Source organism: Alligator mississippiensis, chromosome 15, assembly GCF_030867095.1.
Source record: "Alligator mississippiensis isolate rAllMis1 chromosome 15, rAllMis1, whole genome shotgun sequence".
NCBI classification, from domain to species: domain Eukaryota; kingdom Metazoa; phylum Chordata; order Crocodylia; family Alligatoridae; genus Alligator; species Alligator mississippiensis.
This window is the reverse complement of record NC_081838.1, coordinates 22,450,831-22,521,629: the sequence shown is the minus strand read 5'-3', so window position 1 is coordinate 22,521,629 and position 70,799 is coordinate 22,450,831. Positions and strand designations below refer to the sequence as shown.

The 70,799-nt window shown below is 53.0% G+C and overlaps 1 protein-coding gene across 1 annotated transcript; it reads right to left on the bottom strand.

Moving 5' to 3' along the window:
• Window positions 1-35,197: 35,197 nt before the first annotated feature.
• On the bottom strand, window positions 35,198-70,581 carry LOC102569420 (uncharacterized). Its single transcript, XM_059718111.1, has 10 exons — window positions 70,016-70,581; window positions 68,824-69,029; window positions 67,283-67,540; window positions 65,944-66,527; window positions 46,208-46,388; window positions 45,292-45,558; window positions 44,276-44,542; window positions 43,217-43,501; window positions 42,478-42,765; window positions 35,198-35,912 (listed from the first exon to the last, which is right to left on the bottom strand). Exons 2-10 carry the CDS (start codon window positions 69,002-69,004, stop codon window positions 35,788-35,790), a joined length of 2,436 nt encoding a protein of 811 aa, XP_059574094.1. The 5' UTR covers window positions 69,005-69,029; window positions 70,016-70,581; the 3' UTR covers window positions 35,198-35,787.
• Window positions 70,582-70,799: the final 218 nt, after the last annotated feature.

Sequence of the window (70,799 nt, the reverse complement as noted above, 5' to 3'; positions counted from 1 at the left end):
CAGCCCTGGGGGAGGGCGAGGAACTTCGGCCTTGGCTCTCAATCACTAACCTGTCTCTACTGTGGATCTGGCCCCATATCACAGCCGTGTCCTCAGGGAACTTCCCCTCCATGAAGCAGCACAAGAGCATCTGGCCGCACAGACACCACTCCGGCCTCTACATCTCAGAGATGGAGTAGGCTGCCCAGAGATGGCTGCCCAGTCTGGGGTCAGAGCAACACACAGGACATGAGCAGCTTGTGATAGTCCCAGAGCTGCCTCTGGCCTGAGATTGGGGCTGGGATGTGTGGGGAAGGCAGGAGTGTCCCCAAGAGCAGGAGGGTCTAACCTGCCCTGGGGAGAGGCAGTCCCTGTTGCTGGAAATGCCTCTGCACCCCCATTCACCACTACCACACTCCCCCTGCTCCAGCCCCTCTGCTCCTTTCATGGCCCAAGGACATCTGCTACCTTTCTTATTTTCCCAGAAGTAAAGGGCTGCAGGGGCCACAGGACACCTCTGACCTGACCGTGGCACCAGTGTGATCCACTCCTGCACACAGTGGTGGGAGGAAAGAACAAATCAGAGCTCAGCTCAGTGCTGCCGAAGGGCATGGGGTCTTCCTCTGAGGTCCCAGGGCCAGTACCCACCACACCCCAGCCAGGGGGACCCCAGGCCCTGTTACTGTGCGGTGGAACAATGTAAATCAAAGCAATTTCAGCCATCAGTTTACACCTGGTTTCCATCACCAATTTTAACCCACTTTTCCCTTGTCTTCATGGGGGAACAAGCAACACAGCCAGTGCCCACTACCTGGGGGTGTGCGGAGATGTCTACTGGATGGGTGGGGGAGATGTTTAATGATCTGGGAGCTCTGAATGTGCTTGTTTGCCTTTCTCCGAGGTGTCAGCCTTTGTAAGTGTTTGCCTGGCACATGGTCATGCTCCTTAGGTGCCAGAAAACCCCACGGTTTCTAGCTGGAGGGTTTTGCTCTTCCACTCATGGTCAGACCGATCATGACACCTGAGGTCAAGCAGGGACTCTCTCCCCAGGTCTGACTGCCCTGGTGCAGGGGCCGTTCCAAGGAACCTGAGTGTCTGTGGAACAGCTGCTTGGCTGCAGCGGCAGGGGTAGGGCAGTGACAGGGCTCTTGTCTCTCCTCCTTCCACCTCTGGCACATTGCATAGCAGGGGTGACATGTAGCGGGTGCACGTGGATGCATGTGCACCCCCTGAGCGGTGCACCCCCTACAAAAAGGCGCTAGTGACACTGTTGGTGGCACCTGCAGGCAGTCACCACTCCTCACCCCACCACCAACACCACCGGCTGCCTCTGTGGACAGTTTGGGATACCTGCTGGCCGCTGTCAATGTTGCCAGCACCAGCTGCGATTGGTCACCAACCCTCAGTCACCAACAGTGCCAGCAGTGTCTGCAGGAGCTCGCCCACTTACTGCTGCCACACTCCCACGGCCGCCACCACACTCCCATCGCTGCCATGCTCCCCCAGCTGCCAGGGGCATGCGCTGTTCATGTTGCATAGCATCCTTTGTGCCACAGATGCTGTCCTTTGTCGTCGTGTGTCAGAGTTTGCCATGTGATGCTGCCAATTCCTTTGGCTAGCGTGGCTATCCCGATGGGCTGTTTTGGAAGGATGGGGTGGGAGGACAGGTGGAACTGTTGCCTTGTATGTCAGAAACATGCGCTTGTTCCCTGGTTCAGGAGGAAGAAGACAGCAAAACAGAATGCATTTGTGTGAAGATGAAAGGTGAAAGATGCAGCCTAGATATAATGGGGGGGCATTTATTATAGGCCACCAAATCAGAAAGAGGAGCTGAATGAGGCAGTCTTCAAGGAGAAGACACCTATCCAAAATTTACGGGATGGTACTGATGGGAGACTTCCAGTTTGTGAACATCTGCTGGAAGAATAGGGCAGCCAAATGTAAAATATTGAGCTGGTTCTTAACTTGTGTGCAGGCCAACCTCCTGTTGCAGAAGGGTACAACTAGGGGATCCTTTATCTTGGATCTTGTCCTGGCCAATAGGGAGGTCCAATAGGGAGATACTTTTTTATTGCCAGATTAAGCAAAGTGTTCAGATGTTATAAGCATCTCTTTTATTGTAATTTCATTGTATGGTTTTTGCCTTTATTTAATGTTTTTAAGCAATATTTACAGCTGCAGTTGCCACCCTAGACACCACAAGCTTGGCTGTTTTTTTTTATTTCCCAAGTCTGGTTTCTTCTTGTTTTCCTTTTACTGGGACTTTCTGACCTGACTTTTTTTTTTTTTTTTTACTATCTTTTCGTTCTGCTAAATTTCCAGGTCTAAGTGCAAAACTGCACAGCAGCTATCTGAGCCAATCTAGGGTTCATCCAGAGGATTCTGGGAGTATGCTACTCATGTCAAATTGCTATAATAAGCCTGTATTTTTCTTTCTACAGAGTCCTGTGTCCAGTTTTGGGCCCCATCTTCAAGAACAGATTGTAAAGCATCCAGTGGAGAGCAACAAAAATGATCAGAAGCCTGGGAAGTATGACTTAGATTAAGGAAAGACTCAAAGAACTAGGGTCATTTTGTCTGGAGAAGAGAAGACTAAGGAGATTTTTGGTAGCAATCCTCAAATTCCTGGAAGGTGATTATAGAAAGGATGAAGATGGGCTTTTCCCTCTGGCTGTACAGGACGGGACTAAGAGAAACAGCCTCAAGCTTCAACAGGGGAAATTTATGTTGGAGATAAGGAGGGACTTTCTGACTATGAGGTTGGTCACGTGCTGGCACAGGCTGCCTAGAGAAGATGCAGAATCTCCATCCCTGGAAGTGTCACAAGTAGGTTGGCCAAACCCTTGGTTGGGATGGCTTTCATCAGGGAGGACTTTGCCTTGAGCAGGGGGCTGGACAAGATGACTTGCAAGGTCCCTTGACAATGCTGAGTTGAAGGGTTTAGGGAATTCACTAATGTAACTAACGGTGCATTATCTTCTAACTGGATTGTGTATGTATGAAGATACACAAACTGGAGGGAGACTGGATTTGTGTAATCTTGCAGCTGTCTTTTGGCTACCCCAATCACCTGGCTGCAAGGGAATGAAGCTAATCTGGTTTTACTCATGGTGGCTGTTCAGCCCAAACTTAGTCCAATCATGGCAAGCTTGATGTAGGAGCTGACAGCTGATGTGGGATGCCTGTCCCCAGGGGTGTGTGTGTGTGTGTGTGTGTGTGTGCGCGCGTGTGCGCACATGTGCCCTGGGTTTATTTTTGCTTGCCTCGGTGTATGTGTGTTTGTCTAGTTTATGCTTGTGTGTGTATGTGTGCATGCATGTGTGTGTATGTGCATGCATGTGTGAGCATGTGCATGTGTCTGGTTGATGCCTGCCTGAGTGTGTGTGTGTGTGTGTGTGTGTGTGCGCGCGCGCCTGGTTTATGCCTCTATGCCCGTATGTTTGTGTGCGGTTCATGAATGCCTCTGAATGTGCGTGCATGCGTGCACATGTGCACCTAGTTTATGTCCACCTGAGTGTGTGTGCACCTGGTTTTTGCCTCTGTGCGTGGGAGTGTGAGATTCTGTGCCCCTGATGCCGTGTGGGGGGGGAGACGGGGTATACACATGCATAAGTACTCTGGCTTTATTTCTGCCTGCCTCTGTGTGTGTGAGTGTGCATATGTGTATGTTTGTGTCTACTTTATATTGTGATGTGTGTGTAGGTATGTATGTGAGTGAGTAAGTACTTACTTAATGCCTGCCTGAGTGTGTGTACACCTGGTTTATGCCTGTGTGGTGTGTGTGTAAGGGACACAATAGCTTCTGACTATTTTTTGCCTAGCTTCTTGTTGTTTTTAACATACATACATGCATGCATACATACACATGCATGCACGTGTATTACATAGAATCATAGAAGTCGGGTCGGAAGGGACCTTGCAGATCTTCAAGTCTGACCCCCTGCCTGGGCAAGAGGAAAACTGGGCTCAATTGACCCCAGCCAGGTAGGCATCGAGCCGCTTCTTAAAGACCCCCAGGGTAGGAGCCAGCACCACTTCCCTTGGAAGTTGGTTCCAGATCCTAGCCGCCCTGACTGTGAAGTAGTTCTCATGGATGTCTAGTCTGAACCTACTCTCCAACAACTTGTGGCCGTTATTCTTTGTTATCCCTGGGGGCGCTAGGGGAAACAAGGTCTCCCCCAAACCCTCCTGGTCCCCGCTAGTGAGTTTATAGATGGTCGCAAGGTCCCCCCTCAGCCTTCTCTTGTGAAGGCTGAACAGGTTCAGGACCCATAGCCTCTCACTGTAGGGTCTGCCCTGCTGTCCCTGGATCATGCGGGTGGCCCTCCTCTGGACCCTCTCAATGTTGTCCACATCCCTCTTGAAGTGGGGTGCCCAGAACTGGACACAGTACTCCAGCTGTGGCCTGACCAGTGTCGCGTAGAGGGGGAGGATTGCCTCCTTGGCCTTACTTGAGATGCACCTGTGGATGCACGATAGGGTCCGGTTAGCCCTGCCGACCGTGACCTCGCATTGTCGGCCCATGTTCATCTTGGAGTCAATGATGAGTCCAAGATCCCTTTCTACCTCTGTGCTCTCAAGAAGGGAGTTTCCCATCTTATAAGCGTGCTGACAGTTACTACTGCCCAAGTGCAGCACCCTGCACTTGTCCATATTGAAACACATCCTGTTTTTGTTAGCCCACCCTTGCAACCTATCCAGGTCTTGCTGCAGTCTTTCCCTCCCTACTAGCGTGCCCACCTCACCCCAAATTTTGGTATCATCAGCAAATTTAAACAGGTTGCTTTTCACCCCACCGTCCAAATCGCTGATAAAGAAATTGAACACTGCGGGCCCAAGGACTGAGCCCTGGGGGACTCCGCTGCCCACTTCCCCCCAGGTCGAATATGACCATCCACCACCACCCTCTGAGTACGACCCTTCAGCCAATTCGCAATCCATCTGACTGTGTAGGCATCGATGCCACAGTCACCTAGTTTTGTGTGTGTGTGTGTGTGTGTGTGTGTGTGTGTGTGTGTGTGTGTGTGTGTGTGTAAAGCTAGGAAATGAGTACACATTCCAATAGTTATATTTATTTTTGCTTTAATCTTAAACTTGCTGAGGCAGGGGGTCTCTGACAGTGCCAGGCACAGGAGACTCCAATCTTGGAATCTTGGCCATTCCCTACCACCAGACACCATGGATTCCTATGAAATATTGCTGGGTTTCTCTGGTGAATCCTATGGAAGATCCACCCCTTAACAAGGCTAGTATGACCTAGCACCCTGCAGCACCTTTAAAAGGGATCTCACAGTCCCCCAGAGGCTATGCTTCTGTCCACAGCCTGCAATCACATTGCCAAAGTGCTTTGTTAATGGGCAGGGTGGTTTTTTTTTCCCCAAGCAAGCAATTTCTTCGTCAAATTCCTCTAAGCTATGTGGTGTGTGCTGTGGCAGAAGGCCACCTTTGTTTCTCCCCAAAAACTCTGCTCTGTGACAATGCGATTAGGATGGGCCCAGCAGAGGATACTTACCTTTACCTTATCTCTTTGGGTAACCTGAGCTGGATACATTCCTGAGGGAGGGGGGAGACCTGCTCCCTCTCCCTACGTGACAGCCATCACACACCTGGGTGAGGGGCTTCCTTCCTGGTGGGCTAGAGTCTGCCCGGCAACTAGTGATGTATTTCAAATTGGTTGGCTGACAGTCAACAGGTGCTGGCCTCCATTGGACCAGGTAAACGAGGTCACAAGTGCTATATAAGTTAAGGACTGCCCAAGAGGAGCGGGGCAGCAGCCATGAGGGATACTCAGGAACAAAGAAGAGCTGTATCATCTGAAACTTGCTCTATCTCTCAAAACTCGTGATCAAGGAACTGCTTGCCTCCGGAGCGTGTCTATAGAGTGTACTGCCAGGTCCGTTTTACCTGGTTTGTTGGAGAACACTGTCCCAAAGGCTTTGAGTGCTGTGAGCAGCTTGTCCTTGTCCTGGGAGGGCAGATGGTCCGGCAGGTGGAGTTCCTCTATTCCTGCCTCTCCGTCCCAGTCACCGTACATGACTGGCTCCTCTGGATCCTCAGGTGATCCTTCTACTGAGGAAATCCAGAATACCGCATCACTTCTATTATAGTATGGTTTAAGCATGTTCACATGAACTGTCTTAGGCTTTTTCCCGCTCCTGGCCACTACATAGGTCACATCGTCCAGCTTGTCCAGGATATGAGGACCTTCCCAAGTTGCTTGCAGCTTGTCTGTCTTTAGTGGCAGGAAAACCATGACCTTATCACCTCTTTCAAAGGTACGTAAGTGAGACTTTTCAGCATACCAGGTGCATTGCTTCTCCTGGGCCTGTCCCCGGGAGTCTCATGCCACCTTCATCATGTCAGTTAGCTTTGTGTGGCGGGCCAGTAGGGGGAGCTCCTGCGTTAAGCCTCCCACCTCACCACTCCCGTCACCTGCCAGACTCCACATTTCTCCCCAGGGGCACCTAAGCCCTGGCAGACCCCCTTTCAAGCCCCACCGCAGAGTCCAGGGGTAACATGTGCTGCCACCACCCCAAGAAGGGACTGTCTGGGTCCTGTGTCCTTGGGGAAACACAGGCCTAATAGTCCTACAGGCACTCGACCTAATACAAGAACTTGGGGCACTTCCCCAAGTCCGGGGCCAAAAAGGATAGTCTCCCTTAGTCCACTGACCCAAGGGGCCTCCTAGGCATAATTAAACCCACCCCCAATAAGTCTCCTACACCAGTCACAAAGGAGAACTGTATTGATCCCTACAGGATGAGGTAGAAGAGGGTAGGAGGTAGAGCACTATCAAAGGATTACCATTGAGCAAAACAGTCTGGCTGAGGTAGCTGGTTGAGACGCAAATGCATCACTGGGAGCTGACTAACTCTCTAGAAACACTTTCAAGTATCATTCAGAAGATGGTAGAGATCTGGCTTGGAGATTTCCAGAGAGGGCATTTCCGTTGGATCAGACTCTCCCCCTGTGTCCTGACCCTTGTGCCATGCTGGAAAAATGGCTTCTCTTCCTTCTTCTTGGACCAGGCCCTTATATTGCCTTTCTGACCTCAGCAGTCCAATCCAATACAAGCCAGCAGTGTTGGCAACTAGCCAACCAATTTAAAAAGCATCACTCTTTACCTGGGCCGAGGAGCAGGGGCTTTTCCCTCCCCCACTCAGGTGACCAGAGGGACCACCCCGTCGGCACCAGGCTTTTGTCACGTAGGCAGGGAGGAAAATCCCCCCTCCCTTAGGAATTTGACCCCAGTGTCCCAAGCTGACCGGGACAGGTTTCTGGAGGGAGACACAGACAGTGACATTTCTGCCACAACCTAGCACCCTACAGCACCTTTAAAAGGGATCTCACAGTCCCCCAGAGGCTATGCTTCTGTCCACAGCCTGCAATCACATTGCCAAAGTGCTTTGTTAATGGGCAGGGTGGGACTTTTTTCCAAGCAAGTAATTTCTTCATCAAGTAAGGAGCTCTGTAGAGCTGTAAGAGAAGGACAGAAACCGCCCAACAGAAGTACCAGTGTCCCACTGTTCCCATAGCTCATGCCAGCCTCAAACACCCATCCACTGCCCACGGGTAAAAGCCATGAAACCTTTCACTGGCAATGCTCCCAGAGCCTTAGGTTGGGAAAAAAAAGCAACAGCACTTTGAATTAAAGGCCTTCACACAGGGATCAAACTAATGCTGTATACAGGGCTGGGGGAGAGGATATCTTAACTTCTCCCTGTGTGTTTCGTTCCCCTGGGATGCCTGCTGTCTCACTGTGTCTGCAGGGGCAGATAATCAGAGTAGGAGAGTCTTACCGTACCGGGAAAGTTCCCCTCTGTCCTGAGGCCCATGGCAAATCTCAGGTCCACTCTGGGGAGCTGGGACCCCCATGCTCAGCCCCTCTGAAAGGCTCTGTCCCAGCCACATGTAGTCAGGAGGGAGTCTGGAAGGAAAGTGAGCAGAGGGGACTTACGTGAAGACACTGAAATAGCTGGATGGCTCTGGGTGATTAATGTCCCTTTTGGCACCGGGGCTCCACTGGCAGCTGCTCCAGCCCCATCTTGGCCTCCAGCTCCTGGTCATTTCATGCCAGCATCCCCTCCCCCTGTCCCCCGACACCTGTCCTTCCTGTTGCCCTGCTGCATTTGGCTGACTCGCAGATGGCTTTGGAGAACCAAGAAAGGTTCATAGATTCATAGAGGCTAGGGTCAGAAGGGACCTCAACAGATCATCGAGTCCAACCCCCTGCCTAGGCAGGAAAGAGTGCTGGGGTCAGATGACCCCAGCCAGATGCCTATCCAGCCTTCTCTTGAAGACCCCTAAGTTAGGGGAGCGCACCACCTCCCTTGGGAGCCCCTTCCAGATTCTGGCCACCCTCACCATGAAGAAGTTTTTTCTGATATCTAGCCTAAATCTGCTCTCTGTCAGTTTGTGACCATTGTTCCTTGTTACCCCAAGAAGCACCCAGGTAAACAGAGCATCTCTGATCCCTTGCTGCGTCCCCCTAATGAATTTGTAGGTGGCCACAAGATCACTTCCCTGCCTTCTCTTGCGGAGGCTGAAGAGGTCCAGTTCCCTCAGTCTCTCCTCGTAGGGCTTGTCCTGTAAGCCCCATACCATACGAGTGGCCTCCTCTGGACCCTCTCGAGTCTATCAACATCCTTCTTAAAGTAAGGCGCCTGGACCTGGATGCAGTACTCAGTACTGTGGTCTGACCAATGCCGCATAGAGGGGAAGTATCACCTCCTTGGATCTATTTGTTGTGCATCTGCTGATGCATGATAAAGTGCAGTTAGCTTTGCTTGTGATTTCATCACACTGACGACTCATGTTCATCTTGGACTCCACTATGACTCCGAGATCCCTTTCCACTTCTGTGCTGCTGAGAGGGTCACTTCCCAGCCAGGAGGTATGCTGGATATTTTTGGACCCTAGGTGCAGCACTCTGCACTTGTCCTTGTTGTAGTGCATCCTATTGTGTGTTGCCCACTTTTCTAACCTGCCCAGCTCTGCCTGCAATCATTCCCCACCCTCCAGGGTGTGCCCTTCACCCCACAACTTAGTATCATCTGTGAACTTGGACAGAGTACACTTCACGCCCACATCCAAGTCACTGATGAAGATATTGCAGAGTACAGGTCCAAGGACCCAACCCTGCAGGACCCCACTGCCCACATCCTTCAAGGTTGCTACCGACCCATCTACAGTAAAAGCTCCATTAACCGGCATCTTACAAGCCGGCATGCTCCACTAACCAGCACTCCGGCTTGTAAGATAAAGTGAAACTGAAAGTGTCCACTGTGGCGCTTCTGGTTTCTCCGAGCCCCCATGGCTCGGAGCAAAGCAGCCTGTGCTGCCGACCCCCATGGCCCGGGGGCATAACAGGCTGTGCAGGGCCCACCGCCCTGTCCTGCAGGGCCCATGGGAGGGGCAGCAATGCGGCGGGAGGGGCAGCGATGCCACGGAAGGGGCATACCTCTATATGCCCCAGGTGCGGCAGGAATAGTGGCGGCTGGGGCCACTCAATTAACCAGCATATTTTGTTATCCAGCATCCCCCATTCCCATGAGATGCCAGGTAACAGAGCTTTTACTTTACTTCCACTCTCTGGGTGAGACCGCTAAGCCAATTTGCCACCCACCGAACCGTGTAAACATCTATGTCATGGCCTCTTAATTTATTTATGAGAATGGGATGAGATACCATATCGAAGGCCTTGCTAATCCACCTCTACTCCTTCATCTAAGCATTTTGTGACCCTGTCATAAAATGAGACCAGATTGGTCAGGTATGATCTACCTGCTACAAATCCATGCTGTTTGCCTTGCTGCATTATTTTTCCCACTGAACTCCCATAAATATGATCCTGTTTAATCTTTTCAAAGACTTTTCCAAGGATTGAGGTGAGGCTGACTGGCCTATAATTACTCAGATGCTCATTCCTCCCCTTCTTGAAAATGGGGACCACGTTGGCCCTTTTCCAGCATCTAGGACCTGACCCGAGCACCACAAGTGCTCAGACAGCGGTGCCAGTGGTTGTGCTATGACACCGGCCAATTCCTTCAGTACTCTCGGATGCAGCTCATCTGGGCCTGCCGACTTGGACACATCCAGTCCATCCAAGTGACTCTGCACCGTCAGGGTCGACAGCTGGTGGGCTGGTGTGCCTCTGACGCCTGTCTGAGAGCCCATTAGGAGACTTGAGCCCTGTTCAGGAACACCGAAGCAAAAAACTCATTGAATAGCTCAGCCTTGTCCCCCTCTCTGTCACTAATTGCTCCTTTTTGTTCAGAAGGGGTCCTATGCTGCCCTGCACCTTCCTTTTACTCCCTACATACCTAAAAAAAAGACTTTTTGTTGTCTTTAATTTGTGTTGCCAGCCTCAGCTCTGTAGTTGCTTTAGCTTTTCTAACTGCTTCCCTGCAAGTGCGGGCCAGGTAGGTATACCCCTCCTTGGTAGCTTCCCCCTGTTTCTACCACCTATATGCCTTCTTTTTTGTCCTTAGGCTCCCCTGGATTTCCCTGTTTAGCCAAGGAAATTTTTTTACTCCTTCCCCACTTTTCTCTCATACTGGGATCATCTCCCTCTGCGCCTGAAGGATCGCCTCCTTTAGGAACAACCACCCTTCCTGGACTCCCATCTTCCAATACTCCTATCCTGCAGTGCATCATTGATTAGACTCCTGAGCACACTGAAGTTAGCCTTCCTAAAATCAAGCACTTCCACCCTACTAGTTATCTTACCCGCCCTGTGCCAGATGGTGAATTCAATCGATTGGTGGTCGCTGTCCCCAAGGTGACCACGAATCTGCAGTTCCCCTACCAGGTCATCCCCTGTAGCCAACACCAAGTCCAGTAAGGTATTCTTGCTAGTGGGACCATATACCTCCTGCGTTTGGTGAAGGTCCTGCATGCAGGTTAAGAACCTATGTGAAAGGTTGGATTTGGCTGACTGCTCCTCCCAGCAGATGTCAGGGTAGTTTAGGCCCCCCATGACACCACGTCCCTAGACCATACGGCCTCTGAGAGATGCCTCAGGAATTGCAAGTCTAGCTTTTCCTCTTGATGTGGTGGTCTGTAGCAACCCCAACCCACCCCCCCCCCAGTCCCTTTCCCCACAATCTCCATGTATCCTAACCCACAATGTCTCCACTTTCTCCTCCTCTGATCCCATTTTGATTAGGGTAGATGTACAGTGCTTCTTTACATAGAAAGCAACCCCTCCCCTTTTCCTCCCTACTCTGTCCCTTCTCTACAACCTGTAGCCCTCAATGTGTACTGCTCAGTCATGGGTAGGGTCCCACCAGGTTTCCGTTAGCCCCACTAAATCAAAGTTATTATCTGCAAACAGAAATGTGAGTTCTTCCTGCTTGTTCCCCATGCTCTGAGCATTAGTATAGAGGCACCTGAGCCCTCCGAATGGTGCCTGTGGTGCCCCCCACCCCCTTCTGATGCCCAAAGGGCCCCTTGGTACTTACCTGGGGTGTACTGCTGCATGTCTCATAGTTTGTAGGTTCTAGCCTCTCCCCATCTCCTGCCTCCCTGTCCCCTGTCGTAATTAGGTTCAAAGGGCCGGATCCACTATTATTAAATACACACATAGGAATGCCTGCATTTGCAAAAGGTCTAGAGAATTATGATTCTTTCCACCATGGAGATTTCCTGTGATTTTCTGGTTTCCCCCCATCTCCTTCATCCTGCTCCACATGTCAGGGTGCTCTTAAACCTCCCTCAAAGGCATTGAGTATTGGCTGCAGCCACGGGTGGGGATGGTGACAGGGCTGTGCCAATGTACACATTATTGCAGTTGTCTAATGAACTCTGCAGTAAACTTCTCGATGTCTACACATGCAGTGCTATTAGGAAGGAGTAAACTAATTAACTCCATAGCAGGATAGCATTTGTAAATACAAAAACTATCTTACGGTGGAGTTTTTTACTCCACAGCAACCCACATGTAGATGCCGATGGGGCTAGCTGGGGCATGAGTTTGGGCGTCAGTATGGCTGGCTAGCCCCACACTGTAGCACTCTCATGCCCCCGCCAGCCCCTCCACAACACACTGGAATAGATTGGAGCAGCCATGTCGGCAGGGGTAGCTCCAGCATGGCTCAACGTGCTGCAGTCCCCAGCGCGTGTTCAAATGGTGTGTCCAGATGCAATAAACTCTGGTGCAACATGTGCTGGAATTTATTGCTTTGACTTAATTGCCCATGTAGATGTGTCCAATTATTACAAAGAAAGATCTGTTATTTTCCCTTCCTTCTGCCTTTCAAAATAAAGGTGCGTCTTACATCCCAGGGCATGGTGTTTGCAAGAAGATATGGTAAGTTCCCAGTTGGTTTCTCTGTACATGAAGGTCATTGTGCAAATAATCGCACCCCCCTATCCCCTGCCACTCATGTCATCTCAGATTCTCCCTGCCATGTGTGGATACCTCTCACCCAGGCAAGTGTTCAAGATGACAGGAAAGCGATATATAGTAAAGAAATTCGGGGCTCGTCAAGAGAGGCGATTGCAACATGGATGGAGGTTGAACCGGCTCACAGGGACAAAAGCATAGCAGTGCAGTCTTTAGCATGAGCTGCAAAACCCCAACAGAGACATGCCCCAGCTGGTAACCTGTAGCAGCGCTACACAATGTTTTTCTAGCTCTAGCTTAAAGCCTTCCTTCACATGTGCTTGTATGAACCCAGGTGTAGAAATGACTGGCAGTGAAGTATTGGAGGTACATCAAGATGCTTAAGGTGGCTAGATTTTGTGTTATGAATCTGAAATTAGCTGCGTACATTTAACGATAATGACTACAGAACTAATGATGCAAGATCTTTGGGCCATTTTGACTATTCTTCATCCAGTTTCTTGTGTTGCTTTTTAAACTTTATATATAATCTAGCAAATTATTATTGCTAAAATCACATGTAATCTAGTGCACATTCCAGTAATTATATCCTTTTACTTTGATCTCAAATGAAATATTATAGCGCAGGCTCCTTAGCAGATTAGCGCAGCATTTAGTTTCCCTTTAACTGGAAAAAAATGTGTTGTGCTCTAATGTGACTATGCTATACACCCTCTGCACCCCCCTTTTTCTAAATCCTAGCTTCCCCCATGACCACAGTGCACATTTTCCCCAGTTAAAGAGCAACTAGAAGCTTTACTAATATGCTAGGGGCCAGCGCTACAGTATTCACTCTAAGATCAAAGCAAAAACACATACAACTAGTGGGATGTGTATGTATTTGCTATATTAAATATAAAGGTTAAAAAACACAACAAGCTAGGCAAGAGTCAAAAATATAGTGTCACTAGTCTTGTAATCACTATAATTAAATGCGCATCTCATTCAGGTTCACAAAACAAAATCTAGCCTTCTTGCGTGTGTTGGCAGTGCCTCCAGTACTTCACTGTCGATTATTTCTACACCTGAGTTCATCTGAACACCCATGAGTGAAGGTTTTTAGCTAGAGATGAAAATACGCTGTAGGGCTGTGAAATAGGCTGTGAAACATTACAAGGACAGGCTAACAGACAGCAACAGTGCAGAAGGAAGAATGTTTTGAAACATCAAGGCCATAAAAAATGAGTGTGTGTCACTCACACCTATTCAGTGGAGGGAGATTAGCAGGAATCAGGGAAATGATAAAAAGCCATGAAGTCAATTGATTCATAAGAACATAAGAACTGCATGTACTGGGTCAGACCATGGGTCCGTCTTGCCCAGTCTCTTAGATTCATAGATTCATAGAGGTTAGGGTCAGAAGAGACCTCAGTAGGTCATCGAGTCTGGCCCCCTGCCCTGGGCAGGAAAGAGTGCTGGGGTTAGACAACCCCAACTAGGTGCTTGCCCACCTCGTGTCACTGCAGCAGAGAGCGGATGCTGGAAGGAAGAGCGAGCTGGGTCTGACCAGGGTTTTTCCCGTTGTTCCTCTCTCTCTTGCAGGCTTTAAGGTCTAGGAAGCTGCAATTCTGGGCTGTGCCCCCCACCCCCATGCTTAATAGCTACAGATGCCCCATTCCTTCAAGAATGTGTCCAACCCCTTTGTGACTCTGGTTAAACTCTCAGTGTCCACCACATCTGGTGGCAACAAACGCCACACTTTAATGTCCTGCTGGGGGGAAAAGAATGTCCTTATGTTCATTTTCAATGGACTCCCTGCTAGTTTCATCCTGGGACCCCTAGTTCTTGTATAGGAAAACACAGTAAATAATAAATCCTTATTGACTTGCTCTTCCCCATTTTAGTATGTTGTAAACCCTCATGTCTCCCCTCAAGCATCTCTTTTCTAAATTAAGTAGACCTGGCCTCTTTAGTCTCTTCTCATGTGACACTCATCCTTGGTGCCCTTCTCTGGATGTTCGCTAGTACTTCTATTTCCTTCTTGAGATGCGGGAACCAGAACTGGGCACACTCTTCCAGGTGTGGAGGCACCATGGATTTATAAAGGGGCATCCTGATACTTTCTGGTTTGCTCACAGTTCCCTTCTTAATACTCACTAACATTTTGTCTGCCTTTTAGACAACTACTGGGTGCTGAGTTGATGTTTTTAGCAAACTGTTCAGAATTCCCAGATCTCTTGGCAACCAGAGCTACCCCCTTATGGCTCCTAGTCATCTTATGACCCACTATAACTCCCAAGTCCCTCTCTGCAGCGCTGCAACCCAGCCAGCTATTCCCCCATCTGTATTTGCATGTGCAATTATTCCACCCCAAGTGCATGACTTCGCACTTGTCCTTATTGAGTGAGGACCATTTCTCCAGTCCAGCCAAGTCCTTCCGGACCATAGCCCTGCCCACAGTATCTGCGCCTCCATCCAACTTGGGGTAATTCACAAATTGCTAAGCATGCTCACAATCCCATCATTCAAATCATTAATGAAGATATTGAGCAACAGCAGATCCAGAACAGACCAATGGGGAACCCGTGTGATGCCTCCTTCCAACTAGACATTGAGTCACTGATGACTATGTGATGATCCCACCAGTTATGTAACCATGTTATGCTCTTTTGTCTCTAGTTTCCATTTGTTAGCTCATTAGTGAGAATGTCTCATGGGGCACAGCCAAGACTGAGACACCATATGGGTCCCGGACTTTCACACACCTCTGAGCCTTGGAGACCACAGCCATGATCCCCAGGGCTCAGGAGTTTCATGCTGGGCATGAAGCACCCCTGTGGCCAGGAGACCTGCCAACTGATGGGGCTCTCACCCACAGGGGAGACCCTGCTACACATGTAAATTAAAGCTCAATAGCAACCAGCTATAACATTAGTACACAATTTTAAGGCTTAACTTTCTAGCTGGTTAGAACTTTTTATTGTGTGATAGCTACTTGGCACATGTAGCTGGTTTTAAGGTAATTGGATAATTAAACAGTTAATTGTGTGATACCATAGGGTCCAAAAGCCTTGCTAAAGTCAAAGTCTATCACATCTATGACTCTCCCCATATCCAGAGCCTGTCATCTTATCATGGAAGGAATCATGTTAGTCAAGCATGATTTGCCCTTGGTGAATCCATGCCGGCTACCTGCGATCACCTTGTTATTCTCTTCACACTCCCTACCCTGTTCTCCTAAATATCATTCCCATTTACACTTACCTGGCACCAAGTGAGATTCAGTTAATTACAATATTTTAGAATTTCCCATCGTTTCACACTAAGTTAGCTACTTGTTGGCTGTAATTAGCGGAAGTATCAAATGTGCTCTCAATTCAAGTTTCTCTCTGCCCTCTTCAAACAAATGAATCCTTCAAATACGTGACCATTACTTCCTGAAGAATGAATGCCCTGAACCTAAAGCTGGTCTAAATCAATCCCAACCATGCAGGCAGTCCAACAGAAGATATCACGCATGGAAATCCCTGCCTCTTGACAGTTACCTGCCTATTCCATTGACCAAGTATTTCATGTGGTGGTCCAGCACTGCCTTGTGTCCTTTCAGCTAAATCATTTTCCCCAGCAGTTATCAGGGGTATTGAAAATCCCCCAGTCCTACTTCAAATTCAGGGATATTGATGTTACCAGGTGAAGGACAGACCCTTATCAGCCCCTTCTTGCTAGAGTAGACCTTCACACACACACACACACACAAAACTCTCCCCTGTCCTCTCCGCCCCCCACCCCCTCCACCCCCAAGCACTGTTATTTTCACCCCAGATCCATGATGGCAGGAGGTGGTGAAAAAGCTTTCCATAAATCTAGAATGGATACATTAGTCCGGTTCTGATACAGAGAGCATGGCATTTCCCGGGTCACTCACTCTTGAACAAAGAGGTCCTCTGATCTTCCAAATGGCTAAAGAGTTGTGAAATTGGAGAAGAAATTGAAGTTGCAGAGAACAAATTTCCCCCTAAGCAAGGTTAGCTTCATCAGTCAAGAGCATTAAGAAGGAGAGAAAAACATTAGCACCTTACACCTGTGAAGTGAAGAACAATGGGCCATTGATTCCTTCAGTAATAAAGCAAGGTAGAGTTGCACCTTTATGAACTCATTAAATAAGACAAATATGCATAGAGAGAGAGCATAAGCTTTCCAAATATATATAGAGAGAGACAGACAGACAGACAGAGCACAAGCCTCTTTCAATCTTATTTCATCTAGATCCTGACATCTGACTGACTTCAGGCTCTCATGGCTAGGTACCTTTTCCCTTTCTCTGAACCCTTCATGATTTCACAAAAATCAGCACCCACAAAAGCAGGGAATCCTCTGTCTGACCTCATCCATGGGGAGACGGGGGCAAGAAAAACACCTGAAGCACATTCATCAAGAACAACCTTTACTAAGACGGACAGGGAAAAATATCATATCCGAAATATATGGAAGGACACATCATTATCAATCCGCTGCCGACAGGTCAGGGCACAGTGCTGGAGCCCTGTCATGCTAGAGGTCTGGAACTTGTAGCCACAAAGGTGTTGTAGGATGTCCCCACATTGAAGAGGATGAAAGGAGATGCTGAATGCACTCTCTCTCAGTGCTGTTCCCATGGGAAGGACCTAGAGATGGTGGAATTGCAGGGTGGGATGGGAAGTATACCACCGTTTCCCGATGCCAACTGTGGGGAGTCCGTGGGTGCCCGTTAGTAATGCAGATGGGAAGAGACAACAGTGTCCTAGAAGTAGACCAGGAGGGTGAGCACCTGCCCGAGCCCAGGGAGAAGGTGGATTCCTGGGTGTCCCTCCCAGCAGGCAGGTGGGGACTGGGAGGCATCAATGGGGCACCACCTTGGAGGCCTGATGGCTCAAGGGAGGCTTTGTGAACCTGACGTTGGGGACCTTGTTTTCTGGATCCCGAGACAGCTGGGCCCTCATGGTGAGGCACAGCTTGGAGAAGGTGCGCTGGAGGCAGCTCAGGAAGTGGCAGCACAAAGAGACCTTTTCTCCGGGCACCGATGGGGTCCTGGTCTGGGGTTTCTTTTCTTTGGTGGCCAGGAGAGAAGTGGCTCCATCCATCTGCTGGGGGAAATCTGCGGTGCTGGTGCTGACAGAGACAGTTTGGGGTCGTTCGTGGGGAGCTCTCCTCAGCCTCCTGTCCTGCCTCTGGCTCCCTCCCTCCAGGGGCTTCTGGTCCAGACTGGAAGGACCCAAGGGGTCCCCTGGAGATGAGCACTGAGGCTCTTCAAGGTGTCCCCAGAAACTGCCAAGGCCCAAAGAGCCACCTGGCTTCCTCTGCTGCTTCTTGCTACACATCTGACAGACCCCATCCGGGGCTCGGGATGTGTGAAGCCAGACATTCGTGGCATCGTCCACCCCCTGCTCAGATGTCCCTGCCTTCACCCCCTTCCGTGTCCCCCGGGAGCCCCCTGCGGGCAGCCCCTCCTGAGCTGGCCCGCCGGAGGCATCTAGCCTGTAGCTCAGGCTCATCTGGTGGGCGCTGACCTGGCCTCGAGCCTGGACATCCACCTGGGTGGAGAAAGCAGCTGGCACAGGCTGGCACAGGGCCTGGTGGGAGCAAATGGCACTGATACCCTGGGGGCACTGCTTCTTCAGCAGGTCAGCAACAAACTGGAGCTGCAGGTCATGAGCGCTGAGAGAGGTCAGGATGGAGCCCAGGAGCTGCGCCAGGTCAGGGGGCTCTACATGGTCTGGCCTGGGTCTAGGCCTGGCTGCCCCCACAGGGCACTTCTTGGTCCCTCCCTCCTTCCACGACCAAGGGCCTGGCCCTGCACCCCGTCCCCTCTCCCTGGGGAGCCTGTTGGTGTCTTCAGGGGTGCCGGCTAGGCTTTCTTTTGCCACAGTCCTCGAGCTGCTAGCATGGGTTGCTTTTCCCTGCCAGGGCTGGCTGGAGCCAGGGGGTCTCCCCTGACTGGGCCGCACCCCGCTTCCCCCACCAGGCTTGTGGATTGGCTTGTGGGGTAGCACAGAGGCTGGTCGGTGCCTCCATGCAGGCATGAAGGTCTGGGATAATGGGACATAGGTCCCCGGGGATATCTCTGACCCTGGGGGCAGCTGGGAGACCAGTTGATCCTGTTCCCAGTTGGTCTCAAGGCTGCTCTGATGAAGGCCCCTTCCTCCACCAGCCATGGAGCTTGTTGAGGCCTTGGGGCTTCTTGCCATGACCCTTGTGATCTTCTGGAGCAGCCCCTGAAGCTCCTTCAGGCTGCAGCTGGCACCAAGCTGCCCAGAGTCTCCTGGCCAGACTGCACGGGCTGGCTTTCCCTCCAGGCCACAGACGTAAGGGAGGTCAGGCACCTGCCCACCAGCCTGATGCAGCTCTCGGCTCCCAGCTCCCACTGGCTGCCCACTGGGTGCCCCCCTCTGCCCTCTGGGGTGCCAGGCAGGGGGCAGCTGGGTGCCTTTCCTGGGCTGTTCCAGGCTCCACAGCTCCCTTCCTCCACAGTGGCCTCTCACCCGGGTGGGAAGGAGGCATCTGATGCTGCTGGTTGCACCTTCATTGGTGGTGCCCCACGGGTGGGACAGGTCCTTCTTTCCTGGGTCAGTCTCTGCCCCTGGGGGCATTCGGCAAGAGGCTGGGCCTGGCTCCTCAGTCACCTCCTGCAGCCGCTTCTCCGCAAGGTGCCCCTCCAATGCTTCCTGGGAAGCACAAACATCCTCAGACGGGTCTGGGACCTTGGTGCTGGCTTCCCCTGGCAACACGGTGGTGTCTGCAGGATCCTGCTTGCCCGGAGGCTCTGGGGCCGGGAGGTGCAGCTTCCACTGCAGGCTGGTGCACCCCAGTGGCCTGCAGAGGGTCGGGGGGTGGTGGCGGTGCTCTGGGCCCTTCTCTGGCTTAGCCGCGCTGCAAGGCTTCCCCCGAGGATGGGCCTGGGCGGCTGAGGAAGTCTCTTTCCCACACGGAGCCATCCCCTGGGACCCGCGGGCCGGTGGCGGCTGTGTCTCTGGGCTCCCCTGCTGATAAGGCTGCAGACTGGTGTCAGCATGGGGCGCGGGCTGGCTCAGGGCAGCCTCAGGGAGGCTCATGAGCCTCGGGGCCCAGCAGGGCAAGGGCCTGAGAGGCAGACACGGGGCTCCTGGGTGTCCAGTCCCGGAGGCTGCACAGTCTTATCCTGTGGGTCAGATCCAGGCTCCTCTGTCTTCACGGCCTCGGCCTCCTCACGCTGTGGTGGCTTCTCAGGCAGAGCGGGCAGCGGGTGAGAGACCCGCAGGGCTGCACGGGAATCCTGAGGGGTGTGGGAGATGCTTTTCCAGAGCCGGTGTCTCTCAGCATACATGGGACGGGGGCACCGGAGCGGCACTGGTGGGATCAGGCAGGCCAGTGACTTGGCATCCAGGCTGGGGAGGCCCAGCTGGCGCTGCAGCTCCAGGCACCAGATGTGGTAGTCCAGATGCTGGACAACCGCCGGCTCCAGCACTGGCACAGGCATGGGCTGACTCTGACACCCATCTGCCTGTCCTGGTGGGGACTTAGGGGGGTGCCAGACTGGGCCGGGGAGAGCCACACCACTTTCCTCCAAAAGCACAAAGGTCTCCCTTAGGCAGGCTAACAGCAACGGCCCCATGAAGGCATCCCCCACGGCAGCATGGCTGGGAGGTTGCACAAAGGCAGCATCAGGGTCCTCCATTTCCTCGGGTTCCTCGGAGATCCAGGATGGTGCAGGACATGCAGGTCTGGGCCTGTGGCAGAGAGGAGACAGGGGGACAGAGATGAGACAGGGTGGCAGGGCACATCCACTCCTCCCCACCCCACATGGTCCAGACCCTGGGGGACGTGGGGCTGGGCCGTGTCCTCCCAAAGACCGCAGAAAACATGGCTTCCAGGTCCCCTCTGGGAACAGGCCACAGGGCCCTCTCAGAGACACCCCACACCTTCCCCCCTCAGCTCTTACAGGATCACATTGCTCATCAGGTGCCAGGTCATGTGCTGAAGCCTCCTTTCCACCAGCTGCAGTGTGTGCTCGAGGCTGAGCCTGTGCCCAGGCATGGGGCAGCTGCAGGACAAAGAGGAGGGCATCTCATATGGCTGCATTGCCCCTTCCCCTCCTCCCTTTCCTGAGCCAGCCCCATCCCTGGCAGAAAGGGGCCCCTCAGGCCCCGGGAGGCTGCAGGGGCATGGGGCAGTGCTTACTGTGTGCACTGGGGTGGCAGTGTCTCCTCCACGCGTCCCCAAGCTGCTGTAAGGGAGAGAGGAAGGAGCTGGCGCGGCCCTGGGGAGACTCTGCCCCTCCCCAACTGGCATCCCCAGCCTGTGAGCGGGGCCTCGGCTGCTCCTCCATGGCTCCTAGGAGGCAGGGCGCCATGCTCTCTCCTGTCCCTGCCCCTGGCCAGGGCCCGAGGCTACTCACCTCCCAGCTTGGCTCTTCCCAGTATCTCCCTCAGCCTCCTCATTCTCCAGTGAACGCTCTGCACACACAGGGCAGGAGAACTGGTCCCCACACAGCAGGTCCCTCCATCCCCACAGGGATGTCCCTGCCTTGGGCACCCTGAGCAGAGGGACAAGACCCTCTAGCCAGGAGCCTGCAGCTGTTGTCCAAGCAGGAGCATTGGCACAGCCCTGTCACCATCCCCGGCCTCAGATGCAGCCAACACCCAATGTCTCTAAAAAAGGTTTCTGTTTTGTTTGGGTTTTTTTAAAGACATTTTTTATGTTCCAAGCCAAATCAGCCAAATCAAGTCTAAATTCATGAGTCAGTCCAAACCATAAGTGGCCCTACAACTGGCAAACATCCTCCACCCCCGCCAGGGGCTTCAGATATTTCCAAAGTCTTTTGGCAGGCATCCTACGTGCAGGCCCAAGCCCAGAGACTTGGTGTTAAGAAGCCCCCAAGTTTCGCCTGCCCTCAGCCATAGAGCTGCAAGCTAGGGAGGAGCCTCCCATTTCCAGAAAGTGGGCTTTAAGCCCCAACACTGAGGCGGGTACTAAACCACGCCAGAGGAACAGTTAGTTATCCCCGGGAATGCCCAAGGAAACTGCCTTAATTGACCCAGATCCATGGTGTTTCCCCTGCCTCTAAAAGAGGTTTAAGAACATCCTGACACATGGAGCAGAAAGGAGAGGAGGAGGCAACCAGCAAAGCCCAGAAGCCTCCTCCCCTCTGTCCCCCCCACACCTACCGGTGAATCCAGAAGCCAAAAGGCCACTTGAGATGCCAGAAAAAACAGGATGAATTCGACAAGAAAATCCGTACTGGTAAGTTGCCAGGTTGGTGGAGCAGAAGATCTAGCAACCTCCCTCCTCCACCTCTTTCTTGGCAACTGCCCACCTGAGGGTCCCTGGGGCATAGGAGGTAGTCAGGGAGTGACATCATCGCGAGGTCAGAATGGGAGGGTCCTTGTGAGCTCATAAGGGGGCAACAGACCCTGTCTGGCTGCACTCAGGGCATGAACTACCCTGGGGGGAAGAAACCCATGGAGATGTAGCCGCGGAGAGGGAACGTAGACTTTTGTCACAGTCGGGGGCTCTGGCACCATAACTGAAAAGGAGTCACTTCCCATCCCTATGAGCACTCCTCAGGCCCAGGCAGACCCTCGTGCTAGACCATAAGCATCACTACGCTTGGATCATCCCCCATCAGAGGCCGTCCAACATCTTCTGGAACATCTCCAGTGACGGAGAAGCCACCACTTCCCTTGGCTTCGAGTCCACGGCCTCCCTGTTCTAGCAGTGGAGACGTGCTTCCTGGGATCCAATCTAAACCCACTTGGCTGCAATTACAAGCCATTTTCTATGTCCCCCAGCCTGTAGCCAGAGAGCAAAGGTACTCTCCCTCTTCTTTGTTCCAGCCCTTCAAGTATTTGAAGACTGCTCTCACGTCCCCCATGAAGCACCTTTTCCACCAGCTGAACATGCCAACTCCTTCAGCCGCTCCTCCTATGACTTGTCTTCCATGCCCACGATCATCTTTTTTGCCTGCCTCTGGACCCTGTTTCTTCTCCACGCCCTTTTTAAAATGAGTAACAGTAAAGGGGTGGGATGCACTGCCCAGACACTCCAGAAGGCCAGATTTCGTGTTACAAGTCTGAAACAAGTGACATTTCAGACAAACATTTCAATATGAATACTTCAGGATGACTGATGCAAAACCTTTTGACTCATTTTGCCCAGTTTGTGTTTTTATACATTTAATATGTGATTGAGCAAATTATTATTGATTCGATTTTTTGCCTTGATCTTACCTTGATGCTGGGGCCCCCTAGCATTTTAGCCAAGTTTCTAGGATGAAGCTTCCAGGAGTCCTGGATCTCGGAACTAGTGATCTATTGATAAAACCTAGGAGTCCTGGATCCCAACTACCAGCTCCTTCCTTCACGGCACCAAGCCATCTCCTCCACACTGAATTAAAAACAAAAGTGCTATATACTGGGTCAGACCACAGGTCTGTCTTGCCCAGTCTCTTGTGTCACACCATGGCAGACAGCGGATGCTGGAAGGGAGAGTAAACTGTGTCTGACCAGGGCTATCCAGTGTTTCTCACTTGCAGCCTCCAGCATTTAAGGTCTAGGAAGCCCTGATTCAGAGGCCGTGCCCCTCACTCCTGTGCTCAATAGCTACTGATGCCCCTTTCCTCTAAGATTATGTCCAATCCCTGTTTGAGACTGGCTGAACTCACGGTTTCCACCACATCTAGTAGAACGAGTCCCATACTCTAATGACCTGCTGGGTGAAAAAAAACTTCCTTGTGTTTGCTTTCAACATACTCCCTACTAGTTTCATGCAGGGACCCCAGTTCTTGTACTGCAAGAGACAGTCAATAATAAATCTCTGTTGACTTAGTCTTCCCCATTTAGTATCTTGTAAACCCTTCACATGTTCCCCCTCAAGCAGGTCTTTTCTAGACTGAATAGACCTGACCTCTTTTACCAATTCTCATGTGGAAGGAAGCCCCTCTGTGACACTCATGATTCTTGGTGCCCTTCTCTAGTTCTTCTATTTCCTTCTTGAGATGCGGGGACAAGACCTGGGCACAAGTCTTCAATGTGTGGGGGCACCATGGATTTATAAAGGGGAATCCTGAGACTCTGTTTCATTTACAATTCTCTTCTTTAGCCATCGAGCTGGTGGTTTTTAGCCAGCTGTCCACAATTACTCCTAGATCTCTTTCCTATGTGGTACCAGCTCATGTAGAGCCCATAATAGGTAAAATATGGGTTATTTTTGCCCATTTGCATCACTTTACACTTATCAGTGCTGGATTTTTATCTGTCATTTCATTGCCCATCCACTCAATCATGCAGGATCCTTCTGTAGTTCCTCACAGTCCACCTGGGTCTTTACTAGCTGGAATCATTTGGTGTCTTCTTGCTACTACCCGCCTTTTCCTTAATGTTTCAGCTTGGAAATAGCCAGCTGCTCTCTGAGTCTTCAAAGGAAGGCCCCAAACCAAGAACTAACCACTGCATCAGATGCCAGGTTCTGTCTTTAAGGGGAATAAATATTTCTTCCTGGCCCCTACAGCCCTCAGCGACAACCAGCAGGTACCCTGAGGCACAGGATGAACCCAGGAATTACAATCCCATGACACATGCATACATAACAGCATGTTCTATGAGCTAATTAAATGCATGACAGGAAGAAAGAGGAGGAAGGAAGGAAAATTGAGCTGGGGGGGCATTAGGCTAGGGGAGACTCATGGAGATCTGGAAGCCAGAACGTGGCTTAGGTAGATCCACCCTAGAGGCCAGTGCCAAAGCACCAAGGTTGGATGCCTGGGCAAACCCCGCAGTGGCAGCCCGCCCTAGCCCCCTGCACAGATCGGGGGGGCACCCCCCCATTCTTGCCAGGAGTGTATGCAGTGGCAGAAGCCACCCTTTCCCCATCCCTATCTCCCCAAATAAGTCCCTCCATCCTGTGCCTGCCCCAGCTGGGGAGCATCTCCTGGCATCCCATTCGCTTTGGCACCCAGGGCGGTCACCCCACTTGCCCCCTGCCTTGCTGTGGCACTGCTGGAGGCCACATCCTTGGAGCACGCCAGTGTAATGAGGTGGAGATGCTGAGGCTGTACCTCTGGGCAGCGTACGCAGGAGGCCACGCAGTGCCTGAAATAAGGACATAAAACTGGGTCAGACCAATGATCCATCTAGCTTGGTATCCTGTCTCCAACATGGAGGCCTGATGTTCTCCTGGTGGGCCGAGACCCACAGCCCAACAAATAGACTGGGCTGACAACGCCAGAGGGAGAACATTGAACCGAGTATCTCTAGAGCAAGGCAGGGGCTGGACTAGATGACATATAGAGCTACCTTCCAGCCCGACCTCTCTATGATTTTCATGAGCTTCCTCTTCTTCAGTACCCTTCCTAGCATCCACCTCATTGGGTTTGAGACGCCAGAGGAAACATCTTTGACCTTCCTACTCTATAGCCAAGAATAGCTCCAGCTTCTCTGAATGTATCCAGTCCCCTGCTGAATCCATTTGTGCTATCTCCACCACTTCCCATAACAATAAATGCCACCCGTTAATGTGTTGAGACAAAAAAATCCTTTAGTTTGTTAGTTTTAAACCTACCACCTACTAATCTCAGCAGGTGCCCCCAAGGCCTAGTTTTGTAGGACTTGGTGAACAACGGTTCCCTGTCCATTTGGTCCATACCCCTATCCTACCCCCACTCAGCCTTCTGATTTGCAAGGAGAAGGGTCTGAGCCTTTTTAATCTCTCCTGGTATGGCAACAGCTCCAGGCCCCTGATCCTTTGGGCTGCCCTTCTCTGAACTTCTAATTGTACCGCATCCTTTTTGGAGATGCAGGAACCAGAATGGCACAAGGGTTCAAGATGTGGGAGCCCCGCTGAAATGTATAATAGCATAACAATGTTCTCTGGTTTGGTTTCTATTCTCTTCTTAATGTTGCCCAATATTATTTTGGCTTTTTAGGGTCACTGCTGGATACGGGACTGATTTCCTTTCCCAGGGACTACCAACCTCTAGTTTGGATAGGAGAAAGTTAAGGAGAGAATAGGATAGAGGTCAACACAATCAGGAAGGGCTGGGACCAAAGGAATAGGCTGGCCTGGGTGTGCAGAACTATTATCGGCAGCTGGTGGTAAAGTCCTCAGTGAGAGATAGGTCTGGACAGACCCCTGGCTTGGCACCAGATCACAGCAAAGCAGGGCTGGAAGGGGCCTCACAAGGGCACATGTAGTCCAGGCCCCTGCTCAAGGCTACATCATCCCTGACTGGAGGTGGGGTATTTGAGAAACAGTACCCCTCATAATTTGAAGGTTTGCATTCATGGTTTTTAACTCTATCAATTTTGCACATTCCATCTAATAAGCCAGAATTTTAAGGATCCTGGGAGTCGGTCATTTGTAGCCAACCCCCCCACCCCACCACCACCACCCATGGGCTTCGCTCTGGCCATGGTGCCCACAGGGGAGGGGGAGGCAGGCTCCAAGCTCTGCTCTGCTGCAGCAGCCGCTGCCTCCCGCAGGTGGCCCCCAGGGCTTGGGCACTGCTGTGGGGGACAAGGGCTGTGGACCTAGGTCCCTGGCCCTGTAGCCCTGACAGCTGTGGGCCCCCTCCAGCAGGCCTGGGGGGCAAGGGGGCTGTGGGTAGGGAGTGAGGGCACCAGCATGGTCCAGGGGGCTGTGGGTGGCGAGCAACAGATTTGGGGGATTTTAATCAGAGAACTTGTGATTTTTAAACAGAGGAAACCAGGATCCCTGCTCATCAGTCTCATCTCCCAGGATCCTGATCATTTGTGCCCCTGAGCTGGACTTTTTCCATCTCTCCACATCCTTTTTCAAGTGCAGGGTCCAAAACAGGACACAGGACTCCAGGAGAGGTCTCATCAATGCTGTATAGAACAGAGGGATCGAGACAGGCCCTGCTGCATGGTCAAATTAAAGCCAGATCAAAACCGGCCATAGAGTTGTTACATATCTTCAAGCACTGACTTCATGGCTGGTCGATTCTTTTCACCGCTAGACAGTCACGTTTATCATGTGATCGTTACTTTGACCCTGTTGCCAGTCTAAACTTACGGCACGATTCACCAGTTCATTATGTAACAATCACTTTGCTCTGGCAGCTGATCTCACTTTGCCTATGGCCATGGGCCCAGTTTAAATTTATATACGTGCAATACACGTAACGCATCGCAAGCGCCTTCCATTGACTTGATAGTGACTCTCCTGTTAATCCAACCACGAGCTTTACAAGCGAAGTTGGCTCCAAGTCAGCTGAAGGCTGATGCTTAGGACTTGCGAAATGCTACGTAGCATCCTTTTGACCCCAACACCACCCCCTGCTGGCAGTAGCCAGAACCATCGCCCCCCCAGCACATCTGGGCTCCCATGGGAACAAGACATTAGAGGCAGCACCTGGGCCCCACTGGTGGCACTCACCAAGCAGCAAGCTATGCCTCAGCTGGCATTTGGAAGATGTCTTTGGCCTGGCTGCAAGAATGCAGCAGGCCCTTTAAGAGTAGAATGCTGGGGAGGCCAAGATTCCACCCTTGGAATCTGGCTGAGTGGAACGTTCTAACTGGGTGGAGAGAGACCAGTGATGATGTAGGTCATGCTGCCAGAGGGCCAACTTAGCTACCAGGGGGTGGTAGGGAGGCAGAAGGTGAGGCCAACAGAAGAAGGCGGGGGCCTACGCAAAGGCTGCCAGGTGCTGTAATCTCTGCTGGGGGGGGGGAGGGGCTCCCCCACACATCTGGAGAACCCAGGTGTCCAGAGGCGGGCGCTGCGATGGGCAGCCAACACACAACAGCTCCCAACTGCCCACTTCAAGACATGTGGGTTCTCTCCCCCCACCCAGGCCTGGGGGCCTCAGGGGCTCATGGGACAGTGGCAGCTTGGAAGTAGCCCCCCTTCCCCGCATACACACACCCTTAGTGTCTATGGTCATCCGTTAGGTAGAGGGGGCAAGGTGGCGCCGTGTTGGGAAGACTGAAAGCATCCACTCTAGCCATGCCTTTGGGGGCTTCTCTGCTTCTCTCCCAGGTGTCTCCCCCACCCCACTCATGTTGTGGAGGACCTGGTGTGGACACTCTTGCTCTCATTTGGTTCCACCAAACCATGTTGAAGAAGACCGTCGGCAGGAGTTGCTTTAGTCTGACACCGCCCGCTCCAAAGCTACGACCCTAGGTGCCATTTCTGGGCTTGGAGGCTCCAGTGCCCAAGCAGGGGCCTGACAGGGAGGGGAGAGCACCAGGTCCCACCAGCGGGCAGGGGATGGTATTTAAAGGGCCACACCCCAAAATAGGGTTGGGTCAAAGGTTAAGGGGGGGGGACACCCATGGGAGCCAGGTTCATTCCAGGAACCCCAGCATCTAGGGAAGCCAGGTGTCTGAGTTGTAGCTGTATTGGTCTAGAGCAGGCGTGTCCAACATACGGCCCGCGGTGCTGTGACAGGAAATGAAAGTAAACACGGTTTACTTTCGTTCCCACCCCTTGTCCCTCCTGCAGCAGCTTCCTAATGGCTGCTGAAGGGCTGGGGAAGGGACAAGGTCCCCACACGCACCGTGTCAGCTTGACATTGCCAACACGGTGCGTGTGGGAAGAGGAGTAGCCGTGTGCTGCTCGGGACAGGATGAGCCCGGCCGGAGCAGCAGGGGCTCATCTGCACTTTCCTGTACCTGAGCCGGTCTGTCCCGAGTGGCGCACGGCTCCGCTGCCGCCTCTGCTGGCTGGTGCTGACCCCGGCAGGTCTGTCCCATCTGGACCAGCACGCAGCTGGAGCCGGGTTCCCACGTGCTGCTGGGGATGGGAGGAGCCCAGCTGGGTCAGCACCAGCCAGCAGAGGCGGTGGCGGAGCCGTGTGCCTCTCCGGACTGACCAGCGCAGGTAGAGGAAAGTGCAGCTGAGCCCCTGCTGCTCCGGCTCGGCTCATCCTGAGGTTCATTTAATGTTTTTAAAATGCTTGGAGAGCCCCACATAGATGCACTGCATAGAAATGCAAAATATATTTTGACTTATTTGGTTGGCACCTTGGGCTGAAATTTTCAAAGCTGAGTCAAATGGCCAACTTCCATTAAAATGAATGGGATTTAGAGGGCTCCAAATCTTTTATAACAGCTTTGTAACATGCCTATCTACCCCTTTTTGCTGTAACCCGGGCAGTACTCCAAGAGGTACCCTCTCTCCAATTGAAGGGATCAAATCAGGTGCACAAGTGCTGTGGGAGGTGTAGGGACTCTCCTCCCCCTTTTTGAGCAGTAATAATAGCCCTTTGAGGAAGTGCCATCCTTTGCGAGCTCCCAAGTCATCCAGTCGCTGGTTACGAAGGGCCTTTCCAACTAGTCTCCTGAGTTTGCCAAAGTCTGCCCATCTGAAGTCTAGGATTTTTGGTAGACTTCACAGCCTTTTGCTGGATGAGAAATCTGATCAGATTGTGATCCAATCTTCAGGTCACCTACCACATCTTCCCTTTGGCCAGTACCAAGTCCAGACTGGCTTTACTCCACAGCCTGTGCCAAGAACAGGATGTCTATAGTTGGTTGAACGCCAACCAGTTGGTTGATCTGCTTGAGCTGGCAGAATGAGGGACTTCCCTCTGCCATCAAATGTGACCTACAGGGAGGGGTACCACTCCTACACATAGAGGGCCACCTCTCCACTCTTCTTTCCAACCCTGTCCTTCTTATAGAGCCTGTAGCCCTCAATTTCCACTGCCCAGTCATATGCATCATCCCATCAAGTCTCCGTCAATCCAATGAGATCAGAAATCTCGTCTGCCAGGAGTGTCAGTTCATCCTGCTTGTGGCCCATGCTTCTGGGCTACCACCTCTTGCTTGCAGTCCTGTGTCGAACTGCGTACCAAGTACAAAGGATTCAACACCAGCATGGTAACACTATCTCTGAAGCCTTTGCTTGATTTCATCAATGCATTCCTCCCTCCAACAGTCTCGGTCTCAAACAGGAAGGATGGAGAAGACCACTTGCACTCCTTGTTCCTTGAGCTTCTTCCCCATGGCCTTGTAATCCCTCATGATTGTCCCAGGGTTGTTTCTCACCAGTGGTGACACACAGGGGATGCACAGGGGTGCACATGCACCCCCTGAGAGCACTGGTACACCCCCTGACAGGCCGCGCTCCCTGCTTAGGAGATGGGCAGGGGGGGCAGGCGGGAGCGCTGGTGCCCTCCCCTAAGAGCACCGGCCAGGGAGTGGGAGCATCCTAGTGGATGAAGCACCGTGGCCACTTCCGGGAGCACCGTGGCCACCCCCACACCTGGTCAGTGAAATTGGCCATGGGGGGACCCCCTCCCCCAGTAACAGACCAGTTGCTGACTGGTCACTGACGTGCCCCCTCAACTAAGGTGGCACCAGACGCCCATGTTTCTCACCGTGTTGTTGTTGCCCACATGGATGGGTCGGACATGACCTGTGCACCGCCGAGACAGCGTAGTGGGGTACACATAGAGATGTAACCCCTGCCACTGTGTGACACTGATATGTTCTTCATCTTTCAACACTAAAATACATTTATTTTTTACAGGACTTGAGATGACATTACAGAAAATGCATTTTTCTCTCCTTTAGCATCAGTTATAAGACAGAATGTTTAGCCTGAAGAAAAAAAAGTTTTAAAACTTTTAAAGTTTGAACTTTAAAAAGTTCACTTCTTTCCAATTTGTGCTGTAATGGGTCCTTAAAGTAAGGGTGAGGCTGCATTCAGAAACAGAATAATAAAACTTCAGTAAAAGGATTTGAGAGAGTTGGGAATCTTCTTTGGAAAAAAGAAAGGAAGGAGAAGTTGAATCATTTTACTTTGAACACAGCTGTAGTCAGTAAGGGCCTGGAGTTGAAGTTTTTGGAGCAGCTTAGTAGTTAAATACCATTTTCTTCTGGTCTCTTGCAAATCTCAAACATAATCCACTGCTGTCTGAGAGAGTTTCAGGTGTCCACAGTAGAGCAAATTAGGGTTGGACCACACGTCTAAAATGCATCTCTCTGTAAGTCGGTATATAGATGCTGTAGTAGTAAGCGTAGCTGCCTGCTTATAGTTGACCTGGGTTTGATTCCCAGCTAATGGCCTAGCCTGTCCTTTAAACAGACTGGATAATCATCTGTCTGGAATAGTTTAGAGATCGATGATCTGCCTTGGGGTGGGGACATGGACCGGGTCCCTCTCTAGGTCCCTTCCAGCCTAGTTTTTATGATTCGATCCGATTCCTATGCTCTACCTGCCCGTCCACAAATCCTTTCTCACTACAAAATTCTAGCAAGACATCAAAGATGCTGAACAAGGACCCATCATGTTTTGGGGGATTTTAATCTGGAGACTTTTCTAAACCCTCATCACCTCTGTATCCATTCTCATTTTTGTTTGCTAACTGCAGGTCTGACTCTGCTGTTCTGCTGGGCAAGATAATGTGGAGAATGCAAGTGAAGTATCTTCAGCGTGCTGATGACACCCAGCTCTATCTCTCTTTCTCAGCTGGCCCAGGCCCTGCAGTCTTGATCCTTTCCTAGTGCCCGGTTCCAATCGGGGACTGGATATGGGTGAACCAACTGAAGCTAAATCCCAGCAAGACAGTAGTGATCGTGGTGGGCTGACCATCCTGACTTGGTTTGGGGGGAACAGGGACACCCATCAGTGAGGGGGTTCTGTCCTCCCTTGTTACTCAGATTCACAGCCTTGGGGTGCACCTGGATCTTCAGGTGGCAATGGTGCCTGGGAGTGCCTTTCACCAGCTCCAACTGGTGAGAATATTGCAACTCTTTCTTTCCCCAGACCTTGCGTTGTGACATGCAACTAACAGCCATTCTAGGCTTGAATGTTGCACCCAAAGAACATTTCAAGAGGTGTATCTAGGTAATGTATGAGATGGCCAAGGCGCCCCAGTGGGCAGCTCGCTGCTCCTTGTCCTGGGCTCCCGGCTGTCGGGGAGGCTGTGGGGGGTCTCGCCTCCTGTCCCCGCATAGGACATTTTACTGCGTGTGCAGTACACAGGCTGCAAACACACCCACCAGGCACAGGGCACCCAGCCGGTGCTGTGGGGGAAGCTGCAGCCTGAAGATGGGGCTGAGGGCTGTGCACAGCGCTGGGAGGGGACGGGCAGTCTGAAGGATGGGCTGCTGCTTGCCTTCCCGCTGCCCACTTGTGTCCTGGCGCCTGGCGGCAAGTCTCTTTCCTGAGAGCCGGGGCCCTGCCTGTGCCCGTGCGGAGAGGTTACAGCAGCCCTTGCCCCAGGATCAGGCTCTGCTCAGCCACTCTCCCCTCAGCCCCATGGGCTCTGCTTGGGAGATGCTGTCATGGCAGGGATCAGCTGGCAAGGAGGAGTGGGGGCCTTCAGCACATCCAGCCATGGAGCAGCCTGGACATGGTACAATGGCTCCTGCATGCTGGGACCGAGGACACTGACCTGCGAGCCATGGGAGGGTGTACCAGGGTGATCTGTCCCCCTAGGAAGGGGAGCCAGGCCTGTTGAGTGACTGCAGCTGTGGGAAGGCTGCTGGTAAGGCAGGGGCTCATGGGGACCCTAAAAACCACAGAGAGAAGAGCAGCAGGGCCAGAAGCCAAAGGGAACAGTGTGACTAGGGTGGCCATCATAGAGGACACTCTGCTTTTCAGCTATTTTGTCCTCTGCTGAGACAAAACCAAACGTCTTTATGTCCTCAAGAGAAAAAGAGAGGACATAATGGTGTTCGGTTTTGTCTTAGTAGAGGACAAAGGACAACCGGACTGTCCTCTATGATGGCCACCCTAGCTGTGAGCCAAAGGAAGTGGTGAGCTGAGCCCCCTGGTGCAGGCAGGGCCTGGGCTGCTGTGCCAGAGCCAAAGCCATAGGGTCCTTTGTCAATCACAAACCACCCAGTGTCCGCTCCTGCATGGCCTTGCACAGGGACCAAGCAGGCTAAAAAGCCAGTAGTTGCTTAGAACTGAGCAAAGTAGCTGCAAGTTCTGTCCAAGTGGAAATGTTGCAGAGATGGTGGTAAGAAGATATTCAGAAAGATATAAAGCATGATGAGAAAAGTCTGCCTGACTCGGGGCAGGGTGAGATAGGTCTAAGAGCAAGACTGCAGTGCTGCAAATAACCTGTAAATGGGCAGTAGCAGCAGCAATGGTCATGGGGAAAATAATAAAGATGCAAGTGAGAAAAGGAATCAAAGAATTTGGGACAGATAGTGGGTGGACTATTAGACTCTGCGCTACTCGACTGCCCCCTGCACAGCCCAGCCAGACCCCGGAGTATCTGAAAATCAGAGTAAAGAGCAAGACTCACTTGCGAGGTAGGTAGTGCATTTCTAGGCATGGGAGCGTGTGCTGTCTGCTGAATAACCCTATGTAAGTGGAGTGGAAACTCCTATCTCTTAACCTTTCTTTCTCCCAATAACCACCTGGTTCTCCATCCCAAGGTGTTGGGGCAACCCCTCTGCTTTAACGGTGGCAGGTTTGCATGTTATGTCCAGTGTTGTGTCAGATTGAGTGTAATATTGCTAAGAGGCCAGACAGCGGATGTGCCTGGGATGGTTTGGCCAGGGCTGGTCCTGCCTCAGGCAGGGTTGGATGTGAGCCCTGGAGGTCCCTCCCAGCCCCACTGCTCCGGGACTGTGTCATCTGCCGTGATCAGTGCTCAGCCCTGCTGCCTGGGGCTCTGTGCGTGGGCTGCCCAGGGGGGCTGCAGCGCTAGGGGAGCAGCGGGTGCTTAGCACAGCCATTGCTTCTGGGGTAGTAAAGACCTAAGTGAGACCTGGGTTTTCCTTCCAGCGAGTCCCCAGGAGCAGGGGAGCAGAGACGTGGTCTGGTCTGTTGTCAGTGTCAAGAATGGAAGTGGGGATACGTGGCACAAAGCTATTTCTCGCTGGAGAGGCAGGAGGGGTTTAGCACAGCAGTGGGGAGGTGACGTGCAGGTGCAGCTGGATTTCCGTGGCAGGGATTTGGCTCCCCTGGGCTGTGACTTTCTCAGCTAATCAAGTGCCAGGAGCCACTGCCAGCTGAATGTGTGCAGAGGTAGCAGGGAGGCACCAGGCCACTGGGGCGATGCGTTTCTCTGTGGGGAGCTCCCTCGGCACATGGCCCCGGTACCGCACAAACCCCAGGAAGAGACACAGGGTGCATTGTACCCTCACGGACACTTCCCACCCAGCACCCAGGTGCAGCCACTGCTGGGTGGGCGGCTGTGTGAACAGTCAGTGCTGCAGCCTTGCCTAACTGGACTTCAGGATCCTGACAGAAGGAAGAAAGGAAAGCAGCAGAGTATGGACCCTGGACTTCAGAAAAACAGACTTTGACTATCTCAGGGAATGGATGGGCAAGGTCCCCTGGAAGGCCAGTCTGAGGAATCCAGGAAAGGAGTCCAGGAGAGCTGGTTGTATTTTAAAGAAACCTTACTGAGGGTGCAGGAATAAAGCATCCCAATGTGCAGGAAGACTAGCAAATGTGGCAAGCAACCAGCTTGGCTGAGCAGAGGACTCTTTGGTGAGCTTCAACAGAAAGAGGGCGCTTACAAGGAGCGGAAACTTGGACAAACAACTTGGGAGGAGCATTAGGGCACTTGTACGCATGATGTTGCTTTGTAAATGTGACAAAAATCCCCCTTTGTGTAGCTGAATGGTGTCACATTTTACACGTATGTGAGGTTTGGGTGTCTCAGATTATTTCTCATTGTCACAAACTAAACCACATCCTAGTATAGGTTAGTTTGACATGTAGCATATTGCAATGATGTGGCCATGTATCTGTCTTACATACATGGCAATGCACAGAATTACTTGTTCTGAGCCCCTTTTTTCCCCCTGGCATCACTTCAGGTTTTATGTGGTGAGTCCCCTTGCCCACCAGGTGTGGCTACCGTTTGCAGGTACTTGCAGGTCATTTTCAGTGTAATGTGGAGGTATTTGTGTGAAATGACTGTTTTAGCACACCAGGTGTAGCTGCAGAGCCCCACATGGATCAATCTTGTGCTGACCTGCTTTTCTTAGTTCAATGAATACTTCAGACAAAACATTTTGTGTTTGTCATCTCCAATTGCACGTACTGACAGCTAGGGTGTGTTGCGTGGCTGAAGATTGCGTTGGTTGAACTATGCCGGGCATCCAGGACCACAGTAGCATTCAGTAAAATCACAGGACCAATTTTCCCAAATCTACACTCTCCCACCCCCCCACTTTTTACATGACATGCCTGCTGTGGCAAAAAATGTGGGTGCTCAGCACAACACTGAAATGGGTGAACACTGATTCAGGGTCGGTGGCTAATGTGGGTGTCAGGTCCCTGCGACCATTTTCTCAATAGGTCCCATTATCACATCCAGAGGTAGGCGACAGAAGCAAACAGTAAAACTGCACTCCCAATTTCCCCTAGTCTACAAGCCTTACCTTGTTTCCATGAGATGCGTTCAGCAGCAAAAAATGGGGTGCTCAGCAGAACACTTAAATGGCTGCACCCCAAATTCAGGGTTGTGTGGCTACGGTGGGTGTCAGGGCCCCTTACCCAATTTTTCAATAGGTCCCATCAACACATTCAAAGCTACGCCAGGCATTGAGGGATCTTTGCAAAAACAAGGGACGTCACCTCTCGCCCTGTTGGGTGTGTTCTGTTCTGAGCATTGAACATCTCGGAGGACTTCCATGGGCCCCCAAAGTTCACAGGGTGTTTTCCTTTGAGAACCAGAGAGCAGCAGTTTTGGGTTGAACATCCTAGAAGCATACATGCACTAACCTGGAGGACGTCTAGCCAGCCACCCCAGCCATGGACTCCAGGTTGGGCAAGGAGGCCCGACTACCGCCATCCCCCCAGTTCGCCACCACCATCTCCCCATTCTTGTCCTGCTTTCCCGTACACCCTTCATCACTCCCGCACATGTTATCATTCCCTCTACACTGGGCCCTGCTGCTCCCTATGAAATGTTCCTCCAGAGCCAGGTGCCCATAGCAATGAGCCATGAACTGCCAGTTTAGCCAGATTCAAAAAGGGACTGGACAAATTCTCAGAGGAAAGGTGCATTCGTGGCTATTAAGCATAAGAGTTAGAGGTGCAGCCTCTGAATGAGAACATCCCAGACCTTAAGCGCTGGAGGCTGCAAGTGAGAGAGGAACGATGGAAAAACCCCTGGTCAGACCCAGCTCCCTGTGCCGCTGAGACACAGGAGACTGGGCAAGAGGGAGCTGTGGTCACCCAGTAAGTGGTAGTTCTTGTGTTCTCATGCAGCAGAAGCCCAAGGAGCGGACCTTAGGCTTGGATCTTGGAAGCACTTTAACTATAAAAATTGAAATCAAACCCGTGCATGTGAGTCCACACAAGAGCTGATGAATGTGCCAGGCCAGAACAGTGCATAGAAGGGGGGACACTGGGGCAGCAGCCTGTACACAGCAGAGCAAGCGCAGACGGGCTCCTGGCATCTCTGTCCAGGGTATACAACTTTCCACTTCTGCCTCGGCGACACTCCAGGACTACCAGCACAGTGAGGGGTTTGGGGAATACTCAAAATAGCAGCCTCCACCACTGTCCCATCCACAGCTCTCCACCTTTCAGTCACGTCTTTGCTTCCTCCCAGTGAGCACGTGCACAGCGATGATCCCAGAGACCAGGACTGCTAGCAGCCCCAGCAGGATGAGCCCCTTGGCTTGGCAATAGGACAGCGATGGGATCTGGGCTGGGGAAGAGGATACATATGGATAGATCAATACATGTTGAGGAGTTAGATCAGTTTGGAAACAGAAACGCACTCAGACGGCCAGAGCTCAGACTCCCAACTCCTCGGCTTAGGTCTGGTGGGTGGTCCAGCCACCAGGCTGTAATGCAAAGGCCACTGCTGCCCATCCCTGTGATCTGCTGAAGTCTCCCAAGTAGCCCTCCACAAATGGAGCTGCCCGTGTGATGCCAGGAGTCAGGGTGGCAAACAGGCTGGCTGCCTACACCCAGCTGCCTTGACCATCTCAGCGGGGCTGGCAGCCAGCTGCCACAGCCCCCACTGGTCCCAGTCACTTGAGTGGGCATGACCGCCTGCTTCCAAGCACTATCTCCCGCAGTGTTGGGGGCTGCTCCGCAGCGCAGGGGTCTCCCTGCCTGCCCTAGAGATTCGGGCTCCTCGTTCCCGCACTTTGGTTTGTGGTTCCTGCTTTCCTGGTTCCTCCGTTCTGATCCCCAGTTCCTGGTTCCTGCCCCCGCCCATTGGCTCCTTGGCACTCCCCCCAGTTTGGATCCCCATCCCCTGGCTCCTGGCCCCGTGCTCCTGACTCCATGGCCTGTTGCTCTCGTGTGGACACTTGCTTCCTCAGCCTGCCTGCTCCTGACTCCCTGGCTTCAGACTCCCTAATGTCAAGCCCAGAGCACCCACATCCCCTCTGTCCCCTGACATGCTGCCTCTGCCAGGGTCCCCCTCTCCTGCGCCTCCCTTTAGGATCTGTAACATTCCCAATACTTGCACACTATGGAGGGGATCAGACAGGAGGGCCTGTGATATTTGGAGAACATCAATCCCCCAAAATGCATTCATTTTTAGGAGATGGAAGAAGGCTGCCTTTTCTCCCTGCAGGAAATTCTGTCCCCCTCCCGTCCATGCTCTAGGGGAGCACTTCCACAAGAACCAAGGAAGACACATTTACAGTGAGCAGGTCCTACAGCTGCCAGCAGTCGTGCAGCACCCACAGAAATTGCCCCTCACACCCATCGGGTCCAGGACAGGGGGGAAAGGAAGAGCAAGGTAAAGAGCAAAAACTGCCTGAGTCAGCAGTCACCATATCATGCTGAAAAGCCCTCAGGGAATGTCTTCCAAGAGCCAGCACTTTACTCTTCTTGGGATGGGACTAACCTACAGATCATTTCTTTCCTCAGACACCTGTAAGATTCTTCCAGGCTGTATATGACTGACCCGGTGGCTGTTGCAGTATGGCAGCAATAATGATCTGGAGGTGAATCACAGCTTGGGGGAAAAGCTGTATCCGACAAGGGGAACAGAGCGCCCATCATTGCCCAGGGCAGCCCTGCACAGCTTAGCTGCTATGGCAGCTACACCAGAAGCATAGTCCTGATGGGGTGTGATGATCGTGTGGTTGTATTGTTTGGTTTGATGTCCTGCGTTGAAAGTGCTTTGCTCTGGTGAGGAACGGGTCAATGGCTGGATTGGAGAGGGGCTGGAGGAGCCTGGCTAATCGCACAAGGTTGTGACAAGGTTGTTCATGGAAAGTAACGCTGGTCTGGAGACTGATCTAGAGCAGCACCTCTGACCACCCACCTCCAGTCTGATGCTTCCCTTCCAGTGCAGGCTCTTTTTCCTGCCCCTGAGGATGCCCCTCCTGCCCCCTTAACAGCCCTAGCACTGTGGGCACTGGGGGTCATAAGAAGCAGTGCTCCTTTGCTAAGTGTCAGACACGTGGGGGCCAGACCACGAGAATTTGAGCAGGGCTTGGTCTCTGTCAGTAGGCTGTGGCACCTCCCAGCTTTCCCAACAGCATAATGATGCCCTCCCTGCTACCCTCATACTCCCCACCTCACCCCCACCAAAAGGGACCAGGCTCTAGGCAGGGGCTCCAGACCCTGCTGAGGGCATTATTGTTCAAAAACTCCTTCCCAGCTACGACCTGTGAGACAGAGGCACGGCCTGGTTAAGGATCAGGCTGGGATCTTAGAGGTACCAGTACCAGGATGGATCCCTCTTGCTCTCTTGCTACTACAGCCCAACCACATCACATCTCACCATGAAACCCAGGCTGTGTGCAAAACCCCAGCGGGGTCTTGAATCTGCTTCTGCAGCTGGCTGTAACCCTGACCTAGGTCCTACCTCAGCCCCCACCCAGCCTGTCCCTCAGCCAGCCCAGGCCTTACTTCTCACAGTGACAGCCAGAATCTCGCTGGAGACCTGGAAGACTCTCTCCAGGCTGAGCTGGTTGCTGGCGATGCACTGGTAATTCCCCGCATGGCCCAGCTGCACTGACTCCACATACAGGACGTGCCCCACAGGACTCAGCAGGCCCAGCCCTGAGGCCACGTCCAGCTCCTGGCTGTTGTGAAGCCACCTGAATACTGGGTCTGTCCCCGCCTGCACCGAGCAGCTGAGATTCAGGCTTTCTCCCACTGTGAGCACCAGCTCTGGCTTATCTCTGATGATACTGGTCCCAGTCACAGGCACTGTAAGCACAAGGGAGAGGGCATGAGCCCAGAACCAGCCTGGAGGGAGAGGAGGCAAAAGGGGAGGGTTCCTGCCCCCAGCTCCGGCTCACAAAGAGAAGAGAGGAGTGAATGGGGCAGGGAGGAGGGGGCACCATACAGAACAGGCTGCAGGGAGCTGCCCTGGCCTGGCCATGGGGACAGACTAGAGGGGACCTGGCAGGGCACTTGCACCCAGGTGGGGTAGTTGGGGGGGGGGGGGAGGGGAGGGAGCGCCATGGGGCAGGGGCTTTGTGTCACCTGCCAGCTCCCCATGCTGTGCTGCTCCGAGCAGCTGTGTTGGCTCCAGCGGCAGTGGTGCCCAGACCTCCTGCTGCAGGGTGAGATGGCAGGGGAGGAGAAGTCCCTCACACCCAACATAGTCAGCTGCCCTAGAGTCATCCTGCCCCTAACGCACAGCTTGCAGGGCTCCAAAGTGGTGGCCCAGCCCTAGCAAGGAAGCCCCTCCGTGACCATTGCTACAGGAAGAGAGAGCTGGTTTAGAGCAGAAGGACCCCTGTGCTCTCCAAGCAGGCGATGTTTCCTGTTCCCACCAGTGAGATCAGAGTGGACAAGAGCAACGTGCCTGGAAAAAATCAGGCTGTTGGATCCGGATGTTTTATTCCCCCAGGCTGACACCTACGCAACCACCTAGGTCTTGTACTATCCACAGGATGTTCCACCTGGTCAATCAGCCGACTGGACTGAGAAGAAAGGGGTTGACTTCAGCCTTTGGAAGAGACCAGCTACATAAAGAAAGGACCTGCACCCCAACCGGCAGGGAGGTGCTCGCTGAGTCCATGCACCCAGTCCCTGCTGCTGCAGACAGCATCTCTCATGATCCTCCAGGAACATACCCTGAGCCAGTCTGCTGCCCCGCTGCTCTGATGGATGGCGGCTCCAGAGCCCCACACCTCCGAGGGCCAGGACCTGCCTTCTCATACACAGCCACCGCAACTCCTGCTGCTTTATTCCCATCCCGCCTTGTGCCAACCCCACCTTTCCCTTCAGTAGATCTTGTCCTTCCCTGATGCTCATCCCTGCGTAGCTCACAGGGAGTGCGAGGCCCACGTCCAGCATGTGTCCTCAGCACCTGACCTACCCAAGCTCTCTGCCGACAGGCACTCCACGCCCCAAGTGCTGCGCCAGCCCTGCCCTGCCCTGCTGGTCTGTGTTCAGCCCTCCCGCGGTGACCAGGGCTGCACATACACCCCCAGGCAAGAGGCCACCAGGGCCTCGGGCCACAGCATTAATCCTTCCCTGTCTCCACTGGCAGCGCCTGCCCAAGACATCCGGTACATGCATCGCACTGGCCTCTCCAGAGCTGTTCGCACTGGCAGATCAGCCATTCGGTGATGGACTGATGCACCCTGGGATCCTCCTCTCTTGACAGTGCCCCTGTGCCATGTCACTGGCAGAGCTCCCTCACACCATTCTCTTTCGGTGCCAAAGTTGTTCATCCTGGTCTCAAGACTGACCCTAGAGCAGTGCCTCTGACCACCCCGCTCCAGTCTGATACTTCCCTTCCACTGCAGGCCATTTCTCCTGCTCTCCAGATGCCCCTCCTAACCCATTTACAGCCCTAGCAATATGGGCTCTGGGGATCATAAGCATAAAGGGATCTTGCCCTTTGCCAAGAGTGTCAAGCACGTGCGGGTTGGGCCACTACAATTTGTGCAGGGCCTGGTCTCTGCCATTAGCCTGCAGCACCTCCCAGCTTTCCTAACAGCATCATGCCCACCCTGCTGACCCCATGGTCCCCTGCCCCTCTCCACCAAAAGGGAGCAGGCTCCAGTCAGGGACTCAGATCCTACTGAAGGCATTTTGGTTCAGAACCTCCTTCCCAGCTATGCCCTGTGAGGATCAGGCTGGGATCTCGGAGGTACCAGAACCAGGACGGATCCCACCTGGAAATAAAGCCCATCCCCATCTCATCCCACCATGAAATCCAGGCTAGGTGCAAAGCCCTGAATTGGGCTCTTGAATCTGATTCTGCAGCTGATCATAACCCTGCCCCAGGACCGGCCCTGAAGCCGCATCCAGGTCCTGGTCATTAGGAAGCCATCTGAACAGTGGGTCTGTTCCCACCTGCACTGAGCAGCTGAGATTCAGGCTTTCTCCCACTATGAGTGCCAGGCCCAGCTTATCTGTGGAAATGGTGGCCCGAGCGACGGGCACTGCAAGCACAAGGCAGAGGGTGTCAGCACAGAGTGAGTGCTGGCAGAAGCAGAAGGCTAGAGGGGAGGGCTCCTGCCCACAGCTCCAGTTCCCAAGGAGAAGAGAGGTTTGAATGGGGCAGGAAGGAGGAAGCCATAGTAGAGAACAGGGTGCAGGGAGCCACCCTGCTCTGGCCATGCAGACAGAGTAAATGGGACCTAGCAGGGCACTTGCACCGAGGTGGGGTAGTGGAGTGAGGGAGGGAGCGCCATGGGGCAGGGGCTCTGTGTCGCCTGCCAGCACCCCGTGCTGAGGCTTTTGGAACTAGACATTTTGTTCAGCCAGGCTGGCACCTATGAAACCACCCGGATCTTGTACTATCTGTGGGATGTTCTGCCTGGTCCTTTAGCCGACTGGATTGAGAGGAAAGGATTTGAGTTCAGCCTTTGGAAGAGACCAGCTACATAAAGAAGAGATCTGCACCCTGAAGAAAAGGGGAACAATCATCCGGACTGTACAGGGATGATTAGTGACTTGTGTCAATGTGCAGGCATTGCTCCCATTCAGGGCTGTACTTGTGGGTGCTGCACTACCCCAGGACACCTCCCATCTGGGTTAACACAATTAGCCCCCAGTACCCTAGCACAGCGAGGTGGGAGGGGGCGCTGCGCTGGCGGCTGCCAGCTGCACCACTGACAGCCTTACACTAGGGGGTCCCAGAGTCACTCTCGGATGTCAGGGTGAGGGTGAGAGACCCTAGCCTGCCAGCACTGACTGTCCTGGGCCCCAGCAGGACTCCCTCATGATGAACCGATAGACCACAGGAGGTGAGCCCTGCAGCACCTTGCACAGGATCTCCACTGCATCCCCGATGGCGGCCCAGAAGCCATCTGCATGAAGGGTCAGGACAAGCAGGGACACTGGGGCTGACAGAGAGACCAGGGCACGTCACAGCTCCATCTGCCCCAGGAAGCTGGGAGGAAGACGAGGGAGGGGGCGTTTGCTCACTACAGCTGTCAGCTCTTGGGAGCAGGGCTGGCCCTTGGGTCCAAGTTTGTGCAGCGCCAGACATGGGGGCTTCTGGGCACTTCCAAAGCCCAAATCCCAGTTCTGATACTCTCCCGGGAAAGGGGACGGGTTTGCTCTGAGGCCTGAGAACTTCAACCCTTGGTGTGGAGCCCACGCCTGCTATGGGGCGTTCTGGCCTCTCACGTGGGGCTGGGGCCACACACCCAGGGCAGTGTGTAGGCTGCTACAGCATCTCTTCTACCTCGTATTTAGCTGAGGTGGCTTGTATTGCTTTCTCAGAGCTAAGGGAGGGCATTTTGTGCCCCCAAACTTCTCTACCGTCGCTCCCAACTGTGAGGTTGGCCTCAGAAAAGACATTGGCAAAAACATCTTGCTTCTTGCTCGTTCCCTGGATAATCACACCCAGAACAGCACTCCAGCACGGCTCCTCACTCTATCTTATTGCACTTTCTCACTTGCCCAGGGCGAGCAAGAAGAGACAAGTGAGAGCTGAGGGGAAAGAAAAGCCCAACATGGGATTTCTCCAGAGATATTTCTCGCTGTGGCCACAAAATGCTCTTCAGGAAGATGAAGGGTTTCAATGGGATGAAAACGTGGCCCCAGACCTGGCTGCCAGGAGCCCCCGTGGTACCAGAGCGGTGACAAGTGGGTGCTGCCCCCCTGCACCCTGCAGGGACGCCCCGCTGCCCCCCGCCTCCTGCTGCCACAGCCGCCTCCCTCGTGGCGCTGCCTGCGCGGAGCGGCCTCCCGCCTCCCCTCCCAGCAGCCTGGGCCCCAGCACCGTTATCCACCAGCACCTGCCCCACGGGGCCCAGGGCTGCCGGGAGTCACGTCCTCCCCAGGGAAACAACACGGCCCCAGCCCCCCGTCAGCTGGGACCCACTCACCCCACACTGTGACCATCACCCGTGGGCTCAGGACGGGGTCATGGCCATTGGAGGCAGCGCAGTAATACTCCCCGGCATCGCTCTCCATGGCAGCAGGGATCTCGTAGTCCATCCTCCGTGAGCGCAGAGTCTCTGTCCTCAGAGCCAGGCCAGAGCCCTCCCGGTGCCAGGAGAAGGCGAGAGGCCCCGTGCCCGCAGCCACGGAGCAGCTCAGCACCAGCCACTCCCCTGCCACCACCTGCCCATTGCGGGGCTGCACCCCCAGGGTGACTCCAGAGACGGGGACTCCTGTGGGGAGACCAAGAGGGGAGTGGGACCCGCTGCACTGACCCCGTCCCGGGGTGCAGGGACGTCCAGGGGGCTCAGCCCCAGTCAGGATTGGTGGCCCCATGTGCACCGCAGTTATGGGAGGTGGGGGGCTCCTGTAGGCACCCCATAATGACAGCCCTGTGCTCACATCTACATGGGGCAGAGCCCAGGTGCCCCAGCACAGCAGCCATTGGAGCAAAGGGCACAACAGAAGATGCCCAAATGCAGCTCCAGGCTGCCTGCCCCCCACCCCCCCACCCCCCAGCTGCTGCCCAAATGCGGTCCCACCACAGCTGCTACTGTGCCCATGGGTCCAGGCTGGGAGAAGCCTCCACGGTCTAGATCCAGGCTGGGGCCCAGGGAGAGCTCGACACCCCTGTCCTATTGGATCCACAGACCCTGGCCCACAATCCCTGGCACCGACACTCACGTTTAACCTCGATGTCTCGCTCAGGGCTGCGTTTCTGGACACTTGAGGTCACCGCCTGCACCACATGGGAGTAGGGTCCCGAGTCTGCCAGCCCTGCCTCTGGGACCTGGTACTCGGGGGAGCTCGTTGGCTCTCTCACGACCGTGCTGTTGTTGTAGAAGGAGTACTGAAGCCGTAGGTCAGGTTTCTCAGGGCTGGGCTGCGTGACACAGCTCAGGGCCAGGGAGCTTCCTTCTCTCATTTCAGCTGAGCCGGCCACCCTCAGCTCGGGTGTAGAAAACAGCTCTAGAAAGACACCAGACTGCGTCACCCCACAGCGCTCAGTCTCAGAGTCCATGGGCAGGCTCAGGAGAGTCCCAGGAGCCAAGGGAGTCTGTCCCCTCATTGCAAACCTCTGCTCCACAAGCCCCCGAACAGCACAGCGAGCATCTAGGCTCAGGAGACAAAATGTGTCTATCCCGTGGACGGTCCCACAAACCCGGGACAAGGGGAGGCAGGGCCAGGACTCTGGCTGCTGGAAGGGCAGAGCATCCCAGAGCCGCCAGGCAGTTCAGCCCCCTGGTCGGCTCCGTGTGACGTGTGGGGCTGGGGCTGGGTGTGGGGCTGGGCGGGTTTCACTGTGGGGAGAGCCGCGTTTCAGGGCCAGCTCCAGTGCAAGTCTCAGCCCTGGTCACCGCATCAGGAGCCTCGCCGGAAACATGCTGCTCCCTCTGCTACGTAGGGTGGGCACTGCATGAGCGCTCATTGTGCCACTGTCGCTCTCGCGCTGTTGTCCACCACACGTGCTTTGCCTGTCCCCATCTCTAGAGCTGAGGTTTCTGCTCGGACAGCTGGAGATCAGGGCCTCTGATCTGGTCTCACCTCCCCCTTGGCCCGGCTCTGCTGCAGTCAGGGCGGTGGCACCACAGTGAACCCAGGGGCAGACTGCAATGGGACTAGAGGCACCGGGGGCAATCCAGCCCAAGGGATCCTTCCCCCTCCCATGGTGAGCGCCCTCCTGTCCTGCACCCTGGGGCTGCCTCATCTCTGCCCGGCCCAACACCCCCAGCAGTGCCTTACCTCGGACAAGAACCAGCACCTCATTAGAGACACGTGGATAATAAACAGAACCATATATCACTTCTCCTTTACATTGGTATCTGCCACCGTCTGTTGTCTTTGCTTGATCAATAGTATAACTGGACTGAACAGGCCTTGGTGTGATCTCTGCTCCATTTCTGTAGTATTTCATCCCATGCACTTCACCACCCCTCCACCCGCGGCATCTCAGAAGCAGGCGGTCCCCCTCGAACACTGCATAATGCGGGGCCTGGAGAATCAGCCAGCCTGAAAGAGAGACACAGCGAGCAGGAGCTGCAGGGACCCTTGCATGAGGTACTGCTCTCCTCGGCATGCGCTGCCCGGCAGGATGGGGGCTGCAGGCTACGCTGACAAAGGCAGTTTATCCACCGATGTGAGGGAGGGGCAGAAACCCAGAGAAGTGCCCTGGGCCCCACTGAAAACAACCCAGAGTCCCCTCTAGTGTTGGAGCAGAATCAGAGGAACGTGCCCTGAGGCAGGGGCATGACAGTCACACAACGGCCCAAGGGGCAAGACCAGGCCGAGTGAAGGGGCAGGCAGGAAATGAGTGACCAGTCCCAGCACTGGGTGACATGGCACCACCTGGCAGCTCCCCAAGGCAGCACAACAGGGCGCTGGCTGGCAGCTCCCCCAGGCAGAGGCCATACTGGCTGTCCTGTCCACACCACGGCCCTGGGAGCAAACCCAGCACACGGTCCTGTCCTACGGACTGATCCCCCTACATGGGCACAGCCCCCACAACCCTGCGCTGCCAGAGCAGGAAGCACCTGTCCCATTGCTGCCGAGTCTTTAGCAAACTGGGACAGTATGCCATAGCGTCTGTCCTGCAGCTGGAGAGACCTTCTTGGTTGGGCCTTGGAGAGCCCTGAGGGAGCTGGGGGCTAGGGGGCTGGGGGGGCAGCACCAACACAACTGTCCCTGACTGCCACCGCAGGAGGCCCGGGGGTCCCAGCAGTGGGTGCAGAGCAGGATGGAGCCCACCTGAGGGCACTCACCACGAGAGACAGTCAGCTGGACGGGGTCACTGCGTGTGGAGCCACGGGTCTCGCACTGGTATTTGCCTGTGTTTTTCACTTGTGCAGCTTTAATTTGGACGCTGTTTCTTTGTGTTGATTCAGAGACATGCTCCCCAGAATTAAAATACCAAGAGGTGCGGGTGCTTCCTGCAAAGCGGGATCCACTGCACGTCAGAGTGACGCTGTCCCCCTCAAACACGGTGCTCCAGGGCGGGTCCAGGGTCAGCACGGCCTTCTGTGCAGCTGCTGGGGCCAGGCAGACGGGGAGGGAGGGAGCAGGAAAAGGAGAATTCAGTGCACAGGTGGGTGGGATGAGCCCAAGCCTGCACACGGGGAACAGAGCCAGGGCACTGGCCAGGGTTACACTCCTAGGCTGGGATTTCAAAGGAGCTCAAAGGAGCCAGGGTTCCTGCCAAGTGCCAGCTACTGCCTAGCGCAGTGTTTCCCAACCTTTTCCAGCCCAAGGCACACTTACATAAACAGTTTTTTTTCACGGCGCACCTGTTAAGGCATTCCCCATCCTCATACCTACTGTAGCTCAGTGTAGCTCATTGCCATGACAAAATTCTGTGGCACACCTGTTCATTTCTGATGGCACACTTTTGTGCCGCGGCGCACTGGTTGGGAAACACTGGCCTAGTGCAAGGGTGCGGTGGGGAAAGGCCGCAGCAGTGTCCCCAGTGCCTGGATACTGTCCTGCTGCAGGCAGCACTGGGGAAGTATAATGGGAGTTCCCCTTCCCGCGAATGGGACATGTCCAGTACCAGAGGCAGTAGGATTGTCTCTCAGCAGCTCCCCTTCCTCCCTGCCTCCCCCCAGTGCCCAGGGATGCCCAGGCGCCAGGGGGTCTGGAGCCTGGAATTTGTGCAGGAAAATCAGAGATGAGAGGACTCACCAGCTAGGCCAAGGGCGTGAGCTGCAATGATAACAAGACACAACATGGGTGCACGTGAGGGCTGATCCTCCTGCCCGGTGGTGCTGACAGCAACCCTGAGCCTGCCCAACGAAGCCCAGAGGTCTGTTCCCTCCAGGAGGTCAGACTGGCTGCCCACAGGGCTCTCTTCTGGCCTTGTGCTCTAGGAGCAGACTCTGGCCCCACGACCTGCCAAGAGAGGGTCGGAGCCGTCAGCCCAGCACACACGGGGTAGGACTTCCCCAGAGCCACTGCTGGAGTGAGGGCAGAGCTCCTGCCTGCAAGATCTCCCCATCCCACTGCACCCCTGGTCAAGTATGCACAGGAGCCTAGCACAAGCACCAGGACCCGGTGCTGCTGGGCCAGGTTCATGTCTGTCATAGCTATTGCATGCCAGCCTGCAGCACCTCCCCACTGTCCCAGTGTCCCCACCAGGCCTGTCCCACTGCCCTCTGCCAAAGGTGCATCCCAGGGGCCAGAGAATCACCCCAGAGCCTGCAATGGCTGTGCCAGTTCTTTCACATTTCTGGGCCGCAGCAGGCCTGGAGACAACGATCACTGATCCCTCCAACAGGGGAGCATCAAATGCTGCATGCTTTGTCTCTCTTCAGTTCTGGCTTTTTCCACATCTGAGCCCTCATCCCTGTTGTCCACCCTTCCTTCGCCTGTCGCATCTATGGTGGATCACCACTGACCCCAGAGGCAAAGCACCCACTTAGCCCTTGGGTCCTCCCTAGATCATCTTTCACCTCTACCCCGTCCTACCTGGATAGAAAGGTGAAGATGTGAGACGCCTGCTGTGCAACCATCCCACAGCACACTAAGGTCTGAAGTCAGGCAGGAACTTCCTCACCAGTCCCAAAACTTTCGATGCCACACCCAAGGAGACATGACTACAGCTGTCAAAATGGAGGCTGAAGAAAATACCTGACAGTTTAAAAATGGACATTCAAACAGCCGAGTTCTTAGCACGAGGGGCTGATGAACCACAGCAAATGTGATTTTCATAGATTTCATAGATTTCATAGACGTTAGGGCTGGAAGGGACCGTGGAAGATCATTGAGTCCAACCCCCTGCCCCAGGGGCAGGAAGTCAACAGGGACCATAGGATCCCAGCAAGATAAACATCCAAATTTCTCTTGAAGGTGTTTAAAGAAGTGCTTGAACCACCTCTGGTGGCAGGCTATTCCAGACCTTGGGGGCTTACTCCCCTTACTGTTGCTGTCCCACACGCTGTAGCAGCCCTTTTACTAAAAACTAAAACTCAACACCTTTCAAATGCTAGATTGACTAAGTATGAAATTTTGCTTCTTTCTGCTAGAAATATTACTTTAACTAGATGCCCTGTTTTAAACCCTGCCTCCCAGTTGCCTACTCCTTCAGATGGTGAACCCCATGATTGTATTGCTGTTACTGCCCACCTAACAATGCCCCGCACTGATCTAAAGGACACCCCCTTGCAAAACCCAAATCTAGTATTTCATGTTGATGGATCGTGTCAAAGAAACTCAAAAAGTTCTCTTGTTGCAGGATATGCAGTATGTTCCCAATATGATGTTATAGATGGCCATCACTTGCCCAATGTGTATTCAGCTCAAGTTGCTGAGCTTGTGGCCCTTACCAGGGCTTGCACCCTAGCCTGTAGTACCTCTGTTAATATTTACACTGATTCTCGCTACGCCTTTGGTATTGTACATGATTATGGTCAATTTTGGAAGCAAAGAGGCTTCCTCACGTCAGGAGGTGCCAAAATTAATAATGGTCCATATGTAAATGCCTTGTTAAATGTTTTACAGTTACCTTCTGCTGCTGCTATTATTAAATGCCAAGATCATCAAAAACCTTATGATGATGTTACACATAGAAATGCTCTGGCAGACTCTGCTGCCAAAGCTGTGGCTATTTCCACTCCCCAGGCTACACCTGTGTTTTTGTCTATCTCAACTAACCAGTCACCATTGGCAAGTCTTCACGACGTTGCCCTCCTCCAAGATCAGACTCCAGAACCAGAAAAATATATGTGGAGACTGGCTGGGTGTGTGTTACACCCTGACCATTTGTGGTTCTCCCTGGATGGCCACCTGGTTGCCCCAACGGTCCTTCTTCCCTATCTTGCTCACATACACCATAGCATAGCACACGTGAGCAAAGTGGGGATGATAGAAGCTGTTAAGGTAAAAAAAAAAAATCACTTCCACACTGGCATGCTCACAAAAATGCTTTTCTTCAACTGTCTTATCAATATGCAAAGAATTTAAATGTTTCTAAATGTTGAGTATGTTCCCACTTGCCTCCTAGTACAATAACAAGGGTGCCCATAACTGATTTATCCCTTAATTGGACCAACTTTTGTGATATGTATGTTAAAACAGTGAAAAGGTAAAGAGAAAGAAAAATTAGAAGTTAAAAGGCTCATGGCGATAAATATCTAATATGTTGGGCCAAAAAAGGCCCAAAAGGGGGGAATGTGGAAATAAGTGTAACCAGGCCTCTTACTTGACTAAGAAGAGAGAGAAAGAGAAGAGAAAAAGATGCTGATGCTGATGCTATGTGTTTTAAAATGTTCTAAGATAAGGAAAAACCTTCATGCCTTGTTTTGTCTGTGTGCAGATGTTAACCTCCTCCTTTCCAGGAACCAAAAAAACCCAAAACTGATAGTTGTTCCCAAAACAATGTGATTGCTGAAAAAGTAAACTGCTTACGTGTGACAAACGAATGATCAACTTCTTCCTGTTTCTTTCAAGGTTGCTTTGTCTGAACCCTTCATCTTTTCTTGCTGTCTAAAGTATAAATATGCTTGTAAACTTGCAGAGGTCAGGGTTCCTTTGAGAACCCTCCTTGTGATCACTTGTATAGCTTTAAATAAACCAAGATGGCACTGTCAATTCTGATACAACCACAACGTGAAGTTTGATTTCTTCCACATTCCTTACATCCAGCCTGAAATGGTCGCAGAGGAGTTTGTGACCATTTGAGCTTGTCATCCCTTGGGGCGCTCTGGTGCATAGATGTCCCCCAGATCCTGGTGAGCACCCCTGATAAAATTATAGGCAGCCACCACATCATCCCTGAGCCTGTGCTTTTCCAGGCTGAAGAGTCCCATAGCTCTCAGCCTGTTGTCATTAGGTCTGTTTTCCTGCCCTCTGATCATGCACGTGTTCCTCCTCAGGACTCTCTCAAGCTTCTCCACATCCTTTTTGAATTGTGGAGCCCAAAACTGGACACAGTATTCTAGCTGCAACCTCACCAAGGACGAGTACAAGGGGAGAATGATGTCCTGGGATTTGCTTGAGAAGCATCTATGAATGCAAGCCAGCATTTTGCTTACTTTACTAGCTGCAGCATCACGCTGATGGCTCACGTTCATCTTGTGGTCAATCATGACCCCAAGTCCCTTTCGTCCAAAGTGCTAGCCAGCGTCGCACTGCCAAGCCTTATAAGGATGCTGCAGGTTTTTCCTCCCAAGGTGGAGAACCTTGCATTTTTCGGTGTTAAACACCATCAGGTTCTTGTCTGCCCATTTCCTGAGCCTGTCAAGGTCAGCCTGGATCTCCCTCCTGTCCTCTGGTGTGGACACTTTACCTCGAAGTTTGGTGTCATCGGTGAACTTGGCCAGTCTGCTTTTGATACCAATGTCCACATCATTATTGAAGATGTTGACTAGTGTTGGCCAAAGGACAGAGCTTTGAGGGACCCCACTGGTCACAGGGCACCACGACAATTGACTTCCGTCAACCACCACCCTCTGGGCCCGACCACAGAGCCAATTCCCCAGCCAGCAGATCATGGTGAAGCCGAGGCCGCACTTGGCCAGTTTTGCTAAGAGGGATCATGGGATACCAGATCAAAGGCTTATTTTAAGTCAAGATATACAACATCAACCTCTTCTCCCTTGTCCAGGTTACCTGGTCATAAAAGGAAATATGATTGGTGATGCTGGTGATGTCTCAACCCCTCATGTACCAGAATTGGATGCTCCAAGGAACTAATGGAGAAGTGGGGCTATACCATTTTTCCAACCACCTGTGACTGTGGCACAGAGCGTCAGACTACAAAATCCCCACTGCAATGCCACTGCAATGCCACTGCTTGAAGGTGCATGTACAATGAAAGACTGGGAAGGTACAATAAATGAGTACTAGAATGGGTAACAAAATGGCCAAATGTGGTGCAGAGACACAAGAAGAAGAAGACGACGACTCCCTCTTTACTGCATCATGGTCCCACTTTTGTTGTTTGTGTGGCAGAAGCACCTTTTGTTCTTTGATGTCATTTCCTTTGTAAAGTCTGTCTCAGCCTGACTTGTGCAAGGTCTTATTTCACCCCATACCTGTCTGTCTGCAGGACATGCTTTTCTTTGCTGATAAGCCCTTCTGGTCACTCCCTGTAGGCTCTGCTTCCTTCTACAACCCCCCTAGCAGAGCTATATGCTCACTACAGTCTGGAGCTCTTTACTACAGAGAGGAAAGAGAGTCATTTGGGGCCCCTGACTTGGGGCCCCTTAGAGCCACTTCCTTACAAAACTTCACCTCTGCAAAAATGTGGACCCCCTAGCATGTGGGGTGGTCACCTGGTTTGCCCTCCCCTAAGGCCGCTACTGCCCCTGTTCATTCCACAGCTGCTGAGAGTTCCCATGGGAGAAAAACTGGTGACTTCAGTGTTACCCCGGTGTTTGATGGCTAGAAAACTATATTTAGAGGTTGGCTTTTAGGAATTGTCATGTAGGTAAAGTAGATATTGCATTACAACAATGGTTCAGGAAACAACAAGGGTTAATTGTTTTCTAAAAGCCTGTTTGTGACAAAGTTTCCTTAAAGGCCCCCTGGGGGCTTTTACAGGTGAGGCTGTTATGAAGTACACTTGATGAAAATTTCCCTTTGCACGGCTTAATGGCATCACACTTTACACATACCCATTTTGCGGGGGCTTTAAATGAGTATGCATCGTCACAAACTAAGCCACATCCTGATTGTAATTGAGTTCGCAATGTTGCAACTTGGAACATTGCAATCATTAATCTGTCAACTCACCCCCTGGCTGTGGGAAAGGTGGGCAGTCTCTGCCAAAAAAAAGGATCTGGACCCTCACTGCTTCTGCCTTCACCAGGCACCTGTGGCTGCCAGGACACCTGATGTCACCCAGGGGTGGGCTGGCTTGCCACTGGGGCAGCGTGGAGAAGTGGCAGGAGGGCAGCTAGCTGTGCTGGAAGCAGGAGAAGATGGTGGGGATGGTGTACAGGGCACTGGAAGCCCAGGCAGGCTCAGGGAAGAGTTGGATTGGGTACCTCCAAGCTAGGGCAGCACCTGGCCTACTAGCAGCCCACCCTGACAGCCCTGGGGACTGTTGCCACCATGGAGGGAAGGACTGAGACCCCTTGCATCTCAAGGGCCACTCAGCCTCCTGGCAGCACACACCCCAGCTTAAGGAGAGGTGGGCAGGCTCTACCAGAAAAGAAAAAAGGATCAGGCCCCTTGTTGCTTCTGCCTTCAGCAGGCACCAGTCCAATTACATGTATATAAGTGTATATACGTAATGAAAAAATGAAACCCACGGTTTCAGTTCAAAACTCACCGTTTCAATTTAGGGGTCATAGAATGCAACACTGAAGGACTAAACCCCAACACATGTACAAGTGCCCACTGTGTCTAGGCCAGCAGACAGACAGCCTGGGAAACTGAAGTGTTCCCTGAAAACCCCAAAACAGAAATAAGGGACTCTGCTGTGGTGGCTAGGTCACAATGACCAGCTGCAGAGCCCTTGGTACTTCCGGTTTTGATGGACAGACCAAATTAGGAAACCGATCAATGCCAAAATTAAGATGCATGTATGTGATGGGTTTAGGAAGCAAAGTTATATGCTGACAGAACAGAACATGGACAGTATGACGACCGCAGGGAAACCAGTCAATGATGCCTAGGAATGAAGAGTCATCAGAGGAGGAAAAGGATACAAAAAGAGGGATTTCAGAGCAGCAAAGGGTCCCCAAGTGGGGAACCTGAGGCAACCATGGACAGAGGGAACACCACCAGCCCATGTCACCCACCTCACTGGGGGTGGGGGTGGGGGAGAGGCAGTGGGCCTTGGCTTCTGACATCTGACATTCAAGAGAGAAACACAAGGTGAAGCTTGTGCCAGACATACCATGCCTCTGTGACAACCCAAGGACTAATGGATATAGAATTGGGGGGTTATTTTGTTTGCCTTGCCTGCATTATTCTTATTTTCTATCACTGTAGCAGCTCGGGGTTCCAGGGGCAGTCCTGATGTCCTCTGGTGGCTCTGCGACCATGCCCCACTCTGCCTCTAGAGCACCTTCCCTTCTCACCCACCACGCCTTGATGGAATAATGATTGCAATAATAAGAGGGAGGCTGCCCATGGGCCCTTGAGTGCTTCCAGTCCAACTGGACCTCCACTGGCCTTTAGTGCTCCCAGGCCCCTCGCTGGGCCTCGCTATGGCTGTGTTGCTGCAGCATACCTAAAGCCTTAGGGTCTAATTGCATGGCTCCAGTCCTCCCTTACACCATGCCCCAAGCCTTGTGGGTGCTATTGTCATTTTCACTTACTGGGGCTTCGGCCTCCTTGGTCTCCACCTGTTTACTCTCCCTAGGCTTTCTAGTCTGGGCCCAGTTTTGGAACTGGCTTTCATAGATTTCATAGACATTATGGCTGGAAGGGACCTTGAAGATCATCAAGTCCAGCCGCCTGCCCCCGGGGCAGGAAGTCAGCTAGGGTCAAAGAATCCCAGCAAGATAAGCATCCGGACGTTTCTTGAATTAATCCAGAGTAGGTGCCTGCACCACTTCTGGAGGGAGTCTATTCCAGGCTTTGGCGCTTGGACAGTAAAGAAGGTTTTCCTTATGTCCAGCCAAAAACAGTCATGTGGGAGGTTATGACCATTGGTCCTTGTTATCCCTTGGGGCACTCTGGTGAACAGATTTTCCCCCAGATCCTGATTCACACCCATTACGTACTTATAGGCAGCCACCAGGTCACCCTTGAGCCTGCTCTTTTTTAGGCTGAAGAGTCTCATGGCTCTCAGCCTCTCATCATAAGGCCTGTTCTCCTGCCCTCTGATCATGCGTGTGGCTCTCCTCTGGACTCTCTCAAGCTTCCTGACATTCTTCTTGAACTGAGGAGCCCAGAATTAGATGCAGTACTCCAGATGCAGTCTCACCAAGGCCAAGTACAGCGGGAGGATGACATCCTGAGATTTACTTGAGAAGTGTCTATGGATGCAAGCCAGAGTTTTATTTGCTTTACCAGCTGTGACATCACATTGGTGGCTCATGTTCATTTTGTGGTCAGTCATGACCCCCAAGTCTCTTTGAGCTGTGGTGCTAGTGAGCATAGCACTGCCGAGCCTATAAGCATGCTGTAGGTTTTTTTTTCCCCGAGATGGAGTACCTTGCATTTTTCCGGATTGAAAATCATCATGTTTATATCCGCCCACTTACTAACCTTATCCAAGCCAGCCTAGATCACTAGCCTATCCTCAGGTGTGGATGCTATGCTCCAAAGTTTAGTGTCATCGGTGAACTTGGCCAGTGTGCTTTTGACACCAGTGTCCACACTGTTGATAAAGCAGTTGAAGAGAACCAGTCCAAGGACAGAGCCTTGGGGGATGCCACTGGTCACAGAGCACCATAATGTTTCACTGCCATTGACCACTACTCTCTGGGTCTGACCTTGGAGTCAATTACCCAGCCATCCGACTGTGGTGTAGCCGAAGCCACATTTGGCCAATTTTTCCATGAGGAGATAATGGGACACCAGATCAAAGGCTTTTTTAAGTCCAGATATATAATGCCTGTGGCAGAAATGCCACCGTCTGTGCCCCTCTCCAGAGATCTGTCTCTGCCAGCGTGAGAGGCTGGTGTTGAATCCCTCATGGCGGGGATCTCCCACCTTGTCTGCATGACAAAAGCCTGGTGCCTGGGAGGCGGATGCTCTGGTCATCTGGGGAGGGGGGAGAAAAAGCCCCGGTCACTGGCCCAGGTAACCAGTGATGCTTTTTTAGATTGGTTGGCTAGTGGCCAGCACTGGCAGCTTCAATTGGACCGGGCTGCTGAGGTCAGAAGGGTTATTTAAAGGCCTGGGCCAGGAAGAAGGCAGCCATTAGCCATGCGGTCATCCAGGTGAATCTGAACCTGGCTTCTCTCCTCATCACCACATGCTCCAAGAGTGCCCTGCCTCCAGAGGGAAACTCCAACCACCTCTGGATGATGCGTGTGAGTAAGTTACTCGAGATCAGACTAGATATTTAGCTTACAGTAACTCTGATGCGTGTTTAAATGGCTACCTCAGCCATTCTAGTTTGCTCTATGGGATTCCTCTGATATTCCTCTGATATTTCCATGATACTGCTCTACCTTTAACCTTGTTTCTGCCCTACCCCCTAAATCAATAAAGTTCTCTTTGTGACCGGTGTGGGAGACTCATTGAGGGGTGGGTCTAAATTATGCCGAGGAGGCCCCTTAGGTCTGTGGACTAAGGGAGACTTTCCTAATAAGCCCCTGACTTGGGGAAGTGCCCCAAGTGCCTGTATTGGGTCTAGGACCCATTGGACAATCAGGCCTGTGTTCTCCAAGGTGCGCAGAGCCAGAACTGGGTCCAGAGCCTTGGATGGTGGCAGCGGGACCCCAGGCTAGCGGGTGTGCTCCAGGGAAGGGGTGGGCCAGATGTGAGGCACCCCAGGGAGGCACTTGGAGCCTGGAAGGTGGGTGGGCACAGTGAAGTGGGCGGCTCAATGCAGAAGCGCCCCCTACTGGCCCACCACACGTGGTGGTAGCTGTGGGATCCAAATACCCTGCTGTATTTGAGGGATAATTTGGGGAAATGTATAGAGTCACTGAAATCCCTTGAGCAAACAATTTCTAATTTGTTATTGGGTCGACTGGATAGGGTAGAGAGTCAGGATGGCGGACGAGTATGTCCGGATGACCGTGTCTGAACTGAAAGAACTGGCAAAAGAGAGAGGCCTTCAAGTAAAGAAAGGGCTAAAGAAGGAAGAGCTGGTTAAACTCTTGTGCACCAGTGAGTCAGATCAAGCGTCAGCTTCACGCTCGTCAAGTCCTGAGTCCCGACCCAGGAACACACTCCCGCTCGTCAAGTCCGGAGGCCGCCGAGAGATTACCTCTGAGGGGGAGCGGCAGAGACTCCATGAGATAGAGCTGAAAAGGACGGAGTTGAAGAGGCTGGAGCTGGAAGCCCAGTGGGAGGAGAAACAACAACAGCTAGAAGTGAAAAGGATGGAGCTGGAGGTCCAGCGTGAGAGGGAACAAAGACAGCTGGAGGAAAAGAGGATGGAGATGGAAGCCCAGTTGCAGGCCAAAAAGTTGGAGCTCGAGCAGAAAAAGCTGGAGGCTCAGCTCCGTCTGCCGACCAACGGGGGAAACGCGAACCCTCTGCAAGCGTCCAGGGAACAGCTCAAACTGGACGTCTCCGCCTTCACTCGCTACCGAGAGGGAGACGATCCTGTGGTGTTCCTAAGCAACTTCGAAAGACAAGCCCAGCGGTGTAAGGTGCCGGAGGAAAAGATCATGATGTACCTGTCTGCTCTGGTAGAAGGCGACATGGTGGTGGTCCTGAACAGCCTGCCCTCAGACGCAGCTGACGACTATAATGCCTTTAAAGCCGCTGTGTCTAAAAGGTTCCAGTTAGGACCGGATTATTTTCGGAAGAAATTTCGGAATACGTGCCCACAACCCGGCAAGTCATTGACTGATTATGTGGCCCTGTTGGACGACACATACATTAAATGGCTAGCCAGAGCCAAGAGTGACACTTTAGAAAAGTCACGCCATCTCCTGGTGCTGGAACAATTCTATTATTGCTGTCCGAGAGAGGTTAAGACCCTGGTCAGGGACAGGGACCCCAAAAATGCTCAAGAGGCGGCTGAGATTGCAGACCAATTGTTGCTAAATCGTGAGAAGCCTCTCTACTCTGGGAAGGAACAAAAAGGGTTCCAAAGAGGGGGGAAGGGAGGTCCAGGTCAAAAAGGGGGAAAGAGGGCCACCTCCTGCAGAGCGCAAGGCGGCCCCAGATTCGGACAAACCACCCAATTCAGAAAAGAGGGGGTGCTATAACTGCGGGGAGCAGGGCCACATCAAGCCCAACTGCCCAAAGCTAAGCACTAGACCCAGGCCCGTCAGGCGTGCAACAGCCGTGAGCAGTGAGGGGGAGGGCCAGAGCCCCTCTGAGGGGAGTGTCTGTTGCTACAGGATCACAAACTCAGAGGAGGTGATGGGCCCCCAGGGGACCATGATCACGGTAAAGGAGAGGACCCTTGTTGGGGAACTGGACACGGGGGCCAGTGTGACACTAATTAATTCCAACCTTGTCTCACCCGCAGACATAATCCCGGGGAAGACCCTCACTATTCAAGGAGTGGGGTCCCCACCTCTGAAGGTACCGGTATTCTGTGCCCCCGTCATGTGGAACGACTGTGCAACATACCTGGAAATGGGGGTACTGGAAGGGGCTCCGGTCCCCATCCTGGTGGGACGGGATCTTATGGGGCAGGAATCCCAGCTCCGGAGGTGGGAACAGACCCAAGAGCCAAAGCCCTGCACTGTTCATGCGGTGACTCGCCTGCAGAGCAGGAAGGCTAAAGAAGGGGGGTTAGAAAATCCTCAGGAGACAGCCACACCACTGGCCACAGAGGAAGAGACCCCTGCAGATGGTGATTGCACCTCAGTCCCGGAAGGAACTAGTGACCCCAAGGGTGGGTTAAGTGACAGTCCCGGGGAGGTGTGTATTCCGTCAGTGGCAGAGGGAGGTGAGACTAGCAGGGAGGAGACCCAGGAAGTCCCTGAGGGTGAGTGTGCACTCCCTGCAGGAGCACCTGCACTCCCTGCTGATTGCCTAGCTGGGCAGGAGGAGTTCAAGCGGGAGGTTCGGGAGGACCCCAGCTTGGAGGGACTCCGGCAGATGGCTCGGGAGCAAGAGACTGAGTTCCCTCCAGACAAAAGGGAACAGGTGGTCTGGGATAAGAGGCTTCTCTAACGGTTGTGGGTGCCAAAGAACCATGCCGAGACCTGGGAGCCCCAGCGCCAGCTCATTGTACCCCGGAAACACAGACAGCAATTGCTTGCCATGGCTCATGATTTACTGTGTGCTGGTCACATGGACAGGGAACAGACACGCCAGCGGTTGCAGGCAAACTTTTTTTGGCCCAGAATTGCCCAGAAAGTGACAGACTACTGCAAATCTTGTGAGACATGCCAGCGGACAGGCAAAAGTGGGGACAGAAGGGCTCCCCTGCAGCCCCTCCCTGTCATCGACCAACCCTTCCACAGGGTGGCCGTGGACATTGCGGGACCGCTGAAGCATAGGACTCGTAGAGGAAAGAAATACATACTGACTCCAGTGGATTACACAACGCGGTACCTGGAGGCAGTTGCCTTGACCTCCATCGAGGCACCCGTGGTTGCTGACGCCCTCATCAAGGTCTTCTGCCAGCTGGGTTTTCCCTCCGAGATCCTGACAGACCAGGGTGGGAACTTCCTGGCGGAGGTGATGAAGTGCCTGTGGGACTGCTGTGGGGTGCAACACCTTAAGACCACAGCCTACCACCCTCAGACAAATGGGCTGGTGGAAAGGTTCAATGGGACCTTGAAAGGGATGCTCAAGGCCTATGTGGACTCCAACCCCAATGACTGGGATGAGAAACTGCCGCATCTGCTCTTTGCCTACCGGGAGGTGCCCCAGGAGTCCACGGGGTTCTCGCCCTTCGAGCTGATGTTCGGGAGGCGAGTGCGAGGTCCTCTCGATTTGGTGAGAAAGGAGTGGGAAGGGAAGATCGCTTCCACAAAGACCTCCGTGGTGGAGTATGTGCTTGACTTCCGTCAGAAACTGACTGACATGATGAAGGTGGCACGGGACTCCCTGGGACAGGCCCAGGAGAAGCAAAGGTCCTGGTATGATGAGAAGGCCCGCTTACGTTTGAGCGGGGTGAGAATGTGATGGTTTTCCTACCACTAAAAACAGACAAGCTGCAAGCCGCTTGGGTAGGTCCTCATGCTATCCTGGACAGACTTGATGATGTGACCTATGTAGTGGCTATTAGGGATAGAAAACCTAAGGCAGTTCATGTGAACATGCTTAAACCCGACTATCACAGAAAGGAGATGGTATTCTGGGTTCCCTCCGTTGAGGGAACACCGGAGGACCCGGAGGAGCCGGTCATGTATGGAGACTGGGATGGCGAGGCAGGGATCGAGGAACTCCGCCTGCCGGACCATCTGCCCTCCCAGGACAAGGACCAGCTGCTCGCAGCACTCAAGGACTTTGAGACAGTGTTCTCCAATAAACCAGGTAGAACGGACCTGGCTATACACTCGATAGAGACGGGCAGCCATCACCCTATATACTCCTGACATTACCCAGTCAATGAGAAGGTGAGGCAAGAAATAAAATGGGAGATCGCAGAGATGGAGGAGTTGGGGGTAATCTGGCCTTCAACGAGTCCCTGGGCCAGTCCAGTGGTACTCATCCGGAAGCAGGATGGGACCATCCGGTTCTGTGTGGACTACTGGAAGCTGAATGCCATTACCACCCCTGATGCATACCCTATGCCCAGGAGGGACACTTTGCTGGATCGCCTGGGCCCAGCCAAGGTGATCTCTACTCTCGATCTGTCTAAAGGATTTTGGCAGATGGCCCTGGACCCGGATGCCATAGCCAAGCCTGCCTTTATCACACCTATAGGGCTATATGAGTTCACAGTTTTACCTTTCGCTATGTGCAACTCTCCTGCCTCTTTCCAGAGACTGATCAATAATCTGCTGCAAGGATGTGAGCAGTTTGCCATGGCTTACATCGATGACATCGCCATCTTCAGTCAGGATTTCGAGTCGCACCTGACTCACCTGACCACCGTGCAAGGTAAGATCAAGCAAGCTGGTCTTAGGGTGAAAGCCAAAAAGTGCCAGTGGGCACTATCGGAGGTAGTCTACTTGGGTCATCGTGTGGGTGGAGGTCATATTGCTCCCTTGTGGGACAAGATCGAGGCCATCAAAGACTGGCCGCCTCCACAGACCAAGAAGCAAGTCAGAGCCTTCCTTGGCCTGGCGGGTTACTACCGAAGATTTGTCCCCGGGTTTGGAGCAACCGCAGCCCCGCTGCACGAGCTGACCAAGAAGGGCAGCCCGGACCCGGTGGTCTGGAAGCAGGGGTGCCAGGAAGCATTTGACACCCTCAAGGCTGCCCTGGTCAAACAACCGATCCTGAAGGCACCGCTCCATGATAAACCCTTCTACGTGGGAACGGATGCCTCCAACGTAGGACTAGGAGCCGTACTCTTACAGGAGCACCAGGAGACACGGCACCCCGTGGTGTACCTCAGCTGGAAGCTAATCCCTCGGGAGCGGAGACTGTCCTCCATCGAGGAGTGCTTGGCAATTGTCTGGGCCCTGAACAAGCTGAAGCCCTATTTGTGGGGACAACAGTTCACCGTCCTGTTGGACCATGCGCCACTGCAGTGGTTGCAGACCATGCAAAACACCAATGCCAAGCTGCAGCAATGGGCCGGGCAGCTTCAAGAGTTCAACTTCACTGTCGAGCACATCAAGGGAAGCCAGAACGTGATAGCGGATGCCTTGTCACAAAAGGACTCTGGGTAGTGAGTCCTCGGACTCAGGACTAGTGAGGAGATCACTAGTGTAAGACTGCCATCAGGTTTTATGGTTTCTGTATGTTATTGCTATAACTCGTTTCAGGTTTCAGGTTTTCTTTTTTTCCTCTTCTTCTGGCATACCGTGGGAACTCCCTGAGCCAACACTTCCGGACCCACGGCCCTGAGAGGCCCCGTGTCTGAGCTTATAAAGGAGGGAGGGGAAGTGTGGCAGAAATGCCACCGTCTGTGCCCCTCTCCAGAGACCTGTCTCTGCCAGCGTGAGAGGCTGGTGCTGAATCCCTCAGGGCGGGGATCTCCCTCCCTGCCTACATGACAAAATCCTGTTGCCTCGGAGGTGAATGCTCTGGTCACCTGGGGGCAGGGAAAGCCCCGCTCACCAGCCGAGGTAGCCAGTGATGCTTTTTTAGATTGGTTGGCTAGTGGCCAGCACTGGCAGCTTCAATTGGACCGGGCTGCTGAGGTCAGAAGGGTTATTTAAAGGACCGGGCCAAGAAGAAGGCAGCCATTAGCCATGCGGTCATCCAGGTGAATCTGAACCTGGCTCTCTCCTCATCACCGCATGCTCAAAGAGTGCCCTGCCTCCAGAGGAAACTCCAACCACCTCTGGATGATGCGTGTGAGTAAGTTACTCGAGATCAGACTAGATATTTAGCTTACAGTAACTCAGATGTGTGTTTAAACGGCTACCTCAGCCATCCTAGTTTGCTCTATGGGATTCCTCTGATAGTTCCATGATACTGCTCTACCTTTTACCCTGTTTCCGCCCGACCCCCTGAATCAATAAAGTTCTCCTTGTGACCGGTGTGGGAGACTCATTGAGGGGTGGGTCTAAATTATGCCGAGGAGGCCCCTTAGGTCGGTGGACTAAGGGAGGCTTCCCTAATAATCCCCTGACTTGGGGAAGTGCCCCAAGTGCCTGTATTGGGTCTAGTACCCATTGGACGATCAGGCCTGTGTTCTCCAAGGTGCGCAGAGCCAGAAGTGAGTCCAGAGCCTTGGGTGGTGGCAGCGGGAACCCCAGGCTAGCGGGTGTGCTCCAGGGAAGGGGTCGGCCGGACGGGAGGCACCCCAGGGAGGCACTCGGAGCTGGAAGGTGGGCGGGCGCAGGGAGGTGGGCGGCTCAACGCAGGAGCGCCCCCTACTGGCCCGCCACAATGCCAATCTCTTCTCCCTTGTCCAGGTGATGTGTCACCTGGTCATAGAAAGTGATGAGATTACTCAGGCAAGACCTACCCTCAACAAACCCGTGCTGGTTGTTGCTCAGGAGGTTGCCACTAGCCAGCTTATCAAGAAGAGTCTTTGATCATTTTCTCCAGAATCTTACTGAGGATTGAGGTCAAGCTGATTGGTCTGTAATTCCTGGGATGTACTGTCCACCCTTTCTTAAAAATGCCTACCACATTGGTCGTCTTCCAGTCTTCAGGTACTTCACCTGAGTGCCATGAGTTTTCGAATATTTTTTTCCCAATGGTTGCGCTATGACACCTGCCAGCTCCTTGAGTACTCTAGGGTGAAATAGGACCAGCTGACTTGAAGATGTCCAGCCTCTCAAGGTGTTCCTTTACAAGATCTACACCAATGCTGGGTATGAATACGCCCTCACCCTGGCCATCCCACATCATGCAAGGCAGGGCGGTCCCTTTGGGCTGATGAAAGACTGATGCAAAGTACCCATTAAGCAGGCTGGCTTTTTCCTAGGTGTCAGTTATCAATAGGGCTGTGCAAGGCTTCAGACAGAGCTTTGGAGAAGCTTCAGACACTTCGGGGTCGGAAGCAGCACATCCGGGTTGAAGCGTTGCCTCATCCAGCTTCCCGAAGAGCTTTGGAGCACCTCGGAGCTGCCTCAGAGATCCGGCCATAGGGTATAACAGGGAAACAATAAAATATCTATAACTTTGTTGTTTTTTGTCCAATTTGGATGAAATTTTCAGAGATGGTAGACTGCAGAGAGGATGAAGCTGGCCAAGTTTCAATAAGATCGGTGCAGGGGTTTGGGGGGAACTGCACCCCAAATTCTTGAAAGCAAAACTCATGTTACATCTAGATGTTACAACACAGGGGGATGAGAACTGCAGGGCTGGTAGCTCTTACTAAGGCCACAAAGCCTGCCAAGTTTCAAGAAGATCGGTGCAGGGGTTTGGGGGGAACTTCCCCTCAAGCTGCAGAAAAGCAAAACTCGTGCTATGAAACCCCAAATTCTTGAAAGCCAAACTCTTGTCACGGCTGTGTGTTACACCACAGGGGGGTGAATACCTTCTCATGTATACGTGCCCACTGTGTATCAATAAAATTTGCTGATTATCAAATGGAAAAGTTGTGGCTAGTCTGAGGTTTTGGTTCCGCCTAGAACAAGTTACCTGGATGATAAATCCAGTAGTGTTGTTCAAGACCATTGGCCTTACACTGGAGCAAGGACTGCTCAGTGCTTTTGGCAAGCACCGCATTTAGTGAGAAGTGACAGCTGCACCACTGGGATGCTTTGTCGTTTGATAGGAAATATGTAATGGTGTGCAGTCACCTACAATCCCATTGCATAAACCGTTGGTCTTTGTTACTGAAATATGCTTGGATGAAAATGTGCATTGTGTTTATGTAAGTGTAAGAGTGATGTTGTAGCTGTGATGGACCAGAAATTATGGGAGAGGCCAAGATTTCTTAGGTTGGTATCTTTTATTGGACCAACTGTACAGCAGGAATACAGGGGGGCCTGGTGAAAAATGTCTTGCTTATCTAACTCTACTCCAACTATGCAGTTGTTTCAATAAAAGATACCACCCTAAGCAATCCTTGCCTCTCACATCATGCTTAGTTAATATAAGCCTGTGTCAGAAAACACAATTAAAAGGGAAGTCTATAGTGGTTGGGGAGTCATCAAAACCAATGGACTAAAGCATTCACAGACAATTAAGCAGTACTTCACGGGGCTTCATCAAAGTCAAACATTTTTTTGTCAGGAAGAAGAAATGGGGAAGTTGACCTAGTGCTCTGAGCTCGCACTCCTATTGATATCCTGAACTTGGGAGGGATGGGGAGGGGCTGGGACCCCACGGGCATTTACCCCTTGTTTAGGATGCAGGTCCCAGGTCATTTTAGCATCTTTGCCTGAAAGATTTTCTAGGGGACTCCATCCTCAGGTCCAGAGACGCTCTGTCCAGCTGACCACACTCTGATACCTACCCTCCGTTTTCAGAGGTCTGTCTGTTTATAATGAAAAACTGCTTGTGTCTAAACCCTTTAGTTTCAGCCAAATCAACCCATGATCTCTGTCCAAAGTTATTTTCTGCTACTGCCACTTCCGTGGGAGCTCACCCACCACCCAGACCAAGCCCCAAACAGCATCGCCTCTTCTTCTTTCAGTGACTCTTTGGAGAGGAAAACTGTTGACTCACATCTGGGGATCCCTTGGTCCTTCCAACCTTTAAAGCATTTACTCCCCACTTGACATCTGAGAGGCCAAAGTCCCCCTTGATGACACAATTCCCAGCAGCTCTTCTCTCTCTAACAACATTGCAGAGTCTCCATCTTGACCCTACCTCAGTGTCTGCCCCTGGCTGCAGCCCTGCCCCAGGGAGCTTCATTTTCTTCCCGTCCCCAAAGTGATCCTGACCCAAACACATGCTTCTCACCCGCTAATACTGGGCACAGCATTAATGTACAGGGCCACGCAGCCCCTGAACTGCCCCTGTGCTCCAGGCAGGGTGGCTGTTTCACTAGGTACTTACCAGCATAAGCAGCCCCGCGCTTCCTGGTGTCCTGGGCCCTGAGCTGCCAACTCACGACAGCAGATCTCAATCTCCTTTGCATATCTGCTGCTCCAGGAAAGGGGAAGGAAATGGCTTTTATGTTCACACTGGGGCTTCGTTCAACTCACTGCATAGGACAGCACCAGGGTGTTGAAACAGGAGAGTGGGTACCTTGATCCGCACTTGCTCACTGCCAGTCAGGGCAGGGCTGCTGCATCCTCAGCCGGGTGCACTGACAGGGGCACAAGGACATCCCCAATCCCCAGGGCCAAGGGAGCTCTGATCCCCACTGAGAGCTGCCCCCAGGCCCAGGGAAGGCGACCTCCGGTTAATCAGGCCTGACCCAGCAGGCCAGAGCCCAGCTGGTGAAAATTGTCCCTGGTATCACTGCATTTCTTTCCCCGGTCGAGGACCTGTCACAGGGTTCGCTGGCCGCTCTTCAGGCTGCAGCATTCAGCTGCTCCCCCTGGACAAGCTGTTCGAGGAGCCGGCTGTCTCCTCCCACCCACCCCAACCCTCCCTGCTCCCGAGTTGCTCTTCTGTTACCCCTGGGCATCACACTGAGGTACTCCTGATTTACACCAGTGTGAGCAACTGGGAATTGGACTCTGTTCACTCAAAACTGATGAAAAACCCAGCAAGAGGAAGGTAAAAGTGTGGATGGGAAACACACGGGCCCATGACACCGGTCAGTGTTTGTCTTTAATCCCAGTGCCCCCAGCAATGGCTGCGCGGATTGGCAGGTCTGTAGCCGTGATTCCCGGCTGGTCTCTCGGGTGCTTCATGCAGGGGCCTGGGCTCAGCACTGACAACGGCTCGGGAGCTACTGGAGTCTGCGTGTATTATTTGCATGTAATGGAAACTGCGCCCATCGGTGCCCAGCACTGCCGGTGCTGTGTGGTATTAGCAACCCAAACTGAGTAGCTCCCTGCTCTTGCAAGGCTTCTTCTGTAGCCCCGCAGTGTCCACCCAACGTGTCACATGTGTCCGGCCCTGTGAAATCCACACTGGGAGCTGCTGGGGAATCTGAGCTGCTGTCGTGCAAACAGTGGGATGCCCTGGGGGCCAGAGAGGAGCTGCAGGTGATCGGGTCCAGGGCTGCTGTACAAGCATCTGCCCGGCTCTGATGGGAACTTGCAGAAAATGAATGTTCACTTCCCCTTCCCTCCCACTAACTGCCAGGGGTGAGGAAGTGCAGGGTTACACCCTGAGACTGAGACATGAGCCTGGCGGTATGAGTCAGTCACTCAGACATCCCAGATTAGGCCTCTGCAAAACTTCGGATCATGATTCAGATTCAGAGATGATTTGATGATTTGGAGACCAAATCTATCTCGAGGCAGGCTTCGGCTTCCTGGACAATGACCTGCACATCACGACGAGGGACATGCTCAGCTGGAATGGGCTTCACCTGTCCCCCAAAGGTAAGTGTGTGTTTTCTTCTAGGTTGGCGGATCTCCTCCGGCGGGCTTTAAACTAGGCTTGTCGGGGGGAGGGGAGTACGAGGGCAGGGGAAGCTGTGGACCACCAAACTATGTGGCACCCACAAGGACAGCCCAGCCTGAAGAAGGAGAACATTGGGAACCTGCAAGCCATGGGGAGGCCAGCACTACAGAACAGGTAAGAAACAAGAAGGTAAGAAACAATGAGCCCCATGGGACTTGGAGCAGGGGGGCAGCAAAGCCGCCAGTCGCAGGGCTCAAGTGCCTATATACTAATGCTAGGAGCATGGGGAACAAGCAGGATGAACCAGCGCTCCTGCTTGCACTAAACACCTATGACTTAGTGGGGCTAACAGAGACCTGGTGGGATTCATCCCATGACTGGGCGGTACATATTGAGGTCTATAGATTGTATAGAAAGGACAGGTCGGGGAAGAAAGGGGGGGGGGGGGGGTTGCACTTTATGTCAGTGAGCAATACACATCAACCCTCATCAAGACAGAATCCGAGGTTGAGGAAGTAGAAGGATTGTGGGTTAGGCTACATGGGGGGCAAGGAGAAAGGGATTTGGTGGTAGGGGTCTGTTACAGACCCCCACACCAAGGGGAAGAAATAGATGCGGGGCTCCTGAGACAACTCTCGGAGACCATAAAAGCTAAAGAGGCGGTAGTCATGGGGGACCTAAACTACCCGGACATCTGCTGGGAGACGCAGACAGCAAGGTCCCATCGCTCACGCAGGTTTCTAACCTGTATACAGGACCTCCACCTGACACAGGCTCCAGTGTAAGTCTTAGCCCTGGTCACCACATAAGGAACTTCACTGGCAATGTACTGCTCCCTCTGCCATGTAAGGACCCTACAGTGGACAGGTGGGGCACTGCATGAGCACTCATTGTGCTATTGTCACTGTCCTGTTGTTGTCCACTGCATTTTCTTTGCTTGTTTCAGTCTGTAGCACTGTGAGGTTTCTGCTCGGACAGCTGGAGATCAGGGCTTCTGATCTGGTCTCACCTCCCCCTTGGCCTGGCTCTGCAGCAGTCAGGGCGGTGGCACCACAGTGAACCCAGGGGCAGACAGCAGTGGGGCTAGAGGCACCAGAGGGAATCCAACCCAAGGGATCCTTCCCCCTCCCATGGTCAGTGCCCTCCTGCCCTGCATCCTGTGGCTGCCTCATCTCTGCCCAGCCCAACACCCCCAGCAGTTCCTTACCTTGGACAAGAACCAACACCTCATTAGAGTTGCTTGCATAATAAAGCAAACCAGATTTCACTTGTCCTTCACATCGGTATTTGCCACTGTCTGTTGTTTTTGCTTGTTCAATAGTATAATTGGCCTGAACCTGCCTTGGTATGATGGCTGTTCCATATCTGTAGTATCTCATCCCATAAACTTCACCATCCTTCCATCCACAGCATCTCAAAACCAACCGGTCCCCTTCAAACAATGCATAATATGGGGCCTGGAGAATCAGCCAGCCTGAAAGAGAGATATAGCAAGCAGGAGCTGCAAAACCCCTGCATGAGGTACCGCACTCCTCAGCGCGCTCTCCCCAGCAGGATGGGGGCTTCAGGCTACACTGACAAGGGCAGTTTATCTACTCATGCGAGAGAGGGACAGACACCTGGAAAAGTACCCTGGGCCAGTGAAAATGACCCAGAAACCACGCTAGTGCTGGAGTGTAGTCAGAGAAATGTGCCCAGGAGCAGGGGCAGGAGACGGACAGAGGGGCAACACAAAAGGGCAACGCCAGGCCAAGTGAAGGGGCAGGCAGGAGATGAGTGACAGGTCCCAAGAGTCAGTTACACGGACGGCAAAGTATGACAGGACACAGGCTGCCAGCTCCTGAGCCAGGGGCCATGCTGGCTGCCTGCGCCATTGGCCTGGGAGCTTCAGGAGTAAACCAAGCACAGGGTCCTGTCCTAGGCACTTATCCCCCTGCATAAGCATGCACCCACAAACTTGCTGTTCCAGAAGAGAATATGCCTACTCCATTGCTGCCATGTCTCTAGTAAACTGGGACAATATCGCAGAACCTCTCTTCTGCAGCTGGAGAGGCCTTCTGGGTTGGTCTCTGGAGAGCCCCGAGGGAGCTGGGAGGTGGGGGCAGGACCCACACAATTATCCCCTGACAGCCACTGCAGAAGCCCTCATCTGCCCCAGTGACTGCTCCAGAACCTGTGGGTCCCAGCAGTGGGTGCAGAGCAGGATGGAGCCCACCTGAGGGCACTCACCTGCAGAGACAGTCAGCTGGATGGTGTCACTGTGTGTAGAGTTACTGGTTTTGCACTGGTATCTGCCTTTGTCTGTGAGTTCTGCAGCTTTAATTGGGAAGATGTTTGTTTCTGTTGATTTCAAGGAATGTCCCTCCAAATACCAAGAGGTGCGAGTGCTTCCAGCAGAGCGGGATCCACTGCACGACAGAGTGACGCTCTCGCCCTTAAACACGGTGCTCCAGGGAGGGTCCAGGGTCAGCACAGCCTTCTGTGCAGCTGGTGGGGCCAGGCAGATGTGGAGCAAGGGATCAGGAAAAGAAAAATTCAGTGCACAGGTGGGTGGGATGAGCCCGAGCCTGAGCCCTGCACACAGTGGTTAGAGCCAGGGCACTGGCTGTGGTTACACTTCTGGGGTGCTTGTACACTTGATGCTCATCATGATGTACACATGACGAAAATGCAGTTAGTGTCACTTAATGGCATCACACATTACACATGCACCAGTTTCGGGGGGGTTTAAATTACTTTGCCTCATTGCTAACTAAACTACATCTGGATGTGTTTAGTTTGCAATGTTGCAAATTGTAACAATGCAGATGTCAGCTCAACCCCTGGCTGCAGGAGAGGCAGGCAGGCTCCACAGAAAAGGAAGGATTGGGCCCCTTGCCACTTTTGCCTTCAACAGGCACCTGCTGAAGGTAGAAGCAACGAGTGGCCCAATCCTTTTTTTTTTTGAGAAAGCCTGCTGGACTCTTCCATGACCAGGGGGCAAGTTGCCAGTAGGCCAAGCAGCCCCTGAGCTGCAGGGGACCCTCCATGGCAGTGGTGCCCCCCAGGGCCACCCAAGCAGGCTGCTAGTGGGCTGGCTGCTGCCCCACCTCAGAGGCCTCACCCAACCTGATACAACTCTTCCCTGAGCCTGGAAGCTCATTGGCACTGCTCCCTGGGTATACTCGGAAGATTTGCATTGAGCCGGATGCTGCCTCTCAGCTGGGACAACACTCAGCCTGCTAGCAGCCTACCCAGGTGGCTCTGGGGAGCACTGCTGCTATGGAGGGAAAGACCAGGGACCCCTGCAGCTCAGGGGCCACTCAGCCTGCCGGCAGCAAACCCTCCAGCAGCAGGCAGGCTCCGGCTCTGACAAAAAAAAAAAAAAAAAAAAAAGATTGGACCCCTCACCATACTGTGATGGAAAAATTGAAATGGTGGGTTACAATTAAAAACCTAGGCCTCTAGGCTTCAATTTCAAAGGAGGTCAAAGGAGAGGGGGTCCAGCCTATTGCCAGCTATTTCCCAGTGTAAGGGCGCAGTGGGAAAAAAAACCACATCAGTGTCCTTGGCTGCCTTGGAAAATGTCCTGCTACAGGCATTTAGGGAAGTGTAACAGCAGTTCCCCTTTTGGGGAATGGGTCCTGTCCATTGTCAGGGGCAAGATGAATGCCTCTCAGCAGCTCCCCTGCCTCCCCACCTTTCCGCTCCCCAACACCCAAGATTGCCAATTGCCAGGAGGTTGGGAGCTTGGAATTTGAGCCACGATAACTGGAGACAAGAGCACTCACCAGCTAGGCCAAGGGCATGACCTGCAAAGATAACGAGACACAACATGAATGCAGGTGAGGTCTGTTCCTTCTGCCCGGTGGTGCCAACAGCAATCCTGAGGCTGCCCAAGGAAACATGGAGGCCTGTTCCCTCCAGGAGGTCAGACTGGCTGCCCACAGGGGCCCTCCTGGCCTTGTGCATTATCTGCAGACTCTGGCCCCACGACCTGCCAAGAGGGGGTCAGAGCCGTCAGCCCAGCAAACATGGGGAGCAAAGGCCACACCGGGACGGACTTCCCCAGAGCCCCTGCTGGGCCGAGGACAGAGCTCCTGCCTGCAAGATCTCCCCACCCCACTGCACCCCCAGTCAACCATTGACAGGAGCCAAGCCAGGTTGGCCTAACATCAGCCCAAGGTTCCCCAGTACTCAGGGCTAGTTTCATGTCTGTCATAACTGTTGGACACCAGCCTGCAGCAGCTCCCCACTGTCCCAGTGTCCCCACCAGGCCTGTCCCCACTGCTCTCACACCTCTTGCCCCACTGGGGACATCCCTAGGGCCAGACAGGCACCCCAGAGATTGTGATGCTTTTGACAGTTTTTTCATAATTTAGGGCTGCTGCAGGCCTGGAAATGAAGATCATTGAGCGCTCCAGCAGGGGACTGTCAGGTGCTGTTAGTTTTGTCTCTCTTTCTGGCTTCGCATTGGAAAGTTTGTCTAACTCTAACCCAGCTATACATTTGGTCCAATAAAAGATACCACCCTAAGAAATCCTTGTTTCTCACATCATGTTTAGTTAACATAAGCCTGCGAAGGAAAACTCAATTAAAAAGTCTAGAGTGGTTTGAAGGTATCAGACCCAATGAATTAAAGCATTCACAGACAAGTAAGAAGTACCTCATAGGGCTTTCCCAAAGGTCAGAGCTGTACTCTGTAGGCTAATGATTTACTGTTTCACTGCTTGAAATCAAGCATTTTCTAGGAAATGGAAAAATTCACCTGATGCTCTGAACTTGCTCTCCCCTTGATATCCTTAATTTGGAAGGGATGGGGAGGGACTTTGAAACCACAAGTGTTTGCTGCCCTTCCCCAAAGCAATGCTGCATCACCCACCCTCTCTCTTCGCACTCCTTAATGTCCATCTCCCTTCCCTGAATAGCCCCTGCCCATAGCACTGTGCTCCAGGCAGGGTGGCTGTTTCACCAGGTACTTACCCAGCAGAAGAAGCGCTGCACCGCTGGGCGTCCTGGGCACTAAACTGTTGCTTGCTGACTGACTGCAGCAGAGCTCAGTACCCTTTGCATAGCTGCTGCTCCAGGGAAAAGGAAGGAAATGACTTCTGTTCACACTAGGGCTTTCTCCCACCCACCCACTGCATAGGGCAACACCTTTGTCTTGGCTCATGCTGTTGAGACAAGCAGGGAGAGCAAGGGCCTTGCTCAGTGCTGGATTACAGCCAGCCAGGACAGGGCAGCTTCATCCTCAGCCAGGTGCACTGACAAGGACCAAAGAGCATCCTGAATCCCCGGGGCCAGGGGAGCTCTGATCCCCACTTAGAGCTGCCCCCAGACCCAGGCCAGGAAACTGCACTTTAACCAGGCCCGACCCAGCAGGCCAGAGCCCAGATGGTTAGAATTGTCCCTGATATCACTGCATTTCTTTCCCCAGATTAGGACCTGGCACAGAGTTTGCTGGTCTCTCTTCAGGTGCCAGCATTCAGCTGCCCACCCTGAATGAGATCTCACAGAGCTGCTTCTCTCTGCCCAACCACCCCCACACACCTGTGTCCTGCACTGCCCAACTCACTTGCCCCTCGCTCTGCAGCTGTAATTGCACTAGGCTCCACCCAGCACCTTGTGAGCCAGATCTAGCTCCTACTCAAAGGAAAGTCACGCCACTGTTGCCCCCAAGGCATCAAGCTGAGGTATTCCTGATTTATATCAGCAGGCACTGGACTCTGTTCACTTGAAACTTATGAGCAATCCAGCACCACACAGG

Coding starts and splice junctions, on each gene's coding strand:
- LOC102569420 (XM_059718111.1), bottom strand. CDS start 69,004: ATGCACAAGGCCAGGAGGGCCCCTGTGGGCAGCCAGTCTGACCTCCTG. Junction 66,528..67,282: donor CCAGCTGACTGTCTCTGCAG/GTGAGTGCCCTC, acceptor TCTCTCTTTCAG/GCTGGCTGATTCTCCAGGCC. Junction 42,766..43,216: donor GCGAGACATCGAGGTTAAAC/GTGAGTGTCGGT, acceptor GTCTCCCCACAG/GAGTCCCCGTCTCTGGAGTC.